At 40.7% G+C, this 72,089-nt stretch overlaps 2 protein-coding genes across 3 annotated transcripts; one reads left to right on the forward strand and one right to left on the reverse strand.

The window, feature by feature from the left end:
• Positions 1-22,489: 22,489 nt before the first annotated feature.
• LOC117413599 (angiopoietin-2) lies at positions 22,490-38,502 on the reverse strand. Its single transcript, XM_058999603.1, has 9 exons — positions 37,495-38,502; positions 33,632-33,787; positions 32,433-32,554; positions 31,454-31,686; positions 30,351-30,475; positions 27,720-27,821; positions 26,131-26,297; positions 24,825-24,955; positions 22,490-24,481 (listed from the first exon to the last, which is right to left on the reverse strand). The coding sequence occupies exons 1-9, from the start codon at positions 37,816-37,818 to the stop codon at positions 24,321-24,323; spliced, it is 1,521 nt and encodes a 506-aa protein (XP_058855586.1). The 5' UTR covers positions 37,819-38,502; the 3' UTR covers positions 22,490-24,320.
• Positions 38,503-49,373: 10,871 nt separating this feature from the next.
• Positions 49,374-54,648, forward strand: LOC131701494 (trafficking protein particle complex subunit 3). Of its 2 annotated transcripts, XM_058999604.1 has the most exons (6): positions 49,374-49,576; positions 50,454-50,501; positions 51,082-51,179; positions 51,549-51,648; positions 52,197-52,379; positions 53,559-54,648. In XM_058999604.1, exons 1-6 carry the CDS (start codon positions 49,535-49,537, stop codon positions 53,676-53,678), a joined length of 591 nt encoding a protein of 196 aa, XP_058855587.1. In that variant the 5' UTR covers positions 49,374-49,534; the 3' UTR covers positions 53,679-54,648. The 2 variants fall into 2 exon arrangements, with proteins under 2 accessions (XP_058855587.1, XP_058855588.1); XM_058999605.1 differs by lacking the exon at positions 50,454-50,501 and having other exon boundaries at positions 49,377-49,576.
• Positions 54,649-72,089: the final 17,441 nt, after the last annotated feature.

Raw genomic sequence — 72,089 nt, forward strand, 5'->3', positions numbered from 1 at the left:
TCCTGCGCGAATCAATCATGTCAGTGTTATGTTACGATTGATATAGCATATGTTCCCAGATTCCTGAAACTGCGGCCAAGGACAGAGCTGTGACATCATCTTCAAGGCATGCATTAATGAACATGTTGGATAAGCCAGCTCAGAATGCTAGCCGCTGTCCTTATCTGTCCCTTGTGTTATTGATAGACAGGGTCAGCTGGCCTTATATAGAATGGTTTTCAGCTCTCTCTCGAGACCATTAACTTCCAGAAGACCTACGTCAGCCACCGGGCATTCCTGTGTGAAGGAGCTGTTTGATTTCATTTGCCTGAGTAGGCCTACTGTATGAAACAGAGATGAAACTCTTTTTCTACGAGATGTTGTCACACGACTGTGAGTTTGAGACATTTACAATAGAAACCGCTGCCCTGTCCACACTATCGTAAAATAATGCACACTCCCCACGTCTTGAAACCAAGTGACTGCCGTTCCCTTAATTCACAGTCCCGTTTTCAACACATGAATATCGTGCACTATATAGGTAGTTTGAATAGTGTATAACTGTCACAAAAGAATGGCAGCTAATCAGTCTACCTGCGGTAGGAAGGGACTGGGTACTGATATGGGAAAATGATGGCTGCTGAGGCTCTGAATTATGTATGAAGCTACAAAGTAATAAACTAACTCGAGTACAATCTGTGTAATAAGCACTCTGCTTTACTGAACTCTGTGTGGCCACGCCTAACGCACAGCACGTCTAAGGAGGGCAAGATACATAATGTAAAGAAGAGGTCTGTGCTGATGAGTGAGTCTAGTGTATGACTCACTATAGAAACAAACAGAAACAATATAACTCTGGAGCGCAGAAACTCGGGCTGTCATCAACGTCTGCTCTTACTGTGCTTTCTCTTTCTTTACTAACTTCCACAACCTTGTTTTCCCCTTTATTAACTTACAGTGCATAACAGCCTTACACCAGCCCCACACAAGCAATGACCATTTAAATAAATTGCACATATACTTCCTGCAGAACTGCTTAATGAACACATTATATAGAACGTGTGCTGATGTAAACCCTGGGGACAATTCATTTAGGCCTTTTATTCCATTTGCTGAAGCAATACGGCTGCTAACCAAACATTAATTTGCAGAAGGTAGTTTGTAAATGCCTTCTGTTTTTTTTTTCTTGTCCCTGTGCACAACAGTGCAGCAGCGTGATTTATTTGGTCTAACTAGATAAAATAATCTGTATATTTTAACACATCTATAAATGATAAAGTTTTGCTTATGCAAGCTTAATTTATTTATTTTAGGTTTGACTGAATTACTATGCAGTCGGCATACGTTATTAAAAAGGCTTGTGCATCCAAAAAGTATTGTTACGAATACAGAGGGGTGCAATGACTCACAGAGAGCTGCTGCTTGCTAATAAACCAAACCTTATTAGGAAGGTGTATGCAGTACAGCATGGGCCGGCAGAGCCTAATTTGAAAACCTTGCTTGAGCAGCTCATATTAAAGGGTAAAAAATAAATAAGCTGGGGCAACATTTATTACACTACCCTCTCAACCGTCTTCTTCTGCCAGGGATATGCATCTATTTACAGCTCTGTAAAGCAGCGTTCACTCTAACATTGCAGCTTCTTTTTCTTGTTGTTACAATACAAATCTTCCTCTTTTTCCTCTACATTGTCAACGCAGTATAGGAGAGCATACAGCAGCATTTAAAAAAAAGCATAGTTTTCCCCTTGCATTTGTCTGCTTCATTGTTTGAGAAAACTTGTTATTTTCATGCCTCTAATATGTGTGCTGCAACAGTAACCATTACATTGCTGCTCAACTCAAAAACATTTACTGTGAGGTCCCCCAGGTCTCTCCAGGCGGTTTCCATCACAATTGCATAGGTGTTAAAAACACAGAAACAGAAGCCATCTGTTCCGTTTAAGCCCTCATGGTTGCTGGTTCCCCAATTAGACGTATTAGTAAAAGCTCAATGAAATGATGCATTAAAAACAATCGATTTGATTACACTGACACAACATAAACACGAGACACGGAGAGCATAATTCACTGTGCTATTCCATTGCATTATATATGTAGCTGTTCTGATTGTAGCTATATACATGTGTTACCCTATGGGATATATCGTCACGCTTTATTTTAAGGATCTGCACATTACTAAAAAGGAATGGCAATTCTAAGGTTTAGTATAAATGCCTTGGTTACATGTTTGACTAGTGCATAGTTATAGTCTGTTAGACAAATCACCAATGTACGGGTGCACAAGGGAAACAGATGTTATTCCCCACTTTAAGCAAAGCGTAAGACAAAAGGAGAACATAAAATAATAAAAGGAGACTTTTAAATGAGTTTTTTTTTTTTTTTTAATTAAAAAGGCACAGCGAAAGGAAAGAACTGCGTCCTCTCACTCTCCAAACAAGACTAACGCACACAGACTGACTGAGCTGCGTGCCTGCCCCGCCTCCACTCTGCACACAGCTGGAGGGGGGGTCAACTAATTAGTTAAAAAAAAATACTAAAAATACTAAAAATAAAAGAACAATAAATTAGAAATGGCCTTTGACTAAAAATATGTTACATGACTTAAAACAAAGGTAAAAAGAGACACTAAATAAATAATGAGAGCGAGGCAAACACTCTGACCTTCCTGCACTTAAGTACAGGAAGAGAGCGAAGTAAGAAAAAAAAAAAAAACTGTGCGTGGTTTAAAACAAAAAAGAGTAACTAAATAAAATATATTTAAAAATAAATGGTGCACAACTACTTAAAAAAAAAATAGAAAATACTTTTATAAATAACTTTTATCTTTTGTTCTGTCTCGTTTTTCTTTTTTTCCTTTAACTTGCTTGCTTTTCAAGTAATGTGTCCCTGCTTTAGAAAATGACAAGAATTTAAAAAAAAAGCTATTTCAGATGCACAGAAAGTCGTAGTAATTTAGCATTTAGACCTCTTGGCGTGAATAAAATAAACGGCATGCTGTTATCTCGGCGCATTAGGGACTTGTTTGTGTATGCGATTCAAGTTAATAGTTTGCGGCTCTGAACAGATTGTGATGAAAAATAGATGCATCATAAAAGGATGCAAGCAGACATACTTTATAGTTTGGTACAGCGCCTCCTCCTCCATTCCTTGCAGGTATGCTTTCTTTAAAATATCAATGTGACTGCAAAGGCGTATCTGGCTCATTCTGCAGACAGGACAAATTGGGTTAAAAAAAAAAAAAAAAAAACAATTGAGAAATTGATGTGACATTTTTTGTAATGAAACAGCCAGAATTAAATAAGAAAACATATTATCTGCATATAACAAAACTCAGCCAAGCTGAAATTGTGATGTATTTTTTATTTTTTTGTAAAAAATGTTTTAGCACATAAACCTACCTTTACTAAAAACTGTGGTATATACAGAAATATACATCAAATTGATTAGGCATGCTAACATTACACATTATTGGAAATATTTTTCAAAAGATAAAATTAACTAATAAAATGAAAGTTAAACTTAGTTTTGGCACATACATCAGGTTTTGTACTGATATTTTTAATTTAAAAAAACACGTTAGCAATGATTAAAAGTATACCAAACTTTTTTTTTTTTTTTTTTTAAATATGAGCCCCTCAACCATTTGCTAATATATCTTCCACTCCTGCCAATGCTGCTGCAGCTTTATTTATTACAATAATTATTGTTACAGTAATGACATTAGTTACGGTAATGACACACAAGTTATTAAACAATGATTTAAAATAAATATGTAAAGAAATAAACCATTTATAATGACACTGTACCCAGATTCCAAAATACTTTTTATTGCAAATTGTAAAACTTTAAAACACATTGGGGCTGATGTAAGGATAGGCTGGTGTGCACAACTGCGGTTGCAAAATCCAAATTGCCAAGCACCCAGGCAATTATTTTACACTGCAGTCTGTAAGCTTAAGAGCAATGCAAATTACTCAACATGCACAGATAATGAGCTGCAGTCTTGATCACGAGGGTCTCAATGAGTGCCGCCTGTGCATCGGGTGATTCAGCGGCCGCACTTACAGCTCCGAGGTGAGGTGAGTACAGACAGCAGGTGGCGCTGTATGGTATTTGTGGAGCACGAAAATCAAACCAAACAAAAAAAATATGTCAGGATGGACAGAAAAGTCCTGTCGGCGCACGGAAAGTTTTCTGAGGACGAGCTGCGAGTCCTTACAGCTGAGGTCACTCTGCATGAAATTGAGTTATTTGGAAAAGCCTCAGCCAACATCAGTCATGCTACCGAAGAGGCCATATGGTCCTCTATAGTGGAGAAAGTCAATGCTGTCGGTGTTACCAGGAGGACAAGTCAACCAGGTGATGAAAAGGTGAAATTCAGCTAGTAGGTCTAGGATGGCCTGCACAGTGAGACGATAACGCCTTACCAGCCAAGTGACCCTGGGTTTGAATATGCGGGGTCGTCTCCGTCTTGTCCTCCTCCTCCAAAGGCTTTCCTGCCTCAACAAGAGCCAAGCGTCACTGCATCAGAAATGGTCTATTTCTTACTTTCTCTTAGTGTGCTACTGTAATAAAAGTTATAGATACAGTAAAGCCTTCAATTCTACCCCATTGGATTTGATGAGGTTGAGGCCTTTATTGGCCATGTTACTTTGCTTTTCCTTTAATCTTACTGACTAAATATCTTGGCATTGTTAAATAGAGCAAAATATGTATATTATATATTCATTCTTATTAATAGGCAAATGTTTCAATCACAAGGCCATCTTACTAGGGAATATGTACATTTTCTTGTAATGCAGATGGGAATGGACTTAAAGGGCATTAAACAGAACTCCCCTAGTCATTCTGCATACGAAGAAAATGCTTTTGTGAAATACTGTTATATTTAACAGTAGTATAAAGCATTTCTAAAAAGTCTCATTACCGTAACCGTTCCGTCAAAGAAACGTTTGAAACTGATCTACTCACCATGTGACCATGTTGGAAATGATACAATCTCATTGCATGATCACATGATCAAAGGTGTGGCCGAAGCCATATTTTCACTAATACTGTCTGTTACGGTATTGACATTGAAAACTGGGGACAGGTTTTCAATGGCTTTTTATTCAAAAATAGAACAAATGTTTAAAAATAATAGTTCAACGTTATACTATGATACAACATTCCTTTTCAAAAAATATTGTCATGTTTTAAAATTATTCCATGAAACACATTTGTTTTGATGAAAAAGTATGAGAGCAGGAAGTTGGGACACTGAACTTTTATTTCAAAAATCACCCTTAAATGTTAATATTGCATAAAAATAATTTATATTGCAACAAGCTATGTTGCAACAAGAAATAATTTGTATTGTATGATATTATGTAAATGAAAACAGCTAAAGAAATATATGTATACTTAATTTGACAATTAAAAAAAAAAAAAAATGACTCAATGTGTCCCGTTTCTGTAGAATGACCCATCTACAGCCTGCATTTCGTGGAGATGTGATTTATTTAATGGCTTGTGGATGTACTTTAAGATCCTGCAGTCCGTCTGGGAGAACCGTAATTTAGCAAAGACTGTTAAAGGTGAAAATGTTTACAGTTGCATTAATAATACAAATGGACTCTGCCTTGTGTATTAAAAATGACATGCTGTCACGGGGAAGATGCATTAATATTTCTTAATTCATATCACTCAAAGCTTTTTTTTTTTACCACTGATTCTGCTGCCGTTGCTGTTTGATGTTCATGCCTTAGATCCTTTAAATGTGCTTCAAACATCTGCTGACACTGAGTACTTTAAAGCACAGCATGTACACAGCAGCACTGCACTGCCATCACCACAGTATCCCTGCACGTGGGTTCAAAGCTCTGTTCAAGTGGAATAGCTTTTCTTTTAACACGTTCTGATGATTTAGGTCCAGTGTAGTTCTCCCGATTGTGCTTCACTGAGCCCCTACTGATCAGACGGCCAACTAGTTCAGCCAAACACTTTCGAGGCTGTACTCTTCCTCCCTAAAGCTGGGGGGACACAAAGACACTTTGCGGCTTGGAACTTGAGACTAGATTTTAGGCCACTGCATGGCACACACTAGGAGAGACTTGGAGTTTGATACAGCAAATTTGCCTCAAACTAGGTCTCCCGTAAGCAGGTTTCAAGCCACTTTTCCTGAAAAAGTGACTTTGTGCTCCCTCAGCGTTAGGTTTCAGCAGCCTGGTAAGGTTCTGGTCTTGTTATTATTATTAGGTTGGGCAGGTGGAAAGAGGTGATTGGCTTGCCAGACAGTGGGAACGGAGGGTGCCCCTTAGATTTCCTGATGGGTAAGTGGGTTGCAGCGGTGAGAGAGAAGGTGTTGTGGAAACAGCATCCCACGTCATGCCCTGTCAGTAGCCCTGTCCCACTTTATAGGCTGATAACTGAGCACTGCTTTCATCCATCCTGATCTGAGGGAAAGATTTTACTGAGGTGGTCCTCGCCTTTTGATTGACGAAAGGCAGCCCTGCAAGACTGGCCGTTTGCTGCTTCTTAAAAATCGGTATACAATAAATAGAACTGAGTGCTTATAACTTGGGAGGACCAATCAGGAACTTACCCAAAATAAGCATGACCCACCTGCAGGCAGGGCATCCTTATTAATGAGATGTGTGCCTCAAGGTTCTAAACAACATACATAGATAAAAAAAAAAAACAAGCAACTACACAAATAGTAAACATAACAGTAAACATCGCAGTTAATTGCCCTGTGTATGAATCAAAATGATAAGTATCATCACATCCTATTTTGAAATCACAAAACATAAATTAACCAGGGGACGAAGTCTTCCCATTCTCTCGTGTTACCGAATGTCAGCACATATCGTTTCAAATCTGAATATAATTGATTTCAAATTACACTGTACCTTAAAATAAGACATGTCTGGTACACAGGCCGGTGTGTGAGTTAGTGGATTCCGAGCCTGACTGGATGACTTTGTTTCCATCTGTCAGGCGCTGTGACGTGACGCTGTGAAAGCCTTGCCCTGTTCCTGTTCTATTCAGCATCATGACTCGCTGTCAGTCTACCAGACACCTGTCCTGGCCAGGAACAGGAGAGTGCCAACAAAATAAAATTTGTAGCGTGTGCACAGTAATTAAACGATCAGTCCCAAACTCTATCACAGCAGTAACCAGCACAGCCAGAGTCAGCGTTGTAGTAACTCTCGCAAATGAACATGCTCGTAAAACATCAGTGACTGCATAATAGCTTGCTGCAAAAAGGGAAGGGGGGGGGGGCAAGAGGGGGGTCTATTTAGACAAATGAACTAAGAGCAGGAAAGGCATGATCTTGGGGATTTCAGACATTGTTTGCCTTTAATTCTCTGAACACGGAGGCTGTAAATGGAATTCGAAATGCTTCGCTTGAAAGACCCCCGTCCAAGGCAGAGCGTGCATCATTTATTTTATTTTCTCTTCGTGGGGCGGCATAAAGGGCCAGTCTTCTGCCAAACGCATCCCGTTGTTTGAGTTCCTTTCATGCCCTGTTTCACATAATGGGCTTTCAAACGGACATTAAAATATAAAATACAACATAAAATACAAAATAAATAAGAAAGTTAGATCAGGAAAGAAATAACATATATGCATAAACTATTGAGTCATTTAGCCACTGGCTAAGGCATGGAATTCATCAGCCTAGTGGACTTGCTTGTGAGCGTGTGATCATGGAGTGTCACTCTGCATAAGTTGTGTATCTCCTGCTGGAGAAGCCTGTCTGTATGGCCTCAAGGCAAGAACAGGCTACTGAACAGAGCAGGTAATGGAAACAAGGACACTCTGCTGTGCTACCGAACAGAGCAGGTAATGGAGACAAGAACACTCTGCTGTGCTACCGAACAGAGCAGGCAATGGAGACAATCAGCCCGCAGGAGAGGAGATGATTGCCGTTAATACCGAAACATAAATTCACCTTCCGAACATCATGCATACACAAAGGTATCAGACAAGAGCTAGGGTTATATCAGAAAACAGCATTTGCAGAAAACTACCGTAAATGTTACGTCAATTCATTCGAACAAAAACAAAAAGAAAATTTACAAATAAAAGCTGGAGAAAATAGAAGGGGCACGACATTTAGCGAAGGTCAGCATTCACTTGTAGGTTTTCAACACATGCGAATACCAACTGATCAATTGAACCGAAGAGCTTCACCATCAATACCTCCCATCGACGTTAACCAAAACACAGCCAGGCTTGTCTTCCACTACATCTCCTACACCCTTACACTGAGCCTCCCCTGTGATGAATGAGCAAGCCTCATTAGCCAGCTGAGGAACAGTAATTGCTGGCCGGTGGACAGCCCCAAGGTATGTCCATCGCTCATACCTGTTTTGTCCTATTGGATTACCAGCCTGCCCATTTTTCGCTGTCAGACGCAATTCATGCTCAGCTGCCCAATGCAAACGTACCGTCTCTGTGGACTCAACGACTGACATATTTACAGAGAGGGATGAGGATGGTTTAACTTGACCCTGAGCGAGAGAGCCAGTCAAGGTTGCTCTCCGAGTCACTGAACTGGGGAAGTCATCTGCATGATGCATGTATATATATATATATATAGCGTTATACTGAATCATATTGCAAGGTGAGCTCCCAGTGACCTTTCATTGTTCCAGATAGGACCTTTCCATTCCTCCGAGTGCATTTCTGTAGGTTTATTTATTTCATCAAGGATATGTACACGCTTGGTTGGAAACTTCTTATTTCCTCAGCTGCCCCAGAGGATAGTCTTCCAAAATGTTCAATTCCTCTCTGGTGGGCAGAGCCATTCTCCTTGTCTGTGCTTTGTGAGATATTATGACCGTACAGAGGGATTAAGGATATGAATCACTCCTAAGTTGCATTCTATTCGTTTCTACACTGCAGTGCTGGTGTGTATTTTTATACCCTTTTGTTTGCAGTAATAATTTACAAACAAAGCAATTCTGGCAATATTCAAGTTTAAGGGTTTGTTACAAACAATCAAACAGTTCATCTGTAAGTGTGTCATGAGTGTCAGGCAGTTTTTAAAGAGGTGCTCTTAATACAGATGTAATGTGCACCAAACATTTGGAAGATCGACGGGTCACCTCCGTTCCTGCTGTCAAAGCCGATTAACATTCTTCACCTGCTGATCCCAGGAAACAAATATTACCAAAGTACTGAACCCAGGAGGCAAACGCCCCGCCTGGGAAATCTCTGCTGACACTGTGAGCAGTAGTGGTGTTGCTGAAGCACCTTCAGGCAGATTATCCCCAGGCAACTTTCCACCCGCAATCTTGTGGGTTCCCCGGACAAGATGGGTAACTGTGCACAAGCAGTGATTTTACAAGCTGAGCCACTGGGGACCCTGGAAACGCACACTTCCGACAGGTACCTGTTTGAACTCAGGAGCGCTTCCCTGCTCTGTTTCTGTTCTTTGATCTAGCTGATTAGAGTCAGTGCGCATTACCCTCTTAGACACCGTGAGTCACATCACATCGTAATAACGTGTTCATAGTCAGAGACAGAGCCTCATTCTGACTAATAATCTGTGATCCGGTTCTGGCATCTTCGTTCATAACAAAATTAGGTTAAGTGCCTCGTCAGTTGTTTTGAAAAACTGAAGCTCAGCTTGAAGACATGCACATTTGGAAATGCACTCTATTTAGAAGTGCCAAGATCTGCTATGCCAACCTAATTAAGCTCAATATCAAGAGATACTGCCAACTGAAGGTCTGGACAATGCCCAGCATCCAAAAAAATAAAAATCTACTTGAGTTATCTTTAGGCAGCAGTTTTATCAATGTGTCATCTGCCTGTCATCTGCAAAAGGTCCAACACAGCATCAGCCTATTACATTTGTATTACCCAAGCTGAAAGGCATTATTCCTTATTACATATTGTATAGCACTATTAAATAACCTGTTTATCACTTCTAGTGTTAATTATCGTCTTTTTGGACCATCTGCAAACTATTGGATTTCCAGAAAGTTAACAGCAGCATGTTTGCCGTGTGCATGCTGTTTGCTTGGCAAGCATTTTCAGAACAGATTTTTTTTTTTTTGTATCCAGAAAATAAACTTCAATGTGTTGCCTCACAGTACTCCCCACCAGCAGCAGCAGCACCAGCGCTGTGAATATCTACGCCCACCTCCAGACCATGAGGTCCCTGTTGGGGTTGCCTGAACAGAGCACAGAGCTTGATGGATCGAAGAGCCTGCAGCCCCTGCGTTGAACTGAGCGCAGTGAATAACGAGACAAGCTTCTGTTACAGTACTTGGACTATATTGCATTAGCCGTGAGATTGTGGGTTTTAAAGGTAAAGCAAAACGTCAGGGAGCTTCATTAGGCATCTGTGTGTGTGTGTGTGTGTGTGTGTGTGTGTGTGTGTGTGTGTGTGTGTGTGTCTGGGCACCCCTGTATCCTCATCTGAGTTGGCATGTCTCCCTCCCTCTCATTGTCAGCTCAGCCTGGGATATATCTGAGAAGGAAGCTGACTCTGGGCCATGGCTGAATAGCAAGCTGTTTTAACTATGCCTTCTGAATTCATCATATCAGAAATCATCATTAATGTGGTTTAAATATTGAAACAGTGCACTGCAGGAGGGCCGGGGAACTGTTCTGTGGTAATGAGGCTAGGTGTTGCTGTCAGGAATTAACCTTTTTAGTGTCAGCAGTAGACCCCAAATGAAAATAGCATTCTGCTGGCCTCTAAACACATTACAATATGTTAGTCCTGCTAGCAGACAAAAAAAAGTATTATCATAAAAACTAAAATAATAATAATAATAATAATAATAATAATAATAATAATAATAATAATAATAATAATAATAATAATAATAGCCATCAAGGGTTCGGGTTATATCGTGCAAAAAGATTGTAAGTTGTACATTATGTACAGTGTAACAAAGCATAGTAACATAGTAGTTATGTGTAGGTACATATGTAGTTACTAAGTAACTACTCTCTACATACACAGTAATTAGAGAGATTTAACGTAAAGTGGAACCGGGAGAAGAGAACGTAGTCTTGTTCCCAACATTTACACTGAACACCCAACACTAAACTTACAGCTAGGCTCCCCTTGTCATACGAGTCCCAGCTGATTCCCTTTCAGGTTATAGACATGATTGTGTAGTGTCAGCTGCAGTCCCAAAGGGGATATATAAGCTCATTGAAACATAAAGTCATTCCCCTGCTTGTTGTTGTCCACTCGACTTGCACAAAAATAATTCCCAGCGCAGGCAAGTGTCATTAAATATGAACGAGTCCACTCCCTGTGCTGAGAGTGGCAAGACACTCATTCCTCTTAAATAAGTCAGGAGCCAGATTTGCTGTTGGAGGAAGGTCGCACATGAAGACGAAAATTCAGCTGGTGTTTTTTTTTTACTCAGCGTTTCAGCCAGCAGGAAAAGGGAGATGAGAAATATTGAATTATAAATGATTTCTCTTGCATGTTCATAGATCAGAGAAAAAGGCATTGATTAGTATTCAGGGTAGCCCCGAAGCCTTAAGGGGAAAAGATCCTTCGACAAGCATTAATAGGCTTTATTACCGCTGAAAATAATACAGAACCACAAAGCCTGTCAGCCTCTCACCTTGACGGCAAAAAAAGACTGCTGGCTTTTTAACAGCAGCGTTCATGGACAAAAGAAGTTAAGCTACTTGCTAGAACAGCCAACTGAGCTTCTCACTGTGAGCTTAGCCGTATGAAACAAAGACTGCAAGCCTCAATGCAGACAGCATATGCCTAGAATCTATAACATCTGGAAAAGAACAGCAATGCCTGGCCATGCTTTCCAAGGCAAAGTGATTCCCAATTTCAGATGCAATATGTATCTCAAGATGATTTACTCAACTCAGGAGTAAGCCAGGCGAAGCAGATACGTAGGGAATGTATCTGCATTGCATGAGTCTCAGAAACTAACCCTATATACATGCACCAGTGCCCCCTGCTGGGTGCTTATGAAACTGAAGTTATTGCAGTATTTTGGACAGAGCTATTTTGTCAGAAGGTACAGGGACCGTATGCATCGGTATACATTTATCTGAGTCATCCTCTAAACATCAGAGAAGCAGATGCAGATAATATTAGCAAGACTGCTAATTAGGTGTCCCAAATAAATAATTGCTTTGTGTTTTATGACACCCCGACAACCTTACTGGTAGTTAGTAAAAGATTGATTACTCATTGTTTAGTTTGGTTGCAATAAGCTTTTATTACAAACATGAATAGTCAATTAAGTATTAACTGGGCTTGCGTTTGTTGTGCTGTTCAAATGAAAGGTTAATTGGAGGAGATTGAAATCAACAGAACATTAACTGACTATTAGTGGAGACTACAAGCCATGTGTCTGGTCAGACAGGAGGGTTTTTAAAAGCTTGTTACAATGTCTTATTTAATTATTTATTTATTTATTTATGTACAGGCATTTTTTGTTTGAAAAAAGAGTGACGTTGCCAACCAACTTTAAATCTTCTTCTTTTTCTTTGCTTGTATGGTATTAATAATAATAATAACATCAAACAACACACAACAAAAAAATACATTTTGATGTGAAACATAAGTAAACGGCTGTCCGCCGTTTTCTCAAACATGTGTATGTAGATCTAGTGCGCCATCTTGTGGCTAACTGCGGTACTGAACTGACAGTTATTGGAAACCTTGGCCTACTTTAGTTCAGCGTGTGGTATTTCTTATGAATCTCTCCCAATCAATGAGGTGTGCCCGGCACTAAATGCAAATAGATCCAGGCAGCCACTGTATCAGCGGTGCAAAGCGCAAAAAATACCTTATTCTGTTAGGTTAAAGCAATCATATGATTTCATATTAGTCATTATATTTAAACAAATGAGAGAGAGAGAGAGAGAGAGAGAGAGAGAGAGAGAGAGAGAGAGAGAGAGAGAGAGAGAGAGAGAGAGAGAGAAGAGAGAGAGAATCATTTCAAGGATTTCATAGGACACCCCAGGAACTCCAGTCAGCTACAGTGTGATAACTGCATTGCAGAGTGAAACACATTGGTGTGATCAGTCCTCGGAGAGTGACTGCCCTCTTTGAATGTCAGGTGCCTGTGGAGGCTCCAGAGGCAGCTAATGAGGTTTTAATAACCACTGCAGTTTATTTAGACTCTTTTCCTTGTTTTAGTTGAGTTGCTGTGCAGAGAGTTGTGGGAATCCTTCTGCGGTCTGGAGTTTGGACATTTTCGGAAAGGATGGATAGGGGGGGTGCATTCGGAGAATCTTTACTCTTGGCCAGCTATTATACTGCCCATGGTGGCCCTATAAGCCATTGACAGTGTTATGGCAGGTGTTTCCAAATGTTTGTCCAAAACTTGTAGGTACAATAAAGGAATCATTCCAGCACATTCTCAGAACTTAGAAAAAAAAGAGCAATGCATCGAGCCTCAGAAGGGAATTGAAAACGAGAAGACTATGAACACAAATTCACTCCTTCTTCTTTGCAGAGAACTCTTCTGTGAGTACTGTTGGGAACAGCGCTGGTTGTTTTGAACATGCAATGCACAGAGGGTTCCTGCCTTGTACGAGGTCTGGAGCTGCAGCAGAAAGGAAGCAGGGAAAAACAATCAGTCCCTGGGATGTCCTGAGAGAGATTCAAGAGGAGCAACCTTTCTCATTCATGTGATTCCCAGCAAGCTCGCTCTTCATGTAGAAGATGATTTATTTGAAGATTATGTATATTTCTTCTTGCTTCATGTTTCTGGTCTGCCTCAATCCTGTGCAATACATCATTCCCTTCAGTAACAGTAAAGCAGCTCAAGACTGCACCCCCAAAGGGTCTAAGTGCTTCTGAACTCCACTAAAGCTGCCCATTCTACCCCAGCAACTGACATAATGTGTCGCTTTTTAGATTTGTGTAGTGCAGCATACATCTTGATTTAGCATTGTCTAGCATTTACATATCTCCACTCAAGCAGTGGGTAGAGTAGGACAGCTTTTCATAATTTCTGTTTAATTACAGCAAGCTTTCATTTACTATTAGAGAGGTCTACACCTATTCTTTCTTTCTTTCTTTCTTTCTTTCTTTCTTTCTTTCTTTCTATCTTTCTTTCTTTCAGCAGTATGTATCGATTGAGCCTCGCTGTACTGCACACAGGAAAATGCTTGCGTGGCAACACTGCAAAACTACAGAAACCCAACAAAGTTACAGCACCCCAGACTTATAATATATCTTTTTTTGTTGTTGTTTTTTTTAAACAGTTTCTCTGACCCTCAACTGAATATTCCATCATCTCCACTGTGATATTAGGTCACGTTCTCTCTGGAAAAACCACTGGACTGTTGACACCACTGACCCAATCCCTGCCAGACTCTATTAGTTTCAGAGAGCAGAGTCTTGCAGAAATAACTGTGCAGCGATAAAGTCAGGGAGCCTGCACCGTGAAAACACTGGATACTCTTTTTTTTCCCCAAAAAAACTCACAGCGCGGCACAAATGACATCTCTTTAATCCAATGGCTGCTTGCCTTTCGGCGATGGTTGCAAAGATTTTCCTGTCAATCAAATGACCATATTTTCATGTGTGTTTCAACATCCTGCCTGAATCTTTGCATAGCTTTATATTATGTGGGTTATTTAATATAGTGGTGCAATGTGACCCTCCCCTGCCTACGAATGCTTGGGTTATTTAATGTGATATTGTATTCCCTCTTTGCATACCTCCATTGAAATGTTGACTGCAAGAATCTTTTCTTTTTTTGTTAAACACCCTGGGGCTCAACCAGTTATTCATTGTCAGTGGTGAAATCCTTCATGCTGAAAACCCTTGGACACAATTTACCACAGCCTCGTCCCCAGTGACTTGGAGCAGAAAACAGAAATTAAAGGTTATTTTTCATACCCTGACAGTTGATTTAATCATATTTTTGAGGCTGGGGGGTGGGGGTGGGGGGGCACACTGGGAATTCAAATCATATTTTCACCAGACCCTTTCATCTCGAATGCCTTAGGATGGGCTGGTCCCTCTGGGTAACTAATTTACTGAAATCAGATGACTGGTCCATAACATTCAGGCAGTGTTTAGTGTCGGTTTCCTTGGTGCAAATTGGTAATGATCAGATTGTAGCAGACGATAGTATTCAATAAGGTCAGAATCTTGGCCTTAGGAATAACTACTTGTTTGAAAACCAAATGTACAGTGCACAGTGACAAAGTATACCTGTACTGTTAACAAATAAATATTGACAGGTTCTGTTGACACCACATGCTGGACACTCAACACATTACACCTGAATTCTGTATTAGTCCAGGTTCATTATGGTGTTTTGTTTGTATGCCTTTAAAAGAATGCATTGCATGCAGTAAATAATGTAAGATTAGATAATGAAAAAGTTACAGTGGGATAAGCCGGCAGTGGGTCAAATAACACTTTGCAATTATCCCAGGAGCAGCACAGAAGGAGCAGATATAGTAGAAGGGGAAATTGAAGCTTAGTAAAGAAATCTAGATGAATCTGGTCCAGTGGTTAAAGAAAAGGGCTTGTAACCAGAAGGTGACCCTGAGCAAGTCACCTAACCTCCTTGTGTTCTGTCCTTCGGGTGAGACGTAGTTGTCAGTGACTCTGCAGCTGATGCATAGTTCACACACCCTAGTCTCTGTAAGTCGCCTTGGATAAAGGCGTCTGCTAAATAAACAAATAACAGTAAAAATAAAATAATAATAATAAGCTCAGAAAAATCTCTGAAGAATTTGCTGTGACCTGCCAAAAACATGTCGCGGAGAAGCGCTGCTTCCAGTTCATTTGTGTCCTATTTCACAACGGATGAAAGTGCTGGCAGAGCTATAAAAAGCCCTGTCTGGTTAACTGGCACAGACACTTACTTTGTTTTGCTTTGTTTTGTTCTTTGATGCTTATAGTTTTAATTCCCACTTTTCTCAAGAGACTCTGGCACTGGGGAAAAATATTGCTAATCCTGATCCTGACTTGCAACATTTGACTTTGTTTCATTTGCTCATCTGTATATATATATCCCCTTTAGTCACTGTGTGCACAGTTGTACTATGTTATAATCATAACTTAGATAGGAAGTTATGACAGAGTTCACACAAACTGTTTTAAATAAAACATGTGTTTTTTATTTTTTTGTTTTTTTACAGAGCAATAATGTTTTGGAGGTTACAGTACGGTTTTAGAAACCTACATCCTGCATCTATCAATATAATATTTTCTTTTTTTTTGCCCCATGCATTCTAAGTAACCTATTATTAAATGAAATATCAAAACCCTAAACTAGTGCCTTACAGTCCAGAAAAGAGGGAACGAGCCATTTTCAAGTCCATGCAATCCAGAGTCAGACGAGACACAGCGGGATGGTGCAATCACCACCGCAGATGCTGCGTCCACCTGCTTGCAATAAATCTCTATCTACACTCCATCCAGCAAGCACCCTGCTTCATCAGCACTGCTCGCTTCACAGCACTGGAGTAGAACAGGAGTGTTTAATAGCAGGGGGGTCCTTACTCCATCACTGGGGTACAGTAACCAAGCGCAGAGGCTACAGGTCTAAAGACGGGTCTGCACCCTCTGTGCTACATATGCAGCACCACACTGTCTCCTCATTGGAAACCAGGTGGCTGGGAACAGGACCAGCTTGAGCAGCTTGAGAAATGTGATCGTCATGACTGTAGCAACATGTTCTGCAGCCTATCATTGCTTTAGTCCTCTGGCACTGGAGACCCGGTTTTCTGAAACCTTGTCCACACCACATCGGATCGAGACGTGGAACGATCGCACTGCTGTGTTAATTAGCAGAGGATACCCGCTGAGTCAGGTATTAATTAACGCTGAGATCTCGGGATCTTTTGCAGTTGCATTGCAGATTTCACTATAAAGTTCTAATTACATTTTGCAATGACAATTAAGTTGCAATTACCACCATGGATGGGTGCAGAATATCTAATAGGGTGTATAACAATTTCCAATGAAGTTAAAAAAACAAATTGAATATGCTATAATTCAATAGCTCGATAGCAGGCGATTTCTTCGTGAAAGGTTTGTAGAAAGACACGCACACTCTCACACACACGCACACACACACACACTCACACACACACACACACAAACTGAAAGTTGTGTCAAGGTGAGTAATAGGGAAACATGGCAATAGTGTTCAGCAAATAGAAGCTGTCAGCTGTCTCTTTTAATTGTTGTTGCCCAGCCACTGGGCCACTGATACTGTGTTCACTTCATGAGAGACATAAGCTCGTTATGGACCTGTCCCCCACAGGGGACGTACTGCGCTGTGCAGCGACTGGGCATTTCCATAGCGATGCTTCAGAGACCATGAGAACTGGTCCTGACAGCTCTTCACTGGCACAGATTTGAGCAAGTTTGATTTGGCTCAGCACACTGGAGGCTAGGGGACAGAGACATATAGGCGATCTGTTGTGTATATACTTGTATTGCCACTCACTGTTAATATAGCTTTATAGCATAACGACTTACAGAACGTGCTCCACAGCTGGCATGGCACATGGAAATTCTTTGATTCCAGTCCTGAATGAATTTTCCTAAATTTCCTGAAGATTTTCTACAGTTATGAGTTTTTTTGTTTTTGTTTTTCAAAGCAAAGAGGTTTGCATAAACAGGACGTTACAAGAAGGTCATGATGTGGTTGAAAAGCCGCACAGTTCTTTTAGATGACCCCAGAGCAGAACGAGCAGAAATACCCTCGCAGTTCCTGACCAGGAGGACTGACTCAAGTGCGGGCGTAATGTGCTTAGTGTTCAGCAGGTGGCTAGGGCTCATATAGAATATGTAATGACTGTCCAGCAGGAGGCGCCACCATTAGCTGAATCCCCTAAACACTGAAGATGCAGTGTTACTAACACCCAGCCTGTGCTGCATACACAGTGTCTCCAGGCCGTGGCACTCTCTGTGGGGCTGCATTGCGCTGGAGTGACACTGGCAAGTTTGCAAGCAGTCACAATGCTGTGCTTGGCACCGCAGAGCGTGCGATAAATCACCCTGACCCACAAGCAGCAGACTGCGTCTATTTCTGGACTGCAATTGCAAAAAGATCAAAGCGTGGCTGTCAAGCAGAATTTTGGAAATATAGAAACTGCACAGGCCAGTTCTGGTTGTCCCCAGTTTATATACCGGTTATCCAAATGCAAATCATGCTGGACCGATTCATGTTCCTGAGACGTATTTTTGTCAACACTTTAAGGCTCTTTTATAAACAATGAATAATCAATTTGTAAATGTGTTATAAATGGACTATATTTAACAATGTTATAACACCAGGTAACTCATCCCTTTATAAACATGTATAATGTGATGTAAAACTTGACACTAGTAATCATTAAAATGTGACTGTAAAAGCAGTTAGCCCTCATCAGTAATTGTGTATAACACATGTTTAGATATTTTACAAATATCCTTAAACATTGTGCATGTGCTCAATGTACAGTAGGTGTGTAAATGAATACCTACACAGTCAGTCTTAGGATATAAAACACTGGTGATTCTAAAAAGAAAGTAATGAAAGGTAATTAATGAAATACATTGATAAAAAAAAGAGAGTTTGGGAAGGACAGGTGATACAAAGAGTTCTATCAGAACCACAGTGTTAAACTTACTAGACACCTCCCTGCATGGTCTGCCCAACCGCTGTGTCTCCACGCCATGGACTTGAGTAAACTTTTTTTTTGTTCTCCCTGATCTCTCATAAAAAGTATTTGTTATAAATGGTAAATAAGTTTCCATCCTTCAGTGTCAAAACCAACATGCGATCCAACCTTTTAACATTTTCATCATCATCATCGAGAAAAATAAATAGATGCAATTCAGGGCGCGTTTGATTAAAATGCGCTTACGTTTCAAAGGGAAACATTGAAACCTGACTGGGCTTGACATGGATTCGTAGCAGCCATCGAGTGGCATTATATCAGCTAATGAGAACACAGTGTTCCAATTTCCTTATGCAAATATTCATTTTCAGCTGATTAGTGAATATGCAAGTGCGGATTCGAAGCCTTGTAAAACATATCCCATTAACAGGCCTTGTGTATCCTACTTAAAGCATTCAGGGCACGTATCCCATATTAATGAATTGGTGATGCTTTGACCTTTGACTCTTCAAAAAAGTTGCAAACCACATCCCTGATGTAACTTTGAAGGCATGAACTGGGTTATAACCTTGTCTGGTTGATTGGTTAATTGGTTCCGATATTGCAAGCCCGACCAGTGAACTCATTGATAATAATTTAATTTCATCCTGAAACTAAGGATGACGCAACTGACCTCAGAAACCACAAGCAGGTCCCCAAGAAGAACGTTTTTTTACACTTTTTTTTTTTTTTTTTTTAAATCAATTTCAGGGAAGAGGTTCAATCCTTTGGAAACTTTAACCTAGTATTCTAAATACAATAAAAGTAATTTGGGAACTGGGGGCATTTTTTTGCTTCAATCTTTTACGGCCAGCCCATTCGAAATTCCCTTCTAAAGAAAATCAATATTCCTTGAATTCTGCAGTATATTTTATGTGTGAACCTGCATGTAACTGCAGGAGCAATGCACTGTAGGTTTTATTTTTTCGTTTAGTTGCTCATCTGTAATGATACTCTTTTCTCTTCTTTATGTTCCCTGCCAAAAATCTGTCAAGGAAACAGCATAAAGTAAATTCAAGCCAAAAACACTGCTTTCTAAAAGCTCCCTGATCCTGCTCACTGGCTTCGACAATTACCTCCTCCAATCCTCCCTTAGCAAAGAATGCTGACCCTGGAGAACTGCTCAGCTAAACCCCAAACCTTTGGAGGTAAAGTTTTGCAGGGCGCAGTTTATTGGCATTGCACCCGTACACTCACAGGAGCACTGTTCTGTTGAAAGCAACTCTTCGACAAATTGATTTGCTGCCTCCGTGTTACCAGCATGGAGGAGCTGGAGTGTTGATAGAACAGAGGGGTTGGTGGATTTGAAAGACCCAACAATAGTCGTGCACTGAGTCATACTGTCGTTTCAGATTGCTATCTGTAAGTTTGCTTTGTAGCAACTGGCTTATAATAGACTAGATTGCTGAGTTGATTGGTTGAATGGTTACTATAGTATTCCTTATAAAAGGTGCTAGTGTATTTTTGCATTTAGAAATAGCAATACATCAATAAATCGCTGGTGTTATTAATATAGCGAGTTAGAGGACAGCAGCACAGAACTGCATTCATTTCCCCTGCTGTTTAGATAATCACAGTAGACTCAAAAGTCTTCAGGGATTTGTCAGAACCAGATGAAAACCCTGTGAGTGATGTCTCTGCCGGGATGCATGCTTGTTTTCCCTGCAGGACCCTTCCCAGATGTTATACATTGCTAACTCATATACCACAAGCCTCTCTACGGGGAAGCTGCAGCACCATCATATGGAAAGTGAGCTGAAGGGAATCCCATCACCATGCCTTGTATTTAGAGCAGCCTCCTTTGAGAACATGAACATCCTGATTCGCAGCTTCACCTGTGAGAATACTGCAAATAAGAGATCCATCTCCATGCTTGATCGTGAACCTGATTCCAGGTGCAGGCTGGGTGAATCTCCAGCCTAGTTTATTTGGCTTGTTCTTAGTATGTGGCTTCAGAAAGGCATCTGCATTCCCACTGTACTCAGCAAGCCATACAGTTACAGCGCCTTCACACCACAGAAGCTGGGAGTTACTTCAATCAATGCATTTTTTACCAGCCAGTAAAAGCAAATGCAAACAGCCCAGCGGAGTGATATGAGCTAGACTGTCAAAAAAGCTTGATCAGTGCTGATGCCTGTTCAGTGTGTCTTTATTAAAATGTGTAAAAACCTCCTTTAGATTTCTCCCAGCTTCGGGACAGCTGGTCATAGCCATTTCCAAGCATTACTGCAGGAGTCTTCAACGGGTCCGCTTCAGTACAATGGTGTGTTTGCACAGTAAATATGCATGTAGCCATGGTTTACCCATTCGTGTGCTACGATTGGCATACAATCCATGGTTAATAATGGTATTTTACTTTACTATCGTTTCCAGTGATTTCCCATAACTTGCCCGCACTTTGCCCTGCTTTCACTATGCATGTACCATGCTCTGCTACTCTTTGCAATGCTTTTTATCACCGTTAACCTTCTTAATGAGGGAGTCTTCTTTCCAGCTGCAACCTTTTCACCCTTAAATGAAGACTGCTTTCTGTATGTCATGTTTACAGTGTGTTCACTGTCAAGATGTCTAACTTCAACTGCCCCCTTGTGGTTAAAAGATGTCAGTGCAATAAAACATTAATCACCAACACAGAAGCCTCCTTCATACTGTTTCCCGGAGAAGATGCACAAGTACTGTACAAGCAAAGCTTTCCTCCATTTTAAAAACATGTTTTTTTGTGTAAGTGAGTTAAATAATAAAACCTGAATCGTGTGCAACAGATTGAAAACACATTTCAGTATGTGTATACTTCACACTGTCATGTTTATTAAGAAAGTCTGTGGTGTTTTTTTTTTGTTAGTCTAGCATATATTCTTTAAATAAACTGTTTATGTGGTGGTTTATTTCCTCAGTTTTCACAGAGTCTCAGTGTTCAGCTGCAGTAAATGATGTTTTAAAGCTTTAAAATAGGAGCTTTTCAAATGCCTGCCTTCAGCCATCTTCGCAGTCCTTGCTTATTTGAATGCATTAATGTATTTGAAGGGACAGCTGTGTTCAGCAGCCCTCTCCTATATGTTGTTTCACGGGTATTGGCGTCCTCTCTGTGCAGAATAGATCACAGGGGATATTTAACACTGAGTTCTGCACACCTGCCCTGCCGTTTCAGAGAATGCAAGCAATGTGTTGTGAAGGAGAGGGTAGCTCTTTACTGTAGTAACCTTCTTTTCAAAGTGAATGCATTAGAAATGAAAAGCTGCATGAAGGGGGCCAGTGGGATGGCACTAAAGATGATAGAAGGTAGGACAGGTTTATAAAACCTTAAGGTTTTATAAACCTGTTTTGAGTTTTACTGTTGGTGCTCAAGATGACGTCTCTAAGGTGTAGAGATGGGAAGTGATGCAGGAACGGGACCGATCTTAGGAGATGAAGTCATCTGGCAGGGCAGATGAATAGGCATCGTTAACAGCTCAGCTTCCCAGACTGTCAACTGTTTTCAGAGGGAATAATTGGATGCCGTTAAGCTGCCACCGTTGAAAGATACTTTAAGAGGATGATTGTTGATTTAATTTCGGTCGGAAATGACTCTGCGTCTGTTTTATTGTTCTTGGAAGAGAGGCAGGGGAAAAAAAGCAGAAACGACATAGCCAGAAAAGGAAATTAAAAAGGAACGATAAAAAAATAGAAGAATTAAAAAATGGAGTTGACAAGAACACTTCTGGAATGTAGCCGTTATTAATTGTTTGTGTATTTATTTATGTAACATGTCTTTGGCACTCTGCCCACTCCCTGTTCTTTTCTAATATCAGTAAATATATGTTTTCTACAGAGTATTCCTGTTTATCACTCTGCATTCACTTGTAACCCTTACAATCGCGTCTAATGTTATATTATATTTCATGTATGTTTGAAGAGACAGTAAGACGCAGAATATGCCAAATGTTAGTGTCATTTCTTTATTGTTAAATATATAAATATAGATGTATCATAATTCCTTTACCGAACAGTTAATTTCATCGGCAGGTATATCTAACTACCAACAAGGCTGGCATTATAAAAACAAACACTTTTGTAAAATTAGTGGACAGCACTCTCAGGTCCCTACCACCAAAGCCGGTGGATTGCATTCCCCACCTGCTGGTCACTTAACACATTACAACTGCATCCTGCCTTTGTTCTAGCCACCTGGGGCCTGTTACAAGCCTTTTAAGAGCGCTGTACTCTCACTGCAGTGTAATGGCAGGGATCTCAGAGTGCAAGCACGCTGTGTTAACAGACTTCCCCTTTAGCCCTGCGCTGTACACACGCAGCTCTGACCTCAATGTGGTCCCTTCCCACCTTGCTGACTGCAAGACCACATTGCCATTGACTCCATGGGCCCCCGAATGTTGTTACTATAGATACCTTTCATTGTATACAGACACCCTCCATTATATTGTGTCCTTAGCTACAGTATATATAAATGTTGCACTGGAGCCAAGCTTCTTATCATAGTAGAATCCATTGTGTTTACAGTGGTCACATTCCTTAGGCTCAGTCTGTAGTGTTTAAAACCACAGGCAATAAAGCATCTTTGCAGCATCTCCATTTAAAATAAAATACCTTGCGGTCGGAGGAATCTTCATTTTCCGCATCGAATCTGGTTTGGAACGTCAGCATTTGTTATGTATGCTGTTGCCACTTTTCGGTCAAACTTTGTAAACTTGTGGTACAGTATATGCGAGTTTTAAATGAGAGATGTCTAAAACTTCACTCGCAATGCAGTGGTGTGTTCAGGGGGCTGTTGAAAAGTGTGATTGAATAGCATTGTGAAAACAGGGAATAGAATAGAGGGTTATAAAGTGCAGCATTATTTTTGTATTATTTATTTCGATCTACTCTAAATGGCGTCACAGTCAGTACTGTAGCTGCTAGTGAAACTTTACAATGATTTTTTTGTTTGTTTTTAATTAGAGCGCTCTTGTTATAAGCTAAGTGTGTATTCCAAAGTCGCTCCTTTTTTAGGACAACCTCAACTTGTAATGTCTTTAGAAATCGGAGTCATTTCCTCCGCATGTCAGTAATAACGATCTACGTCACTGGTACTTATGGCAATAAAAACAATCCAGAGACAGTACAGACGTTTCACGGAAATACTGCAGCTGCAGCACATGTTAAAAAAAAAAAGAAAATAAATAAATTAATCAAAAGCAGTAATTACACATATTCTTATTCAGTCTATCCCCACTCCTAAAAACAAAACCAGTGATCAAAACATTATAATAATGGTCTGGTATTGCTGGAGCGCAAAAGGTTCAGAATAAAGGATTTATCTCCATAAATTTTGCCAAAACTAATAAAAATAAGGAAACTGTCCTAGATAACCCCAAAGCTCTGCATTTAGACCAGGAGTACATCTAAATTATAGCGTTGCTAAAGCAATTCTGGTGTTAAAGCATTGTTACAGTACAGCAGAGCCATTGATAATAATAATAATAATAATAATAATAATAATAATAATAATAATAATAATAATAATAATAATACATTTGAAATACATACACAGAATCCCTCCATCGTCCTACAAAAGCTCTAATGATGATTCAAAGTCCAGTTTTCAGTGTGGACACACTGTTATATAATGTCCTTTTAAATACCCCTTGACGTCCACACCTGCACTGCTTAGCCCCGTGTATACCGTTCTTCACACAAGTCCAGCACCTTCCTCAGGTCCAGAGATTAGAGAATCAGTCCCTTCACACTTCAGAAGTCCACAGGCTTGATCATCATGATGGTCTCTTTGAGGCTCAGGCTTGGCCCTTTCCAATAGTACCACTTGATCCCATTGTAGCGGACTGTGTTGGTGTTGCCGGTGTAATAGATCCCGTTGAGGTTGGAGGGACCACAAGCATCAAACCACCAGCCTGCATGGGAGACAGAGACAGAAGAAGGTAAGGCAGTCTTTACAAGGCTTACAGTGTTACCCAGAGTTTATTATCCTTGGGTTACTACGAGGGCTCTTTCCATAGGCAAGCAAATAATATTCTAATATTAAAACAGGGTAGAGCACAGACTGATTCGACTTGCATTGGGAACACAGTTACTGCTGACATGCAAACAAGGCTTTAGCACTGATTTACAGAGAGTATGCTGTCTGCCCTTTTAAAAGGAGTTCAGTCAATATACGGTAAGATTCAATACAGGATCCAATATAAGACATAGCATTTAAGTGACATGCTTAAATGAAGGATTTAGGTGGATGTTTACCTCCAGTGGCCATCTGGGCACACTTGCAGCCACACTTGTCATTGTCTCTGTCCTTGGTGCTGAACTCGGTCCCGGAGTGGCTTAAACTGCTGGTGCGTCCAGCCGTCCCACTGTAGCCCTTCACGTGGAGTCTGCAAGAGGCATACATGGGTTTACATTCCACTCATGTGGATGTTATCGACCCTGGACCTTACTCAATTAATTCAACTGGAGAAGATTAACAGCATCATATACATCACGGTCTAACAAACACCCTTTTCAGCATGTGGTTTAATGACATCTCTTTTGCAAAACATGTGAACGCCATCCAGTACACTATTAACCAGTGTGAAATGTATCATGAATGAATGTTAAGTGCATATGAACTGTCATCAGCGATGAGTTACTCACTAATTCAATTGTTGGTAAAGACATTTTAAATAAAGTAATGCTTCTACTGCTTAACATGTGAGATGACATTTGTTCATTTTAAAGGACACCCTGTTAAGGCACTGTGATTATTAGGTAGATAATTGTATCAGCTAATGCTTTCTTCAAGCAACTGGAAAATAGGTCGTTGACTGTGGACAAACGTGTGTTCACAAATTGGCTGTTGGAAAGTGTCTCCACTTGTGTTTCCCAGAATGAAGCCCACACAGCAGCACAGTAGGTATTAAACAAAAAAATAAAAGATTATTAAACGTTAAACATCTTGGCAAGAGATATCTTTAAAATGGGATTTGAACTGAGTGCTGGAGGCCCAGGAAAAGCTCTTAACACTATGCAGAAATTAAATACACAATGGAAAAAGATGCTGGTATGGTATTTTGGCACACCTCGGTACTGCTCAGCACCCCACACGCTGCCAGAGACAAGGGATTATGGAAAGCAAAGAGTAAAGTTTTTTTTTTTGTTTTTATATATAATTCCATCTTCTCTGCAAGAGTATTATTATGGCCTGTGTTTATAATCAATCTGCATTTTCAACAATTACAACAATCACAATAATGAGTTGCAGGTGACGCTTTGCTTAGCATGGCTTAAGGACACAGGGTCTGTGTCAGCAGCAGGGTACCTGGAATGAATGGTGGGATCATGTGCTGTCTTGTTCCATCACACGAGAGAGATCTCACTCACACTTCTAATGCCTGGACTCTATTGCTCGGATTCAGCTGGGAGAAATACTTAGCGATTGAACTGCGGTGTAGTTAGAGCATTCGAACGAACTGGAAAAATGCAAAACACCTTCAAACGTAAGGGATGCCTGCTCCATCTCCATACAGCCCCTTCAGGAACTGTAGGTTCTCTGTCCCATCCTCCTCCTTACCTGTAGTTGCGCTCCTCACTGTCGGTGTGGAAGTGGTCGTATTGGGAGTACACTTCGTTGTTCTCCCAGTCTTTGAGAACGATGCGCAGGGTGTACACACCGCTACTCGTCACCTGGTGGAGGAAATCATTTCCCAGCCAGTACTCTCCAGAGGAATCCCCAAAGCCCTGCGCGATCCACACACAAAACCAAGTGTTACATATGTATGTTAGATATTTCATATTAGAAAATGGCTTAGTTGCATTATTGATCCTTTATAACAGAGCCTTAAAAGAATGTGTTGCCTTCATGTTTCTGAGATAGCCATTTATTTCTGTCCCCATTCAAACCATTGTTTTGTATTAGCTTTAAGAAAATGACATTTTAATACTCTCTTAAAAAGGACTGCAGTGTGAAACCTGCTTTCACACTAAAGACAAGGTACAAATTAATATCTGTTCTGAAGACTTAGCCCTAACCCTAACCCTAACCCTAACCCTAACCATAACCATAACCATAACCATAACCATAACCCTACTTTCAAAGTTTTTTAAAGACCTACCCCTTCCTTGGCTGAATACTGTAAGCACAATGTTTGACATAATTAAAGTTTCCTAACCATATAAAGTAAATGCAATCTACAACGCTAAGATGTTTGCATATTTAGTAAATACTGTAGTAAAAAAAATAAATAAATAAATAAAAAAATCTTGATAAACGTTTTTGTCTGGAAGTCTTTATCAATGTCTTCAGTATTCTGAGATTTGAGGCTACATCACACACACACACACACACACACGCACGCACGGACACGCATGCATGCACGCATGCACTCACACACACACACACACACACACACACACACACACAAGCACACACACTCACGGACAGACAGGCACACTCACACACGCACACACTCTCACACACGCACACACACACACACACTCACAGACAGACAGGGACACTCACACACACACACACACACACACACATACACACTCACACACACACACACACGTACACACACTCACTGACAGACAGGGACACTCACACACACACACACACACACACTCACACACACGCACATACACACTAAGTGCTTTAGGTAGGAAATTATATCTTCTCAATGAAAAAAATATATATTAATAATAACAATAATAATGATAATAATAATAACAACAACGTCAATTTCTCAACATGCCAATCATTGACGTTCCTCCTTGCCACTTTCCAATGGTTTGTTTTTACAAACAGCAGGGGTCGTCCCAGCCGGGGCAAACAAAGCTACCCTACAATCAGCTCCTCTTCGCTGGGTTTGTTTTTCTTTCATGGTGAGGTGTGCCAAATTACATTATCAGCAAAACAGAGATCACAGGTGCAGTAACAGTTCGACATGTGAACGCCTGCTGCTTATCAAAACATCCCATGTCAAGGAACCAAGGGAAAGTTCAGAGCCAGTCAGTCATTACCCACTCTCAGTCAATCAACTGCGATTGAACTGGACTTCTGCAGGGCACTGGGTGTGATTAACAGGGTTGCAGTGTGAAACCGTTTGCAGGTCAGTGTTCTGGGGCCACCTTTCAATAGCGGGTTGTTTGTGAATTTCTTACCGTTTTGTAATCTTTCCAGGGTCTATGGAAATCCACTGCCCCGTCCATTCTGTGCTGAAGGACCGTCCACCCTCCTCCACTCGTCTCCATGTCACAAAAAACCTGCAGGAAATGAACAGCAAACCAGAGACAAGAGCAGCTTCAGGGAAGTGTATACTGTGGGTGAGGATCAGACCAGCCCCATCGCCAGAATGTGGGGAACACTCAATAGAGGTGAATTCAGAAATACTTAAAGAAACCTAATAAATTCAGTGACAAACATTTTGACTGGAAGTCTTTTTCAATGTCTTCAGTGATCAATCGGAATCATAAGGTAAAACTAAAAGAAAAGAAATCAAGTGTACACAGAAGAAGTACGAAAAACTCAAATTGAATGCCAAATGTTCAGACTAGAAGTCTTAAAATGGTCAAAAAAAACTTTTGTCATTGAATTCTTGTTTTAGTATTCTGCACTATTGAGTGTTTAATAGGGAAGAAAAGGAAGAAAGAAAGAAAGTTTTTTTTTTAAACAGCACCCCATTATTTTATAATAACATAGGTCACTCACGCTGGGTCCAATTTGTGTAACATGTCATGATAACAAGTCAGCAGGGGCTCCCCTATTATCTTCAAATAAAAGCAAATTATATTTTTCTTGTAAGCGATTGCGAGGATTCAGTTACTGTTTTCTTGTTTTGGTTACGCAAGGTCAAATTAGGGTGCTCCTAGGAGAAATGCCATTGAGTTGATTCAATTGTGCGATTGTGAAACTCTTCTGAACCACAGGCGGTCACATTCCTGACTATCTGTTAAAAAAAAAAAAACAACAACATCTGACTTGTGAATTATTCCTGGGAAGAAAAAGAAAAATAGCATGGGATATCTCTAAGAGCAATTCCAGCAAAACACATTCCGTGCACAAATCTGTTTCACTGTTAAGTTCTTAACTTTGTTGCATGCTCTCCTAAATGAATCTACTTAGTCCGGGATTTTATTTCCTTGCTGGGTGCCCAGTACACATATTTGTTCCAATTCCCGGCTCACTGGCAGTTGCTGGAATATTACGCAGGGATGCCGTCTGGTTCACATTTGTTTCAGGCTGCTAATAATAGTGTTATTATCATTAGTTATTTCCAATTTTATTATTTAAGTCTCATTTTGGTGCTAATAAACAGGGGCCTATTGTCAAAGTGTTTTGTTTTTAATAAAAGTGTAACTAGTGTAGCATCGATCAACGAAGCGATGCATTTCAATATATCTATAAACCCGTTTGTTATTAAGAAAGTGCAAAGTGCAAAAGTTGAGTTGTGTTGAAACTGCCCCTTCATTTAAGTTATACATTATATCTTTATTTAAGGGGCTTGTATTATGCGAAACTTCTTTTTCAATTTAAGAGTTCATTGAGAATTTAAAGCAGGTGTAATTACAGATTATAACATGTTTTATTGAGCTTACTAAATGTAACAAGTGTTATTACCATACAACCAATGGCCTGGCAGGTTTGGAAACTTGCACTAAGACCGCACCAGTAATCCTATTGAAATATTTAAGACTGAGCTTTTTGAATTCCCTCCCCGTATTTTTTTTTTTTGCTGTCACTGACCTTGGTTATCAGAGGGTGTGCATGACAATGAAACCTGAACCATACCGAATTAGGGGCTACTCAAGATTATGTCTAAACAAACACAAATAAAACAAGCTTCTGCATTAGGTTGTTGGCACCCTATAGAACTAATGAAATGGGTAGAAGAATGTTTATTATGGTCATCATTTTTGATAAACAACAGCAACATCAGTTGACATTTGTTGACTTTTTTGTCAACAATTTGCAGATAGTCTTGACTGCGTCAATGTCACAAAAACGGTGGGAAAATATCGATAAAACGTTATGAGAATCTACAGTGAAAGCACAGAGAAGTATTTGGAAGCGTAGTCAAAACTTGATTACAAACATATATAAGCATCGTCAGCAAGGAAACACATGGCAATGGCAGCAGGAATTTAAAGTGAAAAATAAGGGCTCCGTTTTCTTACAGGGAGGTAAAGGAACGCGGTGTTGAAACTTTTTTTTTTACATTTCTGAAAAGGTTTGTCACCTTATTTCAAAACAAAATTATAAAGCCCAGGAGGCTGGACCCAGGAATCCTTTAATTAATTTGGTCAGTTATGGTCAGTATTCCAAGAAGGGGGATTAATTTCCCAGCCCTCAGCCCGGATGGATGTACAGTAAACTAAACACGCCGACAGGGGCCAGCTGCATCTGCTCAGCATAATTACACCAATTCATCATATATACTTTCAGCACAGCTTGGAATAGATAACCAACAAATCAAGGAAAAACATTCATCATAAACTTAGAGCCTAGACCCACTTAGTAAAGGAGTCAGCAATGCTGCTTTGAGAGCAAAAAGACAAACCAACCACAATATACCAATAAGTATAGACTTATATTGGAGGCTGTGAGACACAATGGCAATATCTATTTGACTAAACCTGTGATGTAAGAGGGCATTTCTTGTTACTCTTGAGTGCTGAGTGATCTCAGAGGGCTCTAGTCATTTGACTATTCACTGTTTGGCAATACCGCTATGTGTTTGTCCTTATAATAACTGCAAGCTGAAGTGGGACCATCCAAACAGTGCCGTTGCTTACCTTGACCGTTTCTGTGGAGTTCAGGTAATGCAGTGTATAGATTCCGCTGGTCGTGAGCCCGGACTTGTAAACCTCAGCGCAGTCTTTAAACCTGAGCACTTCCTCCTTGGGCGGCATGGAGATCTCTACAGGGAACAAGGAGCGCTTAACTGCTGGAAGGGATCGGAAGTGACCAATCAGTTGACAGATGCGCTGGGCAGAAAGAAGTATGCAGTGCAGAGCAATTGCACTTGACATGCAGCTGCAGAACACCAAAGGCTTGTCTTGTCTCTTATATGGAACTCTACCAGGACAGAAATGCAGCGGCATCATGAAAATCTACAGGCATTGCAAGAATGTCATGGCTTCGATGAACCTGAAAATCCCAGTGATGCAAGACACATGTTTGTCAGACAGACATGCTACAACAGCACCTCTGCATGGTCAACCGTACCCTCTTCACCATGGTCTCCTGTTGCTACCTGCTCAGTTGTCCTGCTGTTCTGGGCAACACTTATTCTCCTGTATATTGTCCATGAACTGGACAAGCCAAGTGACTTTGAAACCACTGCTCTAAATATAAGTTTAGCAAAGGCTCTGTTTAGACCTGCAAACAACAGCACTGATTGTCTTCATGGCTTACTTTCCATGTGGTTTTCATTAGAGCAAAGCCAGGGAGGATTTAGAGGGAGGAATGAACGGCTAACTGCAGTGTGAGAAAGGTTTTTTATTTGCTCTAATGGTCATAAATACTGACTGTTGTTTGCTGTGGTTTCCATGGGATCAAGATATAACGAAACTGGTCTGCTCCTTTACACTATCAAAAACTATTTAATAAATTAATGTTTATTGTATTACTATATACCTTACATCTTCATCCCTACACAAATCCATGTCTGTATGTCTGTATGTCCTGACTTTGGAGTGACTGCTTTCTCAAGACTTAATTCTCTTTCTCTCCCTCTCCCCTCCTTTATCCTTTCCCTGATCCCCCCTCTCTCTCCTCTGTTTCTTTCCTTCCCTCGTCTCTTTCTCGGATCTTCCCCTCCCTCTGCCGTGTCCCTCCCCTCCTCTCTCACCCCTCTCCCCCATTCCCCTCCCCTGTATCTCTCAGCTGTACTGACCGTTGCACTGATTGATCATGCTGAGCAGCTGGTGCACGGTGTCCATGAGGGCAGCCTGCTGTTTCTGCAGCAGGGTACTATTGGAGGTGGCGCTGCCCAGCTCCCTCTCCAGCTCTGTGATGAAGCTGCTCTGTCGTGCCACCAGGTCCTGCAGCTGCAGCTTCTCTGCCTTGAGCACCTGCAACTCCTGGCTGTGGCGCTCCTCCATCGCCACAAACCGCTGCTCCAAGAAACTGAGAGAGAGAGAGAGAGAGAGAGAGAGAGAGAGAGAGAGAGAGAGAGAGGATGATACGGGGCAAGAAGGGCAGAGCAAAGGATGAAGATACTTCTCCTCAAAATGTTTGTTTAAAGTAAAGTTCAAGGTATAATGTAAGAGCCACTCAAGCTTTTGGTGTGAGCTTAATTAGACACGTCATAAGCTTTTTGCACAGGTAACTTGTCATGCTGGCAGTACGCATAAAGACACTGATTAATGACGAAATGCTTGTAAGTTTATTTTTAGCACATGGGATAGTGGTATAGCAAGCAATGGGACCGGGAGTGGTCTGCTGCTTAAGTCACTGGAGAAGGAATCCTGATTAATCCACCCGAGATAAGAAAATCACCAAAGCTGGCAAGAAAGAATTGCATCTGCAGGTAAAATACTTAATCACAGTCTATTATTATTGCATTATTATTTATTTCTTTGACAGATGTCCATTGTAGGCTGTTGCATTGACAGCCTGTAGAAGGTTTAGCAGCACCTTGTTTTGTTTTATTAGGAGATTTGTGTCGTCTAATTTTATAATATGAATAATGACTGCGAAGAGGTTATATATTGGAACAATCTTCTTTACAGACTGAACTTGTTACTAACTGTAGTCCATTAACGCTATTCCTAAATGTGCTGAGGTGTATTCTGAGCTTGTGAAATTCATTAGAAAGAAAACTGAAACTGAATGAAAGTGTCCCGCTTGTCTGATCCCCAGCCCCTCCGTACCCGTTCTTGTCATGAAGCCGTGTGATCTCCTGGGTCTGCAGCAGGACCTGTTTCTCCAGCTTATTGGTGGACAAGGAGTTTTCTAACAGCTGGATCTCCAGCCTGGAGGTCTGATTGAGCATCTGGGGAACCAGAAACATGGTTAGAAACTCACACCGGTGCCTGGGTTTCAGAACCACCTTCAGTGAAGCACATTATTGAAATGATCAGAAGCTCTGGGTATGAGGAGTCAGGCCTGTTTAACAGGGTTAATTCCCTATAGCTGCACAAGAAACTGCAAACTCAGGTGAGGCTTATTCATGCTGTGATAAGTGCCGTCAGTTCACAGCACATTTAACAGGGGTCTGATTGCTCAGATTTCAATGATGCACCAAACAGGGGGTGTTCTGAAACCCAGAAGGACAAGTTTGAGTTTCTATCCCTGCAGCAACATAAGAGTCTTCATACCTGCATGGACAGACAGAGACTGCTATGCCCATAGCTCTTCTGTATGACCTGTCTCAATGCATCCTGTCCAGGTCTGGTCCACAATTTCACCCATAGTAATAATCTCTGTACCATTTCAATCAATTCCAATTCGAGGTTATATCGTGAAAACCACGGCCGACGTCCCACTCTGTTCCCATTGTTATCACAAGCCTTGTTTGGAGATCTACGCTGCTTTCACAGCTAAACTAATATTTGAAACAATGAGAGCTTAATGTGCAAATATTTAGACAGGATTGGCTACCTGTATACAATGGACGAGTGTCAAAAGGGAAACAGTCACAGTTGTTCTGAAACAACAGTTGCTAAGTTGTTTAGGTGCAGCAGTTATGTTTGCTGGCTACACTTGCGTTAGAGACTGGGAGAAATTTATTAGAACAGTGAGGTTTAAGCTGTGGAACAAGTAGAAAAAACAGTGTGTTTACACTTAAAACATTGCATGGAAAAGGGGGAAGCACATGGACATGAGATTCAATGCAATGTGAAGACAAATATATCTTGGTTCAGCATAGAAAATATCTATTAATCTCTCCCATCATTAAATCAACATGGTATAGCCAAGTTCAAAGGTAACACTTTGTTAGGTACTATATATATATATATATATATATATATATATATATATATATATATGACAAAACATTCAATAACGTGTTCCTAATGGTTTCTAAGTGTAACCCCTCCTTCTCCGTGCAGTAAGCGTGCTGCCTTGCCTGCATCTCCACGTCAGTGAGTTTGCGTGTTTGCTCCGCGGTCTGGCTCAGCAGATTGGTTCCGATCTCCAGCATGGCAGCGGTCTGGTTGTGGGCGGCAGTGCGTTGCATCTCCACCATCTCCAGTTTCACGCTGTCCTGGATGTAGTTCTCCAGCTGCCATGGAAAAAAAAAAATTTAAAATAAAATTCCTTTCGCTGGAGGAATTCAAACAACATATACTGCACTCGTACTGTGCATTTCCCTGACTGAATGCCGCTGTCACTCAATCGAACTTTCCAGAGACAGTCATTTAAAGGATTTTGACACAGTTAAGGAATCTCGACTGGAATTCTGATTGAATAGCAAAATAGAACAGGGAAATCGCACGGGTCGTAAGGATGGTCATGGAACCTAGACAAGAAAGCTTTAGCTCTGTTCATCACAATTTTAAACATTAAGGCGACACACTAGCCTTAGAAAATATGCTAAAGTTTTAGAGCAGGGAGAACAACACATTTTATGTCTATGACTAATGGAATGGCTGTCTCATCTTTTCCCAAAACCAAATCAAAACACTTACTGAGATTACTTTTTTGTCTTTGTATTCATCCGACCTCGTAGAAACGAGTGTGGGATTAGATGCATATGACTGCAGTTGAGCAGAGAAAGCATTATTAGATTGTTGCTCTTAATTGTATTATTGCTTGTGCTGTGATACTTGAAATGTATTTGCTTACGATTGTAAGTCGCCCTGGATAAGGGCGTCTGCTAAGAAATAAATAAAATAATAATAGATTGTGATCTCAGAATCCAAATTATAAGCACATGTTATTTACATACAAACACAGAAATACATCTGAACCCTGTTTTCTGATCAAATTTTACTAACATTTGGGATTAAGAATTTTACGGTTGGGTGTTTGGGTCCTGCAACTACACACTAACGCTTTCGTTATGTTTTACAGCAGCGTTCCTATAATGATATGGCAATAACTTTCAGGAACTTAGTCTCAACAGAATAAAGCAAACAGAAGTTTATACAACAGATACATTGGCTCCAGTGTGTAGTATTTATATATTTTTTTATGAGATTAAACAAGTTTATAGTTTAAAAACACCTTGGGGAATTGTGCTAGAGGATTGCATTATTAAACACAACAATGCGTGAAGGAGAGCATTACTCCAAACTCACAGAAAATGAGTTTAAAATGACGTTAGCTGGTCTCTTCGGGAGTGTAAGACTTGTCAGAATACAGCGTCACTGTCATGATAGAAAGTGTGGACTCACAGCTCTCCCCTCCACAAACTGAGATAGGGCTAGGATGGGAAACGTGCAGCCTGTATCACGCAGAGGCAGCTGTTAGCATTGCAGGAACCTATCGTCAAAATATTATCAGCATGCCACTAGACAACACGAATCCATGCTTGTTGAGTCCATGCTTCAGTTTTATTTTTACAACGCTGACATCGACGGCAGCTTGGAACTGACTTTTCACACATGTGAAAGCTGAAGCCTGGAAGTTAAATATAATTGAAATGAGGAACTAAGATGAACAAAAGTAACTTTGTGTTTCTGTGTCCTGCAATAGGACGCCTTGAAGTATGATGAGTACGGCTGGGACCCCCAGAAGGTGCTGATGCCACCACTGCACATCAAATTGGGCCTTATGAAACAATTTGTCAGAGCTCTAGATAAGGAGTCGGCAGCCTTCAAGTACCTTCAAGACTTCTTCCCTAAGCTGTCTGAGGCAAAGGTCAAAGCCAGTGTCTTCGTCGGACCACAGATAAAGAAGATCCTGGAGTGCAATGAATTCCCCAAGAAGCTCACTAGTAAGGAGAAAGCGGCTTGGAACAGCTTTGTCGCAGTGGTTCGGGGCTTCCTGGGCAATCACAAGGCCGAAAACTATGTGGAGCTGGTTGAGACTCTGGTGAAGAACTACGGCACAATGGGCTGTAGGATGTCCCTCAAAGTCCATATCCTTGATGCTCATCTTGATAAATTCAAGGAGAACATGGGAGCGTACTCGGAGGAGCAAGGCGAGCGCTTCCACCAGGATATACTGGACTTTGAACGCCACTACCAAGGACAGTATAACGAGAACATGATGGGAGACTACATTTGGGGGCTGATTCATGAAAGTGATTTACAGTATAATCGTAAATCTCGAAAAACTACTCACTTCTAAATCTTTTGCAGTCATTTTTGTATTACTTTAGTATAAATACATGTTAATTTGGATTCATATGTTGCTTTTTATCTGACTTTATGTGAACGAAAAGACACAAATTCGCCCGTTTTCTCATTGGAAATAGGTACATTTCAAAATATCATTGTCCTGGTCACAAAAGCAAAGTTTGTGGGGAATAATAGCCATTTTCTATACTTTTGAGGCATAAGCAATTAGGAAATAACACTTACTACCCAGGAACAAAAATTGTGTTACATAGTGTAACGAGAGACAAGCAGCTCATGGTAATGTCTGGAGTTATATACTTAGCTGAGCTGGACTGCCTGCAAACTCACTCATGTACTTAATCCAATTTAGGAAACGACACCTTAAGCGTCTGTCTACTGAACTGAGATTCTTACAGAGATCCTTATTAAACTAAACGTACTTCGGCGAAGTACGTTTCGATAAAGTGTGTTGAAGCATTATCCTGCCGCAATGTAGTCGTGGAGGAAAAGCCAGTGAGGAAAGGGTTAAAAGCCAGTGAGGAAAGGGTTAAAAGCCAGTGAGTTAGTTTGCAGTGTCTGTGCTGGAGCTTTGATACAGATTTCCCCTGGCTTAATAATTAGAACACTCTGTCTCTTTCTTGCAAAAATGCACCCTAATTCCCTCAGCATCCCCAGGAAGAAAAAACCAAACAAAACTGAATCGAAATAAGAAAACAGTTTATAATCAAGGCTCCGCACAGTAAACACGGGCCGGCTTTCCAGACAAATACAAAATGCCAAAGTGATTGAATGCCAGGGCTTTGGTTAAAGTGGAGAAGACAACCCACAAAGCCAGTCTTGCAGCATGCGCGGGAATGTGCAGCGCTTCAAAGCGAGGCTGTTTCCTGCCCGGGAGAGACACATTATATCAGCTGCAAGGTGCTGAAAGCTTTTCACACCCTGCATCAGAAGGAAATAATTCGGTCTTTACTTTTGGACAGAGTGCCGTATTGTATAAGCTACCAATGTTGTGTTAGTCCTCGAAAGGTAAAGTAAGATGCTGTTCGAGACCTTTTCGCAATCAGGCTTTCCAAGAGCAGATACTCAGCACATGTGGGTACTGTACATGCATGTGGGCTGCAGATGCAGGAAAGACATCAATACCTTATCTGGAATAATCAATCTGCTGCCTGAATGAAGACAAGCTCCACACTGATTACTCTGAAGACCACCCCCCCCCTCCCCCTCTCCGACTTGCCAAGTGTGTGAGCGTGTGCTGCAGGAGCAGGGGATGATTAAAATCAGGAGAACAAACATGTGCTTGAGAGTTCCTGACATTCTGTTATTGTAACACGACTTAACAGGTTATTGCTTTGCTAAGTTACCCTAAGTACCGCAGCTTGAGACAGCATGCTCTTTGGCGATGGCTTCAGTTCATGTGCACAGTCCTATTGAACCGGTCTGGTCTAATGGAGGCTCGGAATCTGCTTTAATGAGATAAACACGTCTGTTTTATGTGTATGGGCAGAACCGGGAGGGTCATCTCTTGGACTCAGTGTCACTAAACTGCAATCCCACATGTATAGCTACAACTAACTATCTCACTGGAATAAAGACCTGAACGAGAATGGACCTCAATGCCGAGAGTATAACATCACAATCACACTCTGCATCACACCTCCTCAACCATACCGCTGCTTTGAAAAAGAGAAACCGCGCCCCCTACCTTCAGCAGCCACTCTGTGTTGTTCTCCATCACGCCCTCCAGCTCCTCCAGCCGCTTGGCTGTCCAGTGCTGCTCCGCTGCAGGGGGCGAGGGGGAATCTCTCTGCAGGGAGTTGGAGACATGGAAATCCGGAGCGGGGCGGCAGTGCTCCACTTCGGGCAGGAGGAAGGTGTAGCTGCAGGGCCCGTGCTGGAGGCGGTGGTGATGCCGTCTTTCCGAGCGTGTGGCGGGCGCCGCCACCGCCGGTGCTGACGAGCCAATCACAGCCAGGATCACCACAGCGAACCGGCCAATCAGGACCGAGATCAGAAGCCGTGCCATCATGCAAGGTGACAGAACTCTTTCTCTCTCTCTCTCTCTCTTTTTCTCTCTCTCTCTCTTTATATAGATATAGAAACAAAAAAAAATCCAACTGCCGCACTTTCTGGAAGATGATTCCCTCTTCTCCTAGCAAGACGCTCTGTTAAGCTTCTGCCCGAATCTGTTTCTATTTCCCAAAGTTCTTTAGCTCTTGTTCTAGCGCTGCGCTGACATGTGTTTTATGACAGCTTGCTGCAGAGAGGCTGCCAAGAATTTTGTTATGCGGCTGGACTGAGGGGATAAGGAACTGGATTGCTTCCTATCCCTCCTATAGCTAGGGCCCACGTTGCTTTTGCAGGAAGCAATGCCCCCCTCCTCTTTTTATTTTCTTTTAATAAACTGCTCTAAAGTCGCCCCTGTGCCTCTCTCTGTCCCTGAAGTTCTGTGTAGTGAATCTGACTGTGACTGGGTACTGTAAATGCCTGGGCTGTCTTAAGTGCTGAGTCAATCTGCAACTTCCCCTTTCCCTCTTCTTCTGGTTTAAAGAAGAAAGCCACAAAAATGCAAAGAGAGATCCGTGCAATGGCTCACACACTGGAGCTTTCCTGCCTTCCCCCCTCTATCGCAGAGGCTTCAGGACTGCTTCTGGCTACTTGCTCCAGCTCTGTACTCTGTGGCTGAGTTCAGCTCTTAGCTCCTAGATTGTAGCGGAATCAAGAGGCCAGGCCCATTCAGAACTGGAATTCAACATTTCTGTGTTCCAAGCATTGCTCCCGCTCTTTGAAGCGTGCACAAAGATAACACAGTGCTGACATTATCCGGAACATTTGACTCCACGGTGTCTCGTGTAGTTTTACTTGGGGAGTCGTGAGTGAGTGTTTGAGGGTTTTGAAGATAAGACCAGCATCAAGATCATGTTAATACATTTGCAGCCACAGTAGCTCAGCTGTGTTATTTAGGGTGGCATAAGAAGTATTTCACACCCCAGACCAAAATAAGGGACAGAGATCGGTGGAAGTCTAATATTTCAAGTGGCGGTGTGTAAAGAAAGATGTACAAAAAAAAAATATTAGGGCCAGATCTAATCAACAAGTGAGTGCACCTTAATTTATTTATGTATTTATTTATTTATTATTAATTTTTTTAATGGCAGTAAAATAAATGTCAAAACACTGGCTAATAATGCTTTATGAATTGACATTACAGTAGCTCCTAAAAAAAAAAAAAAAAAAAAAAGGCAACGTATTTGTTTATTGTGAAGTGTAATCATGTTTCTCTACTAAATAAATAGCCAATTTTTTCCAATTTTATGTAATGACAAAAACGGAGCTCTACCTCAGTTCCAAGGCCACCAGCTCTTTTCCTTGTTGTCATAAATAGAAACCCTTTGCCCTTGCACACAGAAACTGAATGCATTAGACCTGTCCTACCTTTAGGCAGGTCCTCTCATCTATAGTTCGTGGACCATATGTACACTTTATCTTTCTACCAGTGTTTCAACTACACAGATGAACATTCACTGCAGGTAAAACCATACAACCAAGCAACTGTACAGGACTTTGACCAGAGAGCTGTGTTCTATGGAGGGAATCCCACAACAGATACAGATATATATATATACTTAGATCACTAGACACATACCACAGTTATGAAGATTAAATACCCACAGCTCCTGACTGCTGCTGTCTGAAGCCTGCATTGCTCTCTGGACCCTCACGAGCGCTGCTTTCCCACACAGCACTGCTGCCACAGACAGCGACACACAGCCTCAGATAATGAGAAGCTCAGCTGGAGTCCTTGGCTTGGAATGGGCCCGGGGGACTAAGGGGTTGTGAGCGAGCCACTAAAACATACAACAAATCAGAACAAGATTATTGGGGAAATGGGGGGGAGGAACTGGGATAAGTCACACAGTCTCGTGTGACCTCACTAGAGGGGACTGTGGCACTCATAGCCCCTCTCTAGTGGCTGACAAGAGTCATTGCAGGAAGTGCCTGCTATGGAATTCACCAGCTATGATATGTATTTTAAGATACGGTGGGGATGGTTAAGGTACCTTTAAAACACAATGGTGAAATTAATATAAAGATTTGGTAACTAGTTTAAGGTTCTGTTATCAACAAACCATAATGCATCAATGTATATTAATTATGTTATAATAGGTTTTTGTAACATTATCACTCATTACGTTAAATATATTATTTAAAAAAAAACCAAAAACTTTCCATTCCTTTATTAAACACACTTATAAGCTGGACGACGTACAGACTCAATTGCTCCTTGCTCTGTGGAGCCCCGTTTAGAAACGGTCTCTGAAGACTAGTAAACTGGGCAAAGGTGGTAAACAAACCATTTCATGACACCGATAAAACTAAAATAATAAACATACAATCCAAGTTCCCAAGCATCTTTGTGTTTCAACACAGTTGTGATTCTCAGACTTTTGGAATGTGGTATATTTCCTAATATTTCCTTTGTTTGGCTTTTTAATATCCAATTGTGTGTGTGTGTGTGTGTGTGTGTGTGTGTGTGTGTTCTGTATGATTCTTTTGTTGTTACCGCTTAGATCCATATTTTGATCATTAGATTGTGGGGAAGTGAGGTGGGGAAGCCTATCAGTGTTGCACAGGCTGCAAGTGCACAATGTTTCAGTGTAAAGCACAATACGGTCCCTCATCTCAACTTCAGAAGCATTTGCTGGAATAGCTTGTAAAGGTGGCATATATTATCTAAGCAGTATAGAATAAACAACTTCATTAAATATGTCATAAATCACGTTCGGAATTAAATATTAGGAAGTGGACAGTATTCCTTTAAGTAAACCCTTTTAAAAGTTTACCACAGTATTACACACAGTATTACCCTGCTTTTCCCAGTCTTATACTATGCATTTACCATAGTTTATCCTGGCTTGCCATGTTTTTTAATATGCTTTACAATGCATACCTGTGCTTTACCGTGTGTTCGCTGCGCTTGATTACACTTTGCTATGCTTTTACTATGGGAAACTTCTTTTGATAACCTTTTTTAAACTGATCTACATTCTAAAGTCAGCCTTTATTTTACAAATACGGTAGGTCAATTTGGAGCCTGCAATGGAGGTTATTCAGAATAGTCGGTTATATGAATCTACAAGTGTGTGTTTTGTTCATCCACCATTAGGAAGGCGTATACAGATATTCAAATCAGTTCAACAGGTTATAAAGCAACAAACATCCAAACTTCTGAACAATCAGTGCATTCAATCAATAGAAGGTAACATTACACAAAACAGTATGTGTGCGGCAAGCTCATAGATACTGCAGATCCCAGCCTCTATTCGCTGCTCAGCCCTTTAAACGATTACCACATTAAAAGCATAGCAAAGCATAATAAAGCATTGTGAAAGCGTGGTAAAGCATATTAATACACATGGTAAAGCAGGGTAAACTATGGTTAATACATGGTATTACCATGGAAAAAGCATGAGAAAAGTGCAAAAATACTGTGCAAAAATACCATGCAGAAATACCATGGTAAACTTGTATAAGGGCAGTATACAAGTAAGTCACAACACTATGAACAGCTGTGGGTGGATGTTCTCTGAGTGGGGCTGCTGCTGCTGCTGCTGTGTCTGGACCTAATCCCATTAGATTTAGACCTATACTGAAGAATGCAGAGGAGTTGCGTTTGAGGGGAAAAATACAATGGCTCAGCTTCCTGAGAAACAGCTGTACTTTTTCTCTGTCCTGCTCCGGCATGCCAGAGCTTTCCTGTGCCTGACACATTCAGAGGGGAGTGCTGTGCAGACAGCTGCCAGGAAAAGCATGCTCTGGATGAAGACTCCGCGTCCAGAACACAACCCTCCACACAGTGACTGCCCTGCCCTCCCTGGGTCAGGGTATCAAGGGCTCCCAGATCCCGGACTCACCAAGCCCTCCCTGCACATGGAATGGATAGCTGTGTAATTACATTGTAGTAACCGGTTACTGGTTCCTGCTCTTGCATGGAACATGCCATTTCTATGTAACTGCACACTTATAGCAGTTACTATGTAAGTGCCAAAGCCATTAAATTGTTATTACAATGTCATTACAGTGTTGTAATACCAACAATGGTATTTGGATAGTCCCTTCTCCTTCCAACTAAAATCCAAGTAACTCTATAAATTCATATTGCAGTGTCAGGCATCAGCACCCTGTGGTAATCTTCCTCTCTCTGGCCACCTCAAGCCCACTTTCATATCAATTCTTGCAGTCCAGAATGTTCTGAAAATACTGTGTGTTGACTTCCCACTGGCAGAATGACACCACGTGTATAATGTTTTCCATTCGACCATGTGGTTTATGGCAACATGTTCTGTAAAGACTTTAATTAGAAACAGAGGTTTGTAGCTTTAATGTTGTGTGACCCAGCTTCTCAGAATCACAATGTAACCTACCCTGTCTTTAAAAAAAAGAAGTGATTATTATTTATTTCTTAGCCGACACCCTTATCCAGGGCGACTTACAATTGTTAAATCACATTATTTTTACATATAATTACCCATTTATACAGTTGGGTTTTTACTGGAGCAATCTAGGTAAAGTACCTTGCTCAAGGATACAGCAGTAGTGTCCCCTACCAGGGACTGAACCCACAACCCTCTGGTCAAGAGTCCAGAGCCCTAACCACTACTCCACACTGCTGATTGCCTATGGTACGGATTATATTGTACTTTGATTGTAAAATCTCCTTGATTAAGCATGAAGAGATGTGGGAAACAGAAAAAAAAATACACAGCAAAGGCTTGACGAAGCCATTTTAACAGGGGTCACTCGTGTATACATAACACAACAGCTCTTGTAATACCACTGTAACGGGTTAAATCAATGGGAAATTATTTTATCCTCATGTGGATATGGGCTGACAAGCACAGCTTTGACTTCGCTGATAAAGCAAATTGAAAGTCAAAGCTCTCTGGGGTTTCTGCTCTGAGCTGGTGGCAGCACTGTCCCTGTCAGCAGTAACCATTAGCAATGTGCTTCTTTTCAAATGCACCCCATAATGATCTCAACTACACCAGCATCCTTTCCAAAGTGCTCCTACTCACAGACCGCTGCTCCTCAACCAAATAAATACATAACAGTTGCATCTAATATATGGGCCATATTTTCAAAGCATTTACTCCAGTCTTTAGAGGTAAAACACTTGTTCATTTTACAAAACTAGAACCAGCAACTGTGTTATATGTGCTCTTAAGCACTCTCGGCACGTTTTGCTTTTTTTCATTTTGTAACGTTAACAAGATGTATTCTTTCAAAAAGCAGGAAATGAATTCAAGGCTTTGAAAATAGAGCCCATAAACTGTTATGCTGTGCCTAAACTCACACGGTCTGGATATTGTGTAAGAGAACAAACCACTGGTAATTACCCAGTGATTACAAAGTTATCACATTGTAAAATCATACCCTGTAATCTCAAGCCTCATAGACAGGCTTCCTTCAATGTCTTACTTTAACAATAACATCATAAAAACGGGACATTAGTCAATAGAAAAATGTTGTGGAGAGTTTTTGCTATTGGTTGTGCCAAACTGTCCGGTTAGCAAGCTCCAGACCTCCAGATTAGTTTGCCAGGAGCTCTCAGTGTGACCTGGGAAGAGATTACCTTCTAATCATGTTATTGGAACAACAGGCTCCCTCCTTCAGGAGAGCTGAGCTGGGGGAGGAGGGGTGTGAAAGACTGACAATCTCGCTGTTCTGATTGACAAAATGTCTCATTTATATTCTAACAATTCCCGTTTCGCAGCAGAGAGACATATTGAGTTACACAGACTTGACACTTTTACATTTTGTTTCCAAGATGAGAACAGTGTTGGAAAATAATATTGCAGAACCCTAGGGAAAGACCTGGGATATCAGTATTGTTTATTTTTTTTCAATAAACTCAGCAACACATTCACATGTGTTAGCCAATGCAAACATGAACAGTGACATAACAACATTGTAACCATGCCACAGCATTGGTCCATCATGCTTATGGCCGTTGTATGATAAAACATGAACTGCTATAAAGGTGTCAAAGGAAGGCCATTCCACTCCACGTTTAACAGGAAGAATGATATCATTATCTCCTTCAGAGTCTGGATGGAGGTTTAATTGGTTCAATTAAACAATTAAGAACAGGAACAAACTCATTGAGACCGAGGCCTCATTTTCAAGAGTGTCCTGGCAAGATAACCAGCAACAGACAGCAGAAATTTCATGTCATTACAAACAAATTCTGGGATTCTGGGATCAGAAAAAATCACACTTGCAGAATTCTTGGAACCTACTCATTAAAATAAACTGAGTCATCGTTCTAAGTTTAGCTGATACATTTGGGTTATTAATCTTTGGTTTTTCTTTTCCCAGTTGTTGTTACAACAATTACGATTCTCAAATGGATTTGAAACAGCCAGCTTTAACCTTCTTAGGCACTGGCGTCGTTGACTACATTACACAATTAGAAAGCGGGCGAGGAGAAGTGTAATAGGTTTTGGCTTGATTAATTAAAAAAGACTTGTTAATCCTGTACTGCCAATGGCCCCTAGTCACAACGACCAGCCTCTCTAACTGAGTTAATCGCTAGCATAGTCACTGACTTCGTTCCCACTTGTTCAGAGCTCTGTGTGGTTGTTTTTTTTTTTTTATGAGATGGCTGAGAAAGCAGATTGCGTTAGATATAAATGCCTTTTATTATTTCATTTGAAGATGACAGGCGATGCTCCTTTGCCAAAGAAAACCCATTTTTCTTTTTGTTTGTTTTCTTTTGTCTAAACCGCCGCGTGTAATAATCCGATACAGTGCTCACTTACTCACACACACACATCAATTGTTTTGGTTTTTTTTTTTCTCTCTCTCTCCTAAATACGACAGTAAGCATTTCTTTTGAACAGAGTTCAGACTCGTTCTGGCTTGGCTGATTTGATATTGTTTGAGTTGCTGATGTTCAGCCACTGTGTTCACATAGTTGTACACATCATGCTTTGATCCTGTATGTTTAACTGTCTGTTCCCGCTAGTCTCAGAAGAATATAAATTCAATGTACTGTACTGTACAATGCTAATCAGAAAAGGTCAGTGGTACACTGTAGCCTTTATGGAGATCAGCATATCACTTTTAAGTATTGCCTGCAAGAGGTAATGGCCACTGTTTCAATGTAATATCTTCGGTCCTCGTTCACTTAGCAAGTCCATCTGCCCTTTATTAAAAGTTTACCACAGTATTTTTGCACTGTATTTTTGCAGTTTTACTATGGTTATTACACTATGCATTTACTATAGTTTACCCTGGTTTATCAAACCTATTAACATGCTTTACTATACCTCGTTACACTTTGAAATGCTTTCATTGTGCTTCACCATGCTTTCATTGTGCTTTATTGCACTTGGCTATGCTTTTACTATTATGGTACACTTTTATAAGAGGTGTCTTTTATGACTTTCAGACTGATGATTCGACTTAATTAATTATATTCCATATCCTACTGTTCATCAAACTGGCAAACTCAGTTAACCTGCAGATCAATGTAGTCCAATATCCTGAGGACTCTCCCTGTGTGTGAACAGAACACGGGAGTCTATGTTGGAGGGCCTGAAGGTGGCTCAAGAGATTGCTAGCGGTGCTTTCAGATGCCTTGCATCACTCAGACCAATGCATAACCCATACACTATATTTAAAAAACAACTACTGTAAGTGCAGCCAAAGTTTCTCAGATGTCCAGGGGAAAGTGTCTAGAACAACAGGACCACAGTAACATCTCCCGGTGAGACCATTACTGTTCAGTTAGATTCCTTTTAAACGAATACACATAAAAAAAAAAGAAAAATCTCTGGCTGCCTCCTTTGAGTATTGTTATTTCGTTCATGCTTCCTGAGGCCTGACAAATTTCTTAATCTCCTCCAGATTTCTGAGTTACTTTAATTAGCCGTCTGTACGGTACATGCTTAGGCAGCAGCCTGGTGATTTCCACAGTAAAAACGAATGAAGCAGAGGCGCGGCACCACAAACTTCGGGCCCACAATTCCAGCATAGGAAGCAGAGGTGCCCAAGTGTCAAGACTGTGTTACCAATACAACCCCTGATTGGTAACATGATCAAATAAACCATCGTCAAAGGGATTCCACTTCTACTTATAACACAACATCTCCCAAGGGTCTACTTCACCACACCTTTAAAAATACCATTTAGAAAGCTGTGTGAGCTGCAATACCTAAAACAGGGGCCACATGCCAGTCTGTAAAACTGTGCCTTTGCAGAAAACAGGCATATCCTAAAAATAGCCTGTTGCATGGTAGCAGAGGAATGCTGCAAACTGTGTTAAACTCCTGTCAGAAAAACAAAAAACAAAAAAAACCCTTTTGAGGGCGAACGGGGAACAAAAACAACCACCGAAAAACAAAAGACACTCAACTACATATTTCACTATGGCTACTGTCCCCCAAAGGTCCAGTTTATCAAAATATAAGTCGAACAGCGGCTGACCTCTCCCAGCTGCGTGTGATGTATTGTCCTGCAGGGACTCCTGTTTTATGCTTTTGACAGCATTTTCTGTTCCTGTGGAAATGCATGGAGGCTGATCTACACACCTGTTTAACTGTAGCATCAGAGGACCGGCTGTCGTGCTGTCTGAGGGGAGGGGGTGTGGGGTCAGCTGTGTAATGATCAAGCAGATAGAATGATGGCAGCCAAGTGTGCGTGTGCGTGACCGTGAGCATGCGTGTGCATGTGTGTGTGTGTGCGTGTGGTTACCTAAGCTAAAGAAAAAACATTTTATATGCAGGGCAGCAGTGTGGAGTAGTGGTTAGGGCTCTGGACTCTTGACCGGAGGGTCGTGGGTTCAATCCCCGATGGGGGACACTGCTGCTGTACCCTTGAGCAAGGTACTTTACCTAGATTGCTCCAGTAAAAACCCAACTGTATAAATGGGTAATTGTATGTAAAAAATAATGTGATATCTGTATAATGTGATATCTTGTAACAATTGTAAGTCGCCCTGGATAAGGGTGTCTGCTAAGAAATAAATAATAATAATATGCGTCTTGAGACAAGACCATCACACAGGGGGTAAGCAATGTTTAAAGAGGTTTCAAATGTATTTCAATTCACCTTTCTTTTGCTTTTTTTTTGCACTTTAAGAGATTCTGAGTTCCGCTGATCCAATATAGAGTTCATATCATTTTTCACTATCTGAAGAATCAGCCGGTACCAACAGCCTTGCTCATTCCATTCAAGTCGTGTGACAATGTAACCCGTTCACCTACGTCAGCCCCCACCTCTCTGTCTTACATTGAGTAGGTAGGGACTGGCTGAGCTGAAAAGACACATTGTCACATGATTTGAGCAGAATGAAGATAGTTCATGCCCGGCAGCTAGGATTCTGCAGACAAGCTCACAAGTCTGGGAGCTCTAGTCATAACCCTGAACTACTCCGAATGATTGCCTTCACTGTACAGTCTTACTGGCCATGTAATAACGCAATCCCAATGGCATCTGAAGGTACTTTACTTTGCAATGTCCTGTGGTCTCAAGACATTTTTTGTGTGTGTGTGTGGTGACAGAACGATTAAGGGGGACCCTTAAAAGATTCCAGCGCGTTTCTTAGTAATGTCAATACTCTTCTATGTTTGCACTAAGAAGTTTGTAAAAATGTAAACCCCATCCTGTATGACGGAACTGTTTGTGTCTAAAAACCCAGCAAGAATGGGTTTGCTGTGCTACAAGAAAGCATGAAAAACACACAACAATGAAAACAAACTAAAAGCACTCCTTGTTTTTTGTTTGTTTTTTTCAGTTACTGTAAATGTTTAGGGGGGTTAGCCCCACACACTGTCACGCACACATCCATTGTACATGTGGCATTTCCAGAAGTGATGCAGCTGCTGGTGTCATGCATGTGTGAAAACATTGCCATAAAATCCGATTTTAAGGTTGCATGCAGACGTAACCGCTGAAATAAAAGTTACATTTCTAGCCAGAGTTGGGATGTGTGTGTGTGTAATGTAGGCAAGATCAGCCAAAGTATCTTGATATCAGTAAGCTTATTATTATTATTATTATTATTATTATTATTATTATTATTATTATTATTATTATTATTAATAGCCTCTTGCTTACATTACAGGCAACTAGACCTTAACAAAGCACCTTAACAAAGATCAAAATATACACTGAACACAGTACTTGATTCACTGCAATACAAAAAAACCTCTTAGCATGAATTTAAATAGAACAAAGCGGTGAGGCACAGCAAGTTCTGTACAAACCCCAGAATGTTCACCCACGTGCACCTTGACTGTCCGGCTAGTTCTGCAGTATTAAAGCGGGTTAAAACTTTGCACTGGGAGTGGAAGTGCTTGAGTCAGACTCACTGAGATCTGGATTTAACACAGCGCTATTGTGATGAGCAGAGGTAGGACTGAATTGTTTAATTGCACAGGCGAGAAAGGCATTTTTAAATGAATCAGCCCTTGCGTGACTCAGGGTACATTCATGCTGAGGGTTAGTGGAGCCACTCACTGCCCTCCAGTCTCCCTTCAGTTATTGCAATTAAAAATAGGTCAAGTATAATTAATTAGGAAAAGCCTGGTTATGTATAGCACAGTCTGCACGTCCTCTGTGACTGTAAGAGACACCTGTGAGTTTCAGGGCAGCTTGACTCCACCGTGCTAAATCCACAAGGTGACACTTTCCTGGCACCAGAACGGCGCTATTGCTGTGATTAATATTAGTGGCACATCTTTCTCGTCTGGCTCTGTAACTTCCAGTGAAACTATAGTGCCATCTACTGGATGCAGTGAGAATTACACAAAAACGATGTCAACGGCATTGAAGATGAATATATAGGTAAATAAATGCAATTAAAAAAACACTAATATACGGTACTCACTACCTTTTATCGTGTTGATAATTCCTATAGCTACAGCGAAGACACGGGTACAGTTGGATATATATTTACCTCTTTATTATCCTTCTAACTGTTTACAACAGTACATTTGACGCTCAGAGACTAGGGTGTGTGAACTATGCATCAGCTGCAGAGTCACTTACAATTACATCTCACCCGAAAGACGGAGCACACGGAGGTGACGCTCAGGGTCACACAATGAGTCTGTGGCTGAGGTGGGATTTGAACCGGGGACCTCTTGGTTACAAGCCCGTTTCTTTAACCACTGGACCACACAGCATCCTATCCTATGACAGATATACCATGCTTTACACGTTTACAGTGTTGTTTTGAATGCACGATTTCCCGAGTTTAGCTTGCAACATAATCTTATTTAGTATGGCACAACTGACTATATGTCTATATTACACACTAACTACAACCGTTTACTGTATTAATCTGTACAAACATGTCGTCATGTAACGTTAAAAAAAGTCTTTAAATAAAACCTCGCAGCCAGAATACCTGCAGCATCACCACCTATCCTTTGTAGACTTCCATGAAACTACAGTTCCCAGCTCACAATACTTCAGAATCAAGCTCTTCTGGTACCTGTAGTTCGTTTTTTCCTTCTATTCCCACGCAAGACTACAACTCCCATGACACTTTGCGCACAACCGCCTTTCCTGTTCCTGCAAGGAAACCGGACCAGCTGACTGACAGGTGATACCATAGTGAGGTCTGTTTGTGTCCCAACAAGGCTTCTAGTTTACAAAAAAAAAAAAAAAAAGGTACATAAATAAATAAATAAATAAATAAAAGGTAAAATAGCATCGCCGAAACTCAAGCCAGGATGTCGAGGCAGGGTAACCGAGGTACAGAGGGCAAGAAAATGGTAAACACAACCAGCAATACTCAATGTTATTGTATTAAAATGATACTTCTGTGTGGGGGAGCTAGACGGGGCAGACTGTGAATCCATCGAAACAGCAGGTTTTATAATGTGGGTCGTTGTTATGAATGCTGATTTCACCAAAGAAACGACGTTACATGTCAGAAAGCCAATTTATAATTGCGGGTGCCTCTCTGCATTTTCTTTCAAATATTTCAGCGGGGTTGAGATGGGTAATCCCAGTGGTGTTTGTAGGCCAGGGTTGTTAATAAGGTAGCAGTTGTCACAGTATGATACAAATGGAAAATAAATACTTCACATACCACGACACTGTCAGTTTGCTAGCATCGCTGGCATTTATGTTTCGTCTGGTGGTGTCCGACAAGCGCGACCTGTTTTTATTTCGTCAGTCGTGGCTGGTTTTATTCCGTTCAGTTGTATGTGTATTTTCATGCTGCGTGTATAATATTATAATCGAACTTCATTAACTGGTGACGTTTATTTTATTGATTTATTTATAACGATGTAAAACAGCAACAACAATAATCCTGACCCGTAAACACACTGTCCTGGATTGTACTGCATTTAAAGATCATCTGGATTTTGAAGTACTCTGTGTTGCAGGACTGGAAAATAATCTAAGACTCCCATTGCAGACCAGGTTGAGCCATTCCAGGTTTTTTACTGTAACTTGGTCCGTCCTGCATGATTTTTTTTCCCAGTCTCGTTAAGCTTGCAGTGAAGCCTGTGATGCCTCAGACTGCTATGCGATGGGAGTCTCTTGTGCTGTGTGCTCTGTGTATGTCATGTCGCTACACTGATCTGATGTTTGTCTCTCTTCTTTCTCTTGCCTGCCTCCCGCCCACTTCTCATTGCCTAGCTTTGGTATCTGCCATTTATTTCACCTTCTGCATCTATGCATCTCATGGTAGGTTTGCACATTTGTCTGGTTCATGACAAGGCGTTAACTGATCTCCAGATTCCCTCATTCCTCCTCTACCCCTCCCTCCCCGCTGTGCTGACGTTTACAAATCAATTAAAAGCTTAAACTGGTGGAGAATCGAATATGCCTTGAAGACAGACAATTTCTATAATTCTGTATACCGTGTGGAAGTTCTAAGATCTGAGATGAATTGATCGTTCACATGCTCGAATTAATCGAATTTTGGAAAACTTCAAGAGTAAAGTCTCTATTTCTTCTAGATTTGATTTTTGTTGTTGTTGTTTTATGGAAAATATAAGCCTGCTTGATTTACAGCCAGTGTAATTTGGTTTCTCAAAATTCCCAGAAACAGTATTTCGAATTCATTCCTGGTAAAAATAATTTCGAAATACGATTTTCCGTGAAACTTTTACTTCCTCTACCTGTGGTCCAAAAGGTGTCGTTGGATAAAAAATCTATTTTCCAATAAGGAATGGAGCCCTAAATAATGGAAATCGGATATCTGTAACCATGACTACACAATCTGATATGCACTGAATTTGTATGTATTAATTTGTTTTTCAAGAATTCTGAGCTGTTTACCCTTACTTACGGAGCTCTGGTCACGCAGCTGTGCAAGGACTATGAAAACGATGAAGAAGTCAATAAACAGCTGGACAAGATGTGAGTTTACTTGATCTTTTAATATGCCTTGCAACACAGCACTGACCTACAGAAATAGGTGAATGACTCTCCTTAGAAAGCTAGATCTTTTCGTTCTCTGTACTGTGGAAGTTTGCTAGTATTTGAACATTCCCAATGTCAGGGATGCAGGTGTCACACTTACAGTTTTAGCTGTATCTTGAGAACAACTCCACTCCTCCTAGTTGTGATGACAGAACAGGCATATGCGGTTGAGCGTACCGGTCATGACGACTTCAGTTCTGTGCTCTGATTGGTTAGGCTACTGCAGGCTATGGGTTTGTTCTTGTAGAGCACATTCTGAGCATAAAATGCACAACAAACTGCGAACTAATGAAGTGTTCTTCTCAGGGGATACAACATGGGCGTGCGGTTAATAGAAGACTTTTTGGCACGGTCGAGTGTTGGAAGGTGTCATGATTTTCGGGAGACGGCTGACGTTATTGCAAAGGTACGACCGGTTCAGCAATGAACGTCAATCATTTTAACAAAATGCTGAAAATCATCCAAAGCCATAAGCACAGTTAGAAAGTAAATGAACAAACGAATAAAACGTGTATCAAAGTGATCTTAGTTACACCTTTTTTTTATATATATAAAATACAAAAATAAATAATAAATAGATATTGGGGTAGGGAAGGAACTAAGACTCCTATTGCATTGCTGGTTTTAATATGTGCTTGATTAGCCCCAGTGCATAGGTAACAAGCTCAGGTGTGTCTGATTTAAACCCATAGTAAAACCAGGAATTGATCAAACTGCTATGTGGATGGAGTCTTAGTTCCATCCTTGTTGTGAAAAATCTTGTCTACTGGCCGAATCTCTTTGAGTTTTTATTATTCCAGTGATATGATTGTTGAAGTGTTTGAGGTTCAGAGAGCATTGATGAACGGCTTTGCTCTTTTCTAAGATCGATCAGATGTTATGGAGTACCTGCTGTTGTATCGGTAATGTATTGATTATGATTAATAGCTCTCCCCGCTTCTTGGCGACTGACAGGTGGCGTTCAAGATGTACCTGGGCATCACCCCGAGTGTGACCAACTGGAGCCCTGCAGGGGACGAGTTCTCCCTCATACTGGAGAGTAACCCCCTGGTGGACTTCGTGGAGCTGCCGGACAACCACAATGGCCTGATCTACTCCAACCTGCTGTGCGGGGTTCTGCGAGGAGCGCTGGAGATGGTGAGGGGAGGGGACGGGACGGGACGGGGGGCACTTCATTCAGTTGGCTTTTTTTTTGCGTGTTCACCTTCCCTCAAACCTCTTTATCCATTGCATGTGATCATTCATCATCATCGTGATCAACAAACGTAGGAACCCTTCGAAACGTTCACCACCGTGTTTCTGCATGTCTTTGTTGCAGTTTCACCATGCTGTGCATTTGCCATAGTTTACCCTGGTTTGCCATTATTAACCCTTTGCGGTCCGTTGTCGGACCTGGTCCGACATTGCAATTATTCCTATCAGGTCCATTGTCGGACCCTGTCCGACATCATTATAGAAACGCAAAAACGGGTTTTAGTCGTTTTTTCTCCGGAAAAAGTCGAGAAAACCATTCAATGGCCGAGTGGGAACGACAGGAGCCGAGACAAGTCGGGGAAAAAAAAAAAAAAAAAAAAAGGCGTATCTCATGAATAGTCATACATGGCCCTGGAATCAGATAACGGGGGCGGTCGTAAGTAAACAAGCTGGCTGCCTGTGAATCAGCGCACAGAGAACACGGACATTTGCAGAGCTTTTTTGAGATGTTATAGTAATAAAATAATGACTTGGATCGCATTATTGAGGAGTTTGGTGATAAAACGAGTGATCAGGAGATGATTGATCGGTATGTACGACTATTATTATTATTATTATTTATTTCTTACATAGGTGAAAGCGATAGTGTACGAAAGGGTGGGGCGGGGCTGGAGATGCCTAGTGAGTGCTTTGTTGATATGCAGGGCCATTTAAACCCGTTTGACTGAAAAAAAATACTTTTAAACAGCGCGTCTAAAATTAACTGCGCGTGTGAAAATTAATTAGACCTGGCGTGCCTGACGCGCATTTAATAAATGGACCACAAAGGGTTAATGTGCTTTTCCATGCCTTGCTAATCTTTACACGCCTTGCCTATGCTTTATCATGCTTTCACTATGCTTTGCTATGTATTTACTAGGGTGCACTTTTATAAGGGAAACACTTCCACAAGTGTGTTTGGTCCACTTGGTCAATAATGACCAGGTGCAGTAATGACTGTCCAGGCATGGGCTGATCGGCTCGCTTCTGAGTAATTTAAAGCATTAGGTGCAAGTGTATGTGATGTAGGTCATGGGATGGGTTGCGCACACCCTGTTGACGACTGTGGTCCTGTTGCTCCAGGTGCAGATGGCTGTGGATGTGAAGTTTGCTCAGGACACGTTGAGAGGAGACAACGTGACGGAGATCCGGATGAAATTCATCAAGCGCATAGAGGAGAACATCCCTGTCGGGGACGAGTGATGTGGAGGAGAGAGGAGGGAGAGGGGCTGGTCTGTGAGAGCGGAAAGCTGAGCTGGATATAATAGGGATGGCCAGGCACAGCCCTCAGGACCGTTCTACTGCAGGCTATTTATTCAACCCAGCCCTCACGAGAGTGCTTTTAAAATGTTTTATTATTGTTATTTCAAAAAATGAATACAGAGCTTGCAACGTGCACTGCCCTGCACGCAGCACTCGGGATTTCTACCTACAGTTAAGTATAGTCTTTAAATGATCAGAAGCTAGGAGTTTGATGTTAAATAAATTCCCCTCTCATAGCTGTGTAAACAGTTTCTATTAGTAAACCTGCAGATTTATTGCTGCTGTGATAAGTGCGGGCGGTTCAGAGCAGATTTACCAGGGGCACGGTTGCTTAAACTCCTGGGACCTGGTCATTTAAATAATATTCTTAGTTCTGAAACTGACTCATTAGTTTGTAAAAGAAAAAAAAAAAAGAGCTGCAGAAAAGTGTATTCAGGAGGCTGTTTTACGGTGCTGGTTGGAACAAAGTCCTGAATTGGAATAGTCTTCCGGGTTGGACTTTGGCCATCCCTGGACAAGGGGATTTTTTTTTGTGTGTGTTTTTAACTTCTATCCTGTGATATTTTTGGGAAACTGTGGTGCCCGTACATTTCTTATTATTTGAATATTGATTATTCCATCAAGACGTGGACGAAGCTTGTAAAACTGTGAGCTACACAGAACTAGTACCGGGAGGTAAATGGTTAACAAGCTGGCAAAGTGATTGAACAATAGCACTGTCCCTTTTTTTCCCTCCCATTTTTGTTATTCAGCACAACTGTCAAGTTGAGCTAAAACAGTTAACACACCCCCTTGTGGAAAGCGACGGGAGTACACACATCATTCCAGGGTTTGTTTTTCATGTATTCAGTTTCATTTCTGATTTTGTTTAATTTTGTATCATTCTGAATTAAAATATTTCTGTTGAAAACATAGCACTGTACCAACAAAACCAATACAGTGCATCTAAATGGAAGCCTACTTATTTTAAAACACAGTCCTTTCAGATATGTATTTTTGATATTGTATCTTTTTTGTGTTCCCTGAAAAACGGACAAGTGTTGAAACAGGCCACAAAGAAATAATCAAATACGTGTCACACGCGTTTAACCGTGCCTGAAGTCAAAATTTTATAGGGTCGGATATGTGACTGCTGACTGTAATGTATATTTAACAGTGACGTCGCACACTATAGACCCAGATCAGTGGCTTGTGGGATTATAGGACCCTTCCAGTATTTAGCAGTGAATCTCTCTTTAACACTGAGGGAAGTGTACAGTAGTGCTATTCAAACAGTGTCATGCTGACTCAACCCTTGCATTGAATTACACCGTGTAACAAATTTTTTATTTTTTTTTGGTTCCTGGGTAGTAAGTGTTATTTCCTAATTGCTTATGCCTCAAAAGTATAGAAAATGGCTATTATTCCCCACAAACTTTGCTTTTGTTACCAGGACAATGATATTTTGAAATTTACCTATTTCCAATGAGAAAACGGGCGAATTTGTGTCTTTTCGTTCACATAAAGTAAAAAAAAAACAACATATGAATCCAAATTAACATGTACTTATACTACAGTAATACAAAAATGACTACAGAAGATTTAGAAGTGAGTAGTTTTTCGAGATTTGCGATTATACTGTAAATCACTTTCACGAATCAGCCCCCAAATGTAGTCTCCCATCATGTTCTCGTTATACTGTCCTTGGTAGTGGCGTTCAAAGTCCAGTATATCCTGGTGGAAGCGCTCGCCTTGCTCCTCCGAGTACGCTCCCATGTTCTCCTTGAATTTATTACCCAGGAACAAAAATTGTGTTACATAGTGTTATATAACCAGAGTACACTGAATCCTTTCTTTTCTTTTAATTTTTCAAATACCATCTTCTTTGTTGCAGTGAGAAGGGGGAAAGGATTAAACTCCTAATCCAAATCACGGAGAATAGCGAGGGCTAATCTTCCAGGAAGCACTGCAGTTAAAATAAATACAAGAATGCTTCTTGTGAACGAGGAGGTATTTGTTGTACAGTCTATTTGGTGTACGTTAGTTTGGTAGCTGTTCCATACGCAATACAACCTTGAGATGACTCTGAATCTTAATATCTTCTATGTAACAGTTTTTTGTGCCTGTGTTCGGCAACTGAAAAGAAAGTGCTTTTTCATGAGTTCATTCATTTGGCTTTGAACCAGCGGGACTCTGTTGCAGCACCTGACTCCTGCTTAAGTGAAAGTGAGCATTGAAGACCGCTGAATAAAACAGACTTGCTATTTTTCTTTCAGTGAAGGGAAAAGTGTTAAACACCAGGTGTTGGTTTACAAAGACAGCAGTGCAGGGTGGTGCTGAGGACTTCAAACATGCGTTGGCTTCCATGATTCATCCCAGTCACAGCACATTCTTCAGAAAAAAAAGAAAGTAATTGCATGCAACTGTTAGCTAAACCCGGTCCCAAAGCCACAACCTCTGAATCACATGCCTTTTCATTGAGTCATGCACACTGCTACTGGCTTATAATAATATTAACAGGTATTTGGTTACGGAAACCGCAAAAGGGAATGACGAATCATCGATTTAGTTTTATAATGGAAATGAAGTCATTTGTTTGTTTTTATTTAAACTTCAGGTTAAGAGCAGTTGGGACCACCTCATGTGTTGTGTGTTTTATAAGGGTGTACATGCGAGGGTAATGTCAAAGGTTGGTATTCAAAACAGACTCCTGAGGCTCTTCTAACATGACATCAGACTTTATTTTTATAAATGTTATAAATAGGGATTAGTGAAGTACTGTATTTTCATTTAAATATTTGACGTGTTCTTCAACGACTGCGGTCAACTGCAGGATGAATTTCACCTTGTAGGAATCTGGCAGAGTCTCGCAACATTGCTGGTGTTAGTCTTGTTTTTAACTATAGCCACTAGGTGGCGCTGGAAACACAGTATTGTGGTCAGATTGTATTATTTCAGTACGTTTTTATTGTTATTAAAATGTATTCAACCTATCCTTACTTAGCTGCAGCTTTTATCTTCACAAATGATATCAGTAAATGCAGCACCAGGTACTGTAGAGTCTGAATTGGGCTGGACAAACCGCAGCATTGCATCGCAGTGGAGGAGAGGGTTTAGCAGGTGCAGAGACAAGCGCAGGCCGTGGATGGGCACAACTCAACATTACGATACGGCGAGGAATCCCAGCAAGGGTGGACGGGAGACGTTCCGGAGCTGCGGAAGTGGGAAGAGCCCGAGCTGGAAAATCAATCAGTAAGTATCGTCGTAAACCAGGCTCCTCGGAGAGGCTGTTTGAGAGCAGAGGGACATTCCCAGTCACGCTGGGTTCGATTCCAGGGCCAGTGCTTCTGCTCTTTTAAACCCTCTGCAAAGTGAAGGAACACATTATCCAGGTATTTGTTGTCCTCTAGGGGGTTTCAAATTTCAACACCCTTTTTTTTTGTTTTGCAAGCATGATGCATTCCATATCTTCTTCAGTTTGGTTTGGGTCACGTATCATGCAAACCAGCCGATCTTCACTCCCTTAACCATGAGAGCACAATGGTCCACGCACCTGTTAGTTCATGTGCGCCCGTGGTTTGCAATACATGTGCCAGTGTCTTCCTGGTGAGGTAAAGACAAAAGTTTACGTTCAATGCAACTTCAGTATGCCAGGAAGGCTAGTTTATTTTTTATAGGGGTGGTGTGGATGCTCCATAGCAGAATGCATGCATAGAAACTCTCCCTGCGATGCTTCAAATCTCCAGCACTGCCAAGCAGCAGGGGAGAAGGGAGGGGAAAACATTTACAAGCAGGGAACGGGTTGAAAAGGAAATGTCATTCTGGAGAAATCTAATGTTATCATTTGTCTGGATTAGCTTTCGTATCTAGCCGATTTACATGTGGTTTTGTATAATGTACAGGAATTCATATTGTTCTTCCATATGTGCTTGACATTTTTTTTTTTAAATAAAACAATATGATGCATATTATTGTAATATTCCAATACATGCTGATTGCTGTTCCTTGAGCTCTTTAATTTTCAAATTAAAAAGCCCAATAAAGTATTGTTGGAGATTGTAATTAACAAGGAATAACAGTTAGGTAATTAAAATGTAATTATCACCAGCACAAAGCTTCAAGTCCAGTTAATGAATTCATTGTAAGTTTTCTCAATGTTTTCTTAAAGCAGTGCGTTTCCTGTTAATATCATCCTTATTATTATTATCTCTCTAATACTGTAACTCACTTAACCCTCTAATCTGGAGCAGCAGGTCTGATCACAGTGATCACACTCCCCCAAAATCCTATCCTGCTCATTTAAAAAGAGAAGATGCAATCCGATGATTAGCTTGAAAAGTATTCAAGCACGTCTTTCCATACTTATTTAGTGTCAGCAAACCAGTAGCTCATGCTGCAGACCTGAGACAGCACACGACAAGCTGGTCTAAAGTTGCTAAACACAACCATGTGCTGTTTATGGGAAGCAAATGGGGAATGGCATGCTGCAACAAAAAATCCTGTAAACGGTCAGGTGTTGGGCTGAAAGCGATCAGCCGCTTGCGGTTATTGAATTGCTGCTTCGCTTTCATGCTGTGCCAGACCAGACTCCTGGACAGGGCAGAAGAAAAAAGAAAAGAAAAACAGCAGTTTGTGGGTATATTAAACATTCCTGCTTCAGAATTCGACCTGACAGTCTGGAAAATAAAAGAACAAGAAATAAAGAAAAGAAATGGTTTTATTTTACACAGTCACACAATTCCAGATCATCTACAGCCTTCACAAGAAGAATTAGGGATTTGATTCCATGTTTTGGCCTGCACATCCCATATGGTCACCTCGCTACAAAAAAGGATATTGCTGCTCTAGAAAGAGTGTAAAGAAGAGCGACCAGAATTATCCCGGGTTTAAAAGGCATGTCGTATGCAGACAGGCTAAAATAATTGAATCTGTTCAGTCTTCAACTAAGAAGACTACTGGCGATCAGATTTAAGCATTCAAAATTCTAAAAGGTATTGACAATGTCGACCCAGGAGACTTTTTTGACCTGAAAAAGGAAACAAGAACCAGGGGTCACAAATGGAGATTAGATAAAGGGGCATTCAGAACAGAAAATAGGAGGCACTTTTTTGCACAGACAATTGTGAGGGTGTGGAACCAACTCTTGATGAGATTCTGGGACCAATAAGCTACTAACAACCAAACGAGCAAGATGGGCCGAATGGCCTCCTCTCGTTTGTAAACTTTCTTGTGTTCTTATGTTTATTGTTAAAGGTTTTGCATGCATGAAAGCTCATTTCAAACTTGCTCTTGTGTCTTATGCATATCTTTGCTTAATCCAAGCAGGACCCGTTTCTTGGTTATCAGTATGGGATGAATGCTGCTTAAGGGTGAGCCAAGACAGGAGCTGACTCCATGCAGGGTCAGGTTGCAAACCAGAATGGAGTGGGAGCGCCCCCTGCTGGGCCACCTGCACCGCTACATTCACTCCGGCAAAGCTGTATATGGATCGATTCATTCGTGATCAAATCTAGGAAACTCATTGGGCGAAGGTTTAAACTGGGTAAAGGGATATTGTGCGTGGGGAGCAGGGTTGAAGTAACTAGGGCCTCATTTAATTTATTTCCACTGCAGCACACATTTTCTTGGCTGTTTTGCTCTCACACCATTGCACATGTGTTTTAAACCAGGGTGTTCTCGCAAGCTATACATCATCTCACTGCCTTGCCTGGGGCGCAGTTAACTCTGGATGTGATTTCTACAAGAATCTTTTGTTCTTTCAACAACGCAATACTAATATAGATCTCCTTTCTTACAGAAATCTGGTTAGCCGCCTGCTGCCTCTTGTGGACACATAATGTCACTGCAGCTTACCAGCCCAGAAATGCAATGAAAATGTGTCATCTTTGGAGGAAAAACACAGTCAAAACCAACAGGTTAAGGAAAATAAAATCACTGAAGCAGTATTTTGATGTAATCACTAATTAGTCAGCGTTTTTAATTTGAGTAAACCAACCCTTTTTAGGGCTATATTTGATCGAGTCTGTGCGGTATCCAGTCTGTTCTGGCTCTTGGATGTCAGCATGGCTCTTTTAGGTAGGGTCAGCTCTGGCTATTAATTCACTGGATTCGCTGCACTGCGTGGATAAGCCGGTCAGTCCTGAGCCAGCTCAATCACAGACTCTTTTCTGCAGTAAGAACAGCTGGCTTGTTCATTGGTTATGTTTTAGACAGAGACGTGGGTGGGTGGGGTAGGTGGGGTGGGTGTGTGTGTTTGTGCGTGAGTGTTGTTACAGTTTATTATGTGTTACATTTCACCATTGCTAAAAGAAAAACCAGAAGCAAAAAAAAAATGTTTTCTTAAAGCGAGAATTACGACTAGCAATTACCGTATGCAGTGGAGGTGCTAAAAAAAAAAAAAGTTCTCCAGGCCCTGAGATTTCCTTCAATGAAACCTGCACCTAATGGCATGATGTCATCTGCGGGCCAGCCGGTACTCTCACTGCAGCCTGTCAAAGGTGTCTTTTGTCTGAGAGGGGCCCTCTGGGTCCCATGTGCCTGCCCCTGTCACAGAGCAGGGCTGGGCAGGAATTCACCTGCGTGGGCTGCCCATGAAACAGCTTCCTGTACCCGTGTCAGGGCTGACAGTCGCCTCATTGAAAACTCAAGGTGGGGGGTGAGGGGGGTTTAGTTTGAGGGGCTCCTGTTGGGATGGTGGTCTGTGTTCTACGATGGGCTCAGAGTGTGACACATTCGTCTTTGTTCACACGTACAAAAGTTGTTTTTTTTTTTTCAATCTGCACAATAACATATTTTTTTAATTACAAATGTTAGAAATTTTTAAATAGTTTGTGTGAACTCTCTATGACAAAAACATTATGCATTATAAAATAGATACATAGATGCAGTGAGTGAATGGGATATATGTATGAGGTTCTGCTGTATTTGGCTACCACAACACATCCATAAGAACACCTAAACGTAAAAACACATCTAGGCAGACAGCTGAAACAACAGTTGGATCAGACATTAAACATTTTGCCAGAGACATTTCCTTGAGATTTCTTCCTAAAACAATACAACTTTGCTCTTTTAGACCCCAACTTTGTCCATTTTGCTGTCTTGAAGCATAAATCTCAGTTCAAATAAAGAAAGACAGCGCTGTTAAACAGAGTATGATTTGTAAACCATGTTCAGTGTAGTGCCGTTCCTCTAACACTGCACAGGCTCCCTGTTCTTTTACATTCTTAGGAATATGGAATAATAACTGGGTCAAACTCAAAGGTCTTCTAGGAAGGCACCAGCAGAGGACGCCGTTTAGCTCATGGATTTGAGGTAGAATTAATTACATTCTAGGAAAGGACTTCACTGTCTGTTGTTTTGTATTTTAAATGCTGCTCTTGCTATTAAATGGGATATAAATATTGCTTGTTTTTGGTTTTAGTGCACAGTTGTATCTTGCCAGCAATTCAAAAATAACAATAGTAATACATTGCTTCTTAATATCTGTCCACTGGCACTTGATGTACCTCTAAAAAGACACAGCTGGGTGGTTGCAGGTGTCTGTGACGGGCAACTAGAATAGAAAAACTGTAAAAAAAAATAATAACAATAATAATAATTTTAAATAATGCTATCAAAAACTCTGTATTCCACTTTCCTTGTTACACACGCTGGCTAAATTCTAATGGCACTTGCACAAGAGTGTACAGTAAGACACGTATTTGCATTGTGGGTAGAATTTCTCTACACCTTCCTATGTCAGGTGTTAGGAATTGTTTGCAAAAACACACACACACACACGTTCTACCGGCAGCCCTGAATGCCTGACTAAATGTGTAATTACTTTGCCTTAACAGTTTCCTTCTGAGTCAAACAAATGTTTCCAGCCGTTGCTATTCCTGGTATGGAGAAAATGTCTAAGCATACAGTGCTGTGTTGTTCCTCAACCCCCAGACAGAGCTCAGCTGCCTCATTGGCAAACATGGGCCTTGCACCCTCTCAATCAAGACTGAAGCAGCCTGTCACCCTGTAAGAGAGCCCAGGGGGTCGTTACGCTGTAAAGGGGGGCTCTGTCGTGGGAGCATTTCACAACACTGTATCGTTATTTTTGTGGTTCTTGAGTGTTTTCCTACCTGCGCAATTAGACAAGTATAAACTGTTTGACACAAGCCCCCTTTGTAAATTCAAAGCCTTTCAGGTCAGTTATCACTTTTATTGACTCCCTAATTACAGTAATAAAACCCAGGTCTCTGACCTAACTAACACCCCATAAACTCCTTAAGGCCTGAAAGAACTGGTTCATGTTTGTGTGACCCTTACTGGCAAGGTCTGAGTCGAGAAAACTCCTTTTGACGTCTTACAAATCCCAACAGGAGCGCTGCGATTGAACCATCCAAAACCCACACATTGTTGCTCCTTGCATGTTAAAAAAATTCAACAATAATAAGCGCTGCTATTGCTGTAGGCTTGCAGCCACAACAAATTCAATTCTGATATCATTAGATCTCAGAAGCTGGTCGTAGAGCTTTGCCTTGCTCAGTATTTAGATAAGGAGGCCACCAAAGAATACAAGGTTCTGTATGGATTCCTGCTGGAGTCTAGCTCAGCCAGTTCACTGGCATGGTGCACAGGTGTCCTGTGCAGTCGAAGGTACCAGGGATCAGATGAGACTAAGATAACAGGACTCGTACTTTTTGAGCATTCAAATTCCCACGGCACTATGATGGTAGTTCCTTGCTAAACGATTAGAGAAGTGCAATTGTGAAGGGCACTTTTCCTACTGGGAAATGGATTCTGCTTGTGGTTTCAATTTCAATTGCTCTCTGACTTCAACAAGGACATCTTTTTTCTCTTATCTCTCATCTAGCCACCGCGTAGTAAAGTTGAGATCTCTGAAATCCCACCCTTTTAATGAAGTTGCCTCTGAATCCTCGCCTTGCATTCGACCATGCACAGTCACACATTTGAAAGATATTAGAAGCAGGTCTGGATGTCTACAGTTTGCATTTTTTGGTTTTCTTCTGGTTATAAATAGAACTTCCCTCGAGATGTTAAGAGGGAGGAATAAACTTAAAATGAACAGAACCAGTCTTTTTGAAATCCACTTGTTAGTGACCGTTCGGTTTTTGGGGCGATCTGTCTTTATGGTTTGTACTGAGGGTGTGCTGATGCTGTGTGCTGGTGCTGTGGTGTGAACGATACTTATCAAAAGTATAGGTTCTATTCATTTTGTTGCATCGCTGCACAGTTTCGCTTGTCGCATCGCGTCTGGTGGGTAGCAGCCTTATTTGTCTCTAATGATTGTGTATTTTCATATTCGTTACTTAGTAAATACATGTGTACTTACACATAATTACAGTGTTATTATAGTTACAATGCACTTAATACAGAGTTCTTTTGTTCAAAACGTAATTCACAGTCAGGGCAGTAAAGGGTAAAGTGCATTGCATGTAATTTGCTGTTTAATCACTGGCGGGTCATGCCACAGTGACAGCTGAGATGGATAGGGTAGCTCTAAGTTTAAGTTTTTATTTAGTGTCAGACAATGCTCCATCCAACTGGAAAACTAATTAAATACCCTAGGTATGAGTGACAGGTATGATTTAATATAAAAACATGCTGGGCTTTGTCATTCCTTTCCCCTGAACACAGAGGCTCTTGTTTCTGTGTACAGAAGGCTTCATCCAGTCACCCTCACTTAACATTCCCTGGGTGCGCCGTGACGTCACCCGTGACGTCATATCCTGCAGTTCTGGCAATCCAATCAAGGCCCGCGCTTGCCTTGTTGACAGAAGCAATGTGTTGTGAATGCAAATGTTGAGAACACAAAATTGGAGTTCTGTGCAGGACATAGTAAAGGCACACAGCCTAGCTCAAACTAATGGGAACGTTTCCTATTCCTATATAGGAACTGAGCGGTTGTTGTTCAAACAGTTTCTTCTTAAAATGCATTTGAAGAGCGACTCAAGCATCGCAAGGAGAGAAACTGACAATGTGGATGACCAGATCCAACCTGTCAGTAAAATTTAAACCCTGTTTCGTGCAAAAATAATAAAGTTATCAGCGTTTTAAATTATGGGACACCCTTGTACCTTAAAGGGTTAATGCGGTAGCCGCACGGAGGGATTCTGTTTACTTGTCACATTGCAGAGGCTGGCTGTCCTAGTTCTTGAACAGGAACGCTTGGGGTGGTGGCCAGCTTGATGGATTGCCTCTGCAACTCCACTCACTTATGCCACACAGGGGAAAAATTACACTCTGTGAACCATTATGGGCAGCGACTGCTCATTTTTTAAAATTTCTAATACAAACCACCTCTGTTTGTACAGACATGGCTAATAAAATGTTTTCCCTGCTCACCGAGTTTCCCCTGGAACAGCGTAGCCTCTGTTTGTAGTACTCATGACTGAATGTTTGAAAGAGAAAAAAAAAAAATCGCAATCCCTGAAGAAATGAGCCCGCCCCCCGGCCAAATCATTTTATTTGTACAGGATACCTGACACTAGGCAGGATTTTCTTTTAAAACCTATAGGTGGCTTGTAGGCCTCGGACAAGCTTCTAGTGTCCTTTGTATCATCTGAAGAACATAAGAACATAAGAAAGGAGAGGATACGAGAGGAGGCCATTCGGTCCATCTTGCTTGCTTGGTTGTTAGTAGCTTATTGGTCTCATAATCTCATCAAGCAGCTTCTTGGAGGATCCCAGGGTGTTGGCTTCAACAACATTACTGGGGAGTTGGTCCCAGACCCTCACAATTCTCTGTGTAAAAAAGTTTCCCAGTAATAACCGTGGATAATGATTAATGCTGGAGTAATGGTTAGCATTAATGTAATAAAATGAATGAATAAAAATACTTGCAATGGTAATAACTGCCGGTACTGTTAGTTACCTGGATCCTGTAAAAAACTGTGTTTGGAATGGCTGCTGATGTCATCTGCAAAACTGTGTCCTTTTGTATTATATAGTCATGAGGCAGCTTATACAGGGCAAAGGGTTAATAAGACCTCTTTGGAAGAGGGAGAGACTCAGTCGAGGTGTGTCTTTCTCGCTGTAACAGAACCTGCATCCCATTGCTCTCAGTTGGTCTGGGTCTCAATATGAAGAAAAGAAAAGCTCTTAGTTTCTTTCTTTTCTCCCTTTCAGTTCACTAACTGGATGAGAAACCCTGCACAATAAGATGGGGAAGACTCCCTTATTCCTCAAGATAAACCCCTTGTTTCTCGTCTGCTTGAGAAATGTGTACTATTACTTTCCAAATATTTATCTTCGCCTATACTAATACCTTAAGGGGTCTTCAAAGTACAGTACACAAGGGGAGATCTGTCTCTCAGTCTGAGAAAAGTGCCTATTTTCTTTATGCTTCTTTAGCAAAAAGGCTGTAAACTGCCCCACCCCCCACCCCCACCCCCCCGTTCCCCAGCCAAAATAAATCAGCGTTCTTTTATTGTCCTGTTGTCAACGCACAAGTATTTCGGGTGTAATTCACTGTGATAGCAGCCTTCATGTAAATATCTCCCCAGTCATGGAATATTTCTCTTAATCCTTTTAATCTGAGAGTTTTGTTGGGGAGCTGTGTACATTTGTGTGTTTGCTTTGGCTCCCGGCCCACACCTTGTTTAAATTAATTCATATAAAACTGCCGTGATTGACGTACGACCCCCTCATGAATTGATAGCCTGCATTCTAGAACGTCTGGTCTCTGGAAATCTATCCTATTGTTCTCTCCCCAAGTTGAAAGAACAGACATTGAACTTCTAATTCCTGCCAGTGTTGTATGTAAATGATGTGTGATTCACCCAAAGTATGATCTGAACTGTAATAAGCTAGTTCAAAATACAACGTCAAAAAGCCTCCATACTGCACCTTTTTATAAAACAGTTTACAGTCTTGGAACTGGGTGGTTCTTGTGGCTCTTTTGATTCGGGTCTATTGGTACTGGTTCCGGTACAGTTTCAAAGTCCTGCACTGGAATTACGTGCATCATACAATGTCCTATCATCGCAGTCATTGGTTGGAGTCGAAATCACCTGGCACAACCAGACCACAGCACTGACCACATGTCTACACCACTTCCTCAATTCCGATATACAAAATATTCAGAATCACAGCATAGATTTTCAGAGCGGCAGAGACAGGAAACCTTGCAGATTAGTTTCAAGTCTAACTGAGGTCACCCTAATAATCTATAATAATTAATCTTCCTGAACGGTTGGTCTTGAGCAGCCCTTGTGGGTTTTCAAAGTATTCTGTGAAGGTTCATGGAAAGTCTTTCAAAGATTTCAGCGCCGGCTTTCAAACCAAATCCACTTTTGAGCCTTGGCGTATTAGAATGTCATTTTGAATCAACGTGTTTAGCTTATGAAAGGATTCTTGAAAATAAGACTACTTTGATACTCTTTCCAATAACCGCAGTTGAATAAAACAGAACTTAATAGTCTGTCATTATTGTACCGGAGGCTTTTTTTTTTTTTTTGAGAAACTTGCTGTTTATTTTCTTGCATGCTCTGGATAGTCTCAGACAAAGGAGCTAATCACATAAAGCTCTGCTAGGGCACGCTTGTGTAAACTGCGGAGGATGCCAGTGTGCATTTGCCAATGCCCAGAATGAGAGGTGGAACATTGGGGGGGTTCCATGCAGTCACATGATGCAGTGTGATGTCATAATATACGCTGATGCCCAATGCATTGTAGTTTAGATTCCTCGGAAATCCAGTGGATGTAAAACTGTAGAAACTTCTATTGGGTTTTAATTAGCAAATAAAACAATGTATAGCCCCCCTCCCCAAACAAAATTATAATCTGGCCATTCATAGAAATGTGGTAAACTGTTGTAAATTATAGTGAAAGCGTGGTAAGACTTTGACATAATGGTTTAAAAGATTGCTAGACAAGAAGGGAATAACGCATAGGAACGTATAGTAATGAATTGATAAATTGTTACTTCTGTGATTGACATCACCAGGCTGATTTTTTATCTGGCTCACAAACACGTTAACAAATGCTGTTCATTTTGTGTTAGTAGTGAGTAAACATGTAGTAACCTATTAATAAACTACACCACCCACTCGATAAATCGTGGGTGTCCGGGTCCAATACAAATCCATGAAATATTGAGCAAGTAGACATCTTAATTTGCTTTGTGTTATTGTACAATGCGTGTGCATACGATAACAGTACGATATTAATGCTTTGTTTTTAATTGTCTTGTATATTTTTGTTTGTGTATTGTGCAGTACGAAATTAAATGAACTATATATAAATATATATATATATATATATATATATATATATATATATATATATATATATATATGCCTATGTATATTGCAGCTAAGGCATGCGCAGTTAGACCAAAGTAGGGATGTATGTAGAATAGCTTTAGCTGAACTTTTTATAAGTTCTAGGTTACTATGTACAGTATTAACTAACATTTAACAATAGATGATGGCAATGCTGGTTATTAACAGTTAATAAACAAAAAATAAAATTGCCTTTTAAAATAAACTGTGACCACATCTATGCTAAACAATTATTATTATTATTATTATTATTATTATTATTATTATTATTATTATTATTATTATTATTATTATTATTATTTCCCTTACTATGTCAGTGTCTTACATAGCGAGCGCATAGTTATTGGGAAGGCAGTAATATAGCCCATCTCTGTAACTAGCTACTGTTGGATAAAGTAGTGCACAGTATGGCAAAAACAGGGTTTTGGAATCCCTTTTTATAAGCTATGGAAATGAGCAGTCATGAAGTACTGGAAATCCAACAATAATGACTGAAAATGTGACCAACAAATGAAACACCTTGAAAGCCAGTTACTATAAATTCAATTAAGCCCTTAACTCACAGTTAAAGTGCTTTGACGTACGGTAGTTTGATACCAAAGCAAGGCCCTTAAAAAAAGGCAACCGTTTTAAACTTAATAAGACCCACATTCTGTTCAACTGGAACCAGCTGGAAAGAAGATATGATTTCATTTTTAGAACTAATGCCTAAACTCAATCTGAAATATCATTAGAACTGGATACAGTGGTCTCGGCAGAGAGTCAAAACCTGCAGTTGAATGTCTGAGTTTTTCTTTTTTTTTTTCCTTTTCTGCTCATTAAACAGAAAAGCACACCCACACAGGCCTGCAAGTAATACTGAAACAAGAATCTTAACCGTATGTGTACGTTTTGGAATAGCTTGGAATTCAATAACAAAGAAAGAACAAAAACAAAAAAAGTAAAATTAAAATCAAAGTTAACCAAGTTTTTTTTTTTTGGTTTGGTTTTGGTTTTTTTTCTTATGGTTTACTGTGCTTTTCCTTCGCTCTGAGTATTATTAGAATTATGTACGATGGCTGTTAGCATATTTTCATCCTTCTCACTGCTTTACCTGATCTCATATTCAATGATGAAGCAATATAGTTTTGTGCTGGGGGATAACGCAAGGGCAGTTTCGATTGTCAGGTTGGTTAGAATGGCACCACAATGATAACATGTTCATATTTTGACATACCACAACGGTACACGCAGGCAATTCATAGCATTAGCATTGCACGGCATCACAGGGGTCCACAGAGCCAGGGCTCAGGGTTAGACCCTGCAGGGGGAGGACATTGATGCAATGAAGTCATTTAGAACACAGACATGGAACAAAGACTCCAAACACTTTACATTAAGTGTGTCTAATTACTGTGTATTTACTTACGCATAATTACAATGTACTTAGTGTGTCAATCTTTTTGTATGACATTTGTAAGTACACAATTGTATCAGAAGAGGGTTAGGGTTAGGATTATATCGTGCACAAAAATACATGTAAAGTGCATTGTAATTATGTGTGTAAGTACACATGTAATTACTAAGTAATTACTATTTAAATACACAGTAATGAGAGAAGCTTAATGTAAAGTATTACCCAACATGTGTGCAGCCCTGCAATATCAAAACTACCAGGCAGCACCTTCTCATATAAGGTCCACAGTGCAACATCAGTTACAAATGATTATTAGAATAATTTTTTCCTTGTCAGTTTAGGGTGTTTTTCTGTGCTTTATAATATAGTCCTGCGAACTTGTTTCAGGTCCAGCCTATTCAAAGTTTGGTTCCTCGATACCGCACTTGCTGAGCTGTGAATTTGTTTGGGTTTCGCAGAGAACTGTCCCAGTTGGATGTAGGCCATGGTGAAGACCGAGCCAGGGCGTGCTTGGAATGTCACCTGTGGTAAAGATGTTTATGGGTTAGGCCACAATGTGAGTCTTTTAATAGCTGCTGAATCTGAATGAAGCCAAACTTTCCTCTCTGCCCCTTCAGCTGTCTTACTCAAATGAGCTCCTGGCACATGCTGCTTCCCTCTTACCTTTCTGCACATGCATGTACTGTAAGACCCCTCCTCTTCCATTGGAGCTCCCATTAGACAGTGGGGCCAATTGGGCAACTTTATAGAAAGCAGCACTGAATGTATGGAAAATGCATCATTTTTTTTTCTATGCAATATACAGGAAAACACTTGGAAGGATTGACTGCTGGATAAAATAGCCAATTACTGGAAAGCACAGGGCAGGAATGCCAGACATGAAAAAACAACACTTGCATGGTACAGTGATGTATCTGTCAGTGCTACCCTGGTGCCTTTTTATCTCATTGGACCAGCCATAGCATTTTAAGAGCTGGGTCAGAACCGTGTTTTTTTTTTAAAGCGTTTATTTAAAACGTTAGCTTCTAATATGGTAAGTAAGGAGGCATTATAAAACTAGTGTGTGAGATATTGAATTGATTCAAATCTTGCTTTAATAACCATGGCTATATAATACTTCCATTACTTTGTTAAAAGAATGCACATTCTCTCCAGTTGTGGAGAGAGTGAGTGCTGGCAAGCAAGCCACACAGTATCAACGACGCCCCCAAGTCAGGTTACTAGGTTTCAGAAACTGTTTGTCATGGTTTTGACTTTCAAAACCATATATTTTGTACCATATGGTCATTTCCTGACATTTTTTTCTAAATTACATTTGGCAGTTTTAATATACACTGCCTAGCAACTTTCTTTATTAAGATATGTGTACTCGATTGAATTTGACATCACCCTGAATTGGGTTGAAAGTCTGTGCGTGCGTTCCCGTGCGTGCGTGTGTGCGTGCTTGTGTTTGTACCTCACCCTGCTGTAGGTGTCAGGACATTCTTTGATTATACACAAACAAAGTGAGTGAGAATATTTAAACCAAAAATGATTATCCTCACTTGATTTAAAAACAAATAAATAAAAAGGCCAAAAAACAGTTGTTTCATCCAATGACGAGCTGTGGTTCAGAAATCTGCTGTTATACATTATATTGTGAGACAATGCAATATACTCGCTAACACAGTATAGTAAAGAGAACATTTCGGTGTGCATGTCTGTAAGACTGCATTGTTTTTTTTTTTATTTAAGTGTTTCCTAATCTAATTCATGTTTTCTTTCTTTCTTTGTTTCTTGTCACCGTTACCCACTTTGCTATTAATCCATTCACCATCTGTGGCTAGGCTGGCTGGCTCTCTGGCTGGCTGGCAAACAATAGCACAGCCCCAGGACCCTGGTTAGCCTGCAGTCTGATGCTCGGTCAGACTTGAAACTATTTCCAAGTGTTTGCTGTGCACATCTGGCTTGCAGCTGAAACATCGGCGTGTCTGTGGAAGTGGGAGAGGCAGCGACAGCGTTGACCAGCGCTATCAGACTGAGCTAATGTTTTGCCAGGTCTTCAAATAGAAGCTAAAAAAAATCTTTCTTTTTTTTTTTTAAACTCATACAAGAATCCAACTGCAGATATTTCTGGGCCATATTCAGAAAACATTTCTACCGAACTAAATAAATTTTAAATATAAAAAAGAAAACAAAACACTGATGTTTAAAAGCATTGAATAAATATCCCAGAATGTTCAAGAGCTCTTAAGAACATCTGCCCCATAAATAATATTCTGTCCTACGGGAAAGATCTCAACACTTTGTCAACGGACCAGATTCTCAGAGCTATTTACTCCAAATCGTCAGTAGCATGTTTTATTTTTTAAAATTTATTTTTAGATAGCAATAGTGCGCCCCCAAAAATTCCGAAACCCAAAATAAGCAAAAAGCAACTCAAACTCCTAATGCATGGGGCTTGTGAGTAGTCTTAAGCTGTTTGTTATTCATTTTTAGAAATGTACATACACATTTTTTAAAAAGAAAAAAATAATTTTATTGCAGAAAAAAATTGCGCTAATGCCAATTTGGATTAAAAAGCTTTGAGAATCCAGTCCAACGTGTTTTGCGTTAACATTTAACACTACGGACATTAGCCGGCAAAGCACGCTGTACTTAGTCGTTCGACACAGAAGCTTGCTTACTTAAAAAGTCTCTTTGAAGCAAGTGGGCAGTCCTCAAGGTGTGGAACATGCTTGACAGCTCAGTGCGATATGGGTCATTTGTTCTTTCCTTGTTCTTGTTAAAGCCTTGTTAAACAGAGAAATAACGTGTTCTTTCTAAGAGGTCCTGTCATTTCATAAAGGTTTCAGTCTGTCATCACAAGCGGCCTGGGTCGGGTTAGTTTTAGATTACAGCCTCATTAATACTGACCAGAAAGCCAGGCTGTTTCCAGTATGGCCAGGATCAGTGGAGGCTCGTGTATAGAGGGTGTTACGCATTATTTTAATATAATAATAATAATAATAATTATAAATCTCAAATTTATATAGCGGTTTTTCATCACACGATCTCAAGCACTTTACAATAAACTAACAGAAAATAGCAATGCAACCAAAACAATTAACCAAATATGTAATAAAACAGAATATTTTTATACTTGCTGCATATACAGCACGTGTATCTGTGTGTATAGTCACTAGAAATTAATCTTGAACACAGCAAATCCATTGCAGGGCATTCTTCTCTGACCAGAAGGTGAAGCGGCAGTTTTCAGTGGGGTCTGGGGCGTTGGATTCAGCGGCCTATCTCTAGGCTCGTTACCTAGGAAACGATGACCAGCGGGCAACTGTAGCCTTGTGCTCCCTTTCGGCTCATTTGTACCAGTGGCCACGTGCAAATATGTGTGGTTTTACAGCAAGGCATATTAATCACAGTGGAATTTCAACGGTAAGAATGTTTTTTTTGTTGTTTATCCTACACCCCACTTTCCCCAAAGTTCACCAGCCGCCACTGGCCAGGATTACCATGAATATGTAAGCTTCCACACGCATTCACACGTACAGCAGGACTTGATAAAGCAAGGTGCATACTGTTACCACACATACTGTATTTCCTGTAGCAGGCACTAACCTAGGATTGTTTCACCTAGCCTTATAGAAAAATAAAATAAAAGATAAAGATAACTAATGAGTTTTATATTGTGTTAGCATTAAATAGCTGCACACATTTAGA

This window comes from Acipenser ruthenus, chromosome 25 (genome assembly GCF_902713425.1).
Source record: "Acipenser ruthenus chromosome 25, fAciRut3.2 maternal haplotype, whole genome shotgun sequence".
NCBI lineage: Eukaryota > Metazoa > Chordata > Actinopteri > Acipenseriformes > Acipenseridae > Acipenser > Acipenser ruthenus.

Bases quoted from the DNA above. Each gene is read 5' to 3' on its own strand.
- LOC117413599 (XM_058999603.1), bottom strand. From the start codon at position 37,818: ATGATGGCACGGCTTCTGATCTCGGTCCTGATTGGCCGGTTCGCTGTG. The intron at 32,555-33,631 runs GCAAGGCAGCAC...CTGGTTCCCCAG, and splicing joins TCACTGACGTGGAGATGCAG to ATGCTCAATCAGACCTCCAG. The intron at 30,476-31,453 runs GTCAGTACAGCT...TGTTCCCTGTAG, and splicing joins CATGATCAATCAGTGCAACG to AGATCTCCATGCCGCCCAAG.
- LOC131701494 (XM_058999604.1), top strand. From the start codon at position 49,535: ATGTCGAGGCAGGGTAACCGAGGTACAGAGGGCAAGAAAATG. The intron at 49,577-50,453 runs GTAAACACAACC...CTCATTGCCTAG, and splicing joins GTACAGAGGGCAAGAAAATG to CTTTGGTATCTGCCATTTAT. The intron at 52,380-53,558 runs GTGAGGGGAGGG...CTGTTGCTCCAG, and splicing joins TGCGAGGAGCGCTGGAGATG to GTGCAGATGGCTGTGGATGT.